Below are 69,826 nucleotides of genomic sequence, written 5' to 3' on the forward strand. Positions count from 1 at the left end.
CTCCCATGTGCACCTTTTGCTCATTTGGGTTCCCTTTCTCAACTCTTTGTTCTGGTTGTTTTTAGACTTGTATTAAGTGTATGGGTGTCTTTCCTGCATGCATGTCTGCACCCGAGTGCCTAGTCCCCAGGGAGGGCAGAAGACTTTGGATCCCTTGGAAGTGAATTACTGATGGTTGAGAGCTGCCAGCCACGTGGGTGCTGAGCCATCTTTCCACACTCTATTCTAGAGTACGCCATTCGAGATAGCTTTGCCCGTGGATGAGAAGAGAGGCATGAATGTTGTGGGGAAACCCTATTAGGATCCTGATAACTCCATGGTTTTGTTGTTGTTATTTTGCTTGTTTGAGAGAGGGTCTTGTTACGTATTCTTGGCTGACCTGGTGCTCACAATGTAGAGTGTGCTAGGCTGGAACTCATGGGCGATCTTCCTACTTCTGCCTCATGAGTACTGGGATCCCAGGCATTCACCACCACGTCGGGGTGGCCATGAGTCGCTGGTTTTTACCTCTATTTACTTGATCTGTGTCTTCTCTTTCCTCTAGAGTCCTCCCTCCATGGAGTTCGGGCTGCTCAGTGAGGCAGAGGCTCGGAGCCCTGCCCTGTCACTGTCAGATGCAGGCACCCCACACCCTCCCCTCCCGGAACACGGCTGCAAGGGCCAGGAGCACAGTGGTGAGCGCGCCCCCTTCTGGGGGTGGAGGAGAAAACAGTTTAGCCTTGCCGGGTGTGTGGGACCCAGAGTGGCAATCTGGGTGGCAGGCAGCCAGAGTTTGAGGAATTCCTTGAGGTCCCAGGGCCAGACCCTAGCTCCCCATGACCTGTCTCATTCTGCACCCCAGACTCGGAGAAGGCCTCGGCCTCCCTGCCGGGGGGCTCCCCCGAGGACGGCTCGCTGAAGAAGAAGCAGCGGCGACAGCGCACGCACTTCACCAGCCAGCAGCTGCAGGAGCTGGAGGCCACCTTCCAGAGGAACCGCTACCCCGACATGAGCACGCGCGAAGAGATCGCCGTGTGGACCAACCTCACCGAGGCCCGCGTGCGGGTATGCCTCCGCCCGACCCGCAGCCCTCACCTGCAAGCACCTCGCCCTCGCGGGGGCCCCCGAGTAGCTGGTGGCCCTGAGGTGCGGGCCCCACGTCGGGTCCAGTTCCTGCCCGGGGATCCCTCCCTTCCAGTTGCCTCGCCTGCCGGGCGCGGGACCGGGGCTCACCTCCTCCTCGTCTCTCTTGGACCCCGCGCTGCGCGCCCCCCGCTCCCCCTCCCGGGCCCGGCAGGGGCCGCCGGCCTCTGTTCTCGGGGGCCCCGGCTCTGCGCGCTCCTCCCTAGTTGTAGCCCGCACCCCCTCCGATCTTCCCGCCCGGACGCCCCCCCCCGCGCCGCCCCGCCGCGCGTCCTCATGGCCGGTCTCTCCGATGCCCGCCCGCAGGTGTGGTTCAAGAACCGCCGCGCCAAGTGGCGGAAGCGGGAGCGCAGCCAGCAGGCGGAGCTGTGTAAGGGCGGCTTCGCGGCCCCGCTCGGGGGCCTGGTGCCGCCCTACGAGGAGGTGTACCCCGGCTACTCGTACGGCAACTGGCCGCCCAAGGCGCTCGCCCCGCCGCTCGCCGCCAAGACCTTCCCGTTCGCCTTCAACTCGGTCAACGTGGGGCCTCTGGCTTCGCAGCCTGTGTTCTCACCGCCCAGCTCCATCGCCGCCTCCATGGTGCCCTCGGCCGCCGCGGCTCCCGGCGCCGTCCCGGGTCCCGGAGCCTTGCAGGGCCTGGGCGGGGCACCCCCGGGCCTGGCTCCAGCCGCCGTGTCCTCCGGGGCCGTGTCCTGCCCTTACGCCTCGGCCGCCGCGGCCGCCGCCGCCGCCGCCTCCTCCCCCTACGTGTACCGGGACCCGTGCAACTCGAGCCTCGCTAGCCTGCGGCTCAAAGCCAAACAGCACGCCTCCTTCAGCTACCCCGCCGTGCCCGGGCCGCCTCCGGCCGCCAACCTCAGCCCCTGCCAGTACGCCGTGGAGCGGCCAGTGTGAGCCGCGGGGCTGTGGATCGTCCCCGAGGGCGGGGCAGTAACTCGCAGCCTCCCCGGACCGGGGTCGCCTAAACCGGCCGGTCCTCGTCCCAGGCAGGGTCTGATAGGGGTGCTCGGGCACCCGGGGAGGGGCGGCAGGCTCCGAAGAGGGCCTTTGCCCTCACAGCCCCGAGGGGTGCTCCGGCCCCTAAACGGAGACCGCGCCCCTGGGACTGAGGCCAGGAACAGGGACCAGCTAGCTCCCCCGGGGCCAATTCACCCGTGGCCCATCCCGCCTTCTCCAGACTTCCCCCATCCCGTTTTCAAAGATCAATGAAATAAACGTGCGCGGACTGTCAACGGCCTGATGATTCAGACTTGCGGCTGAGCCCTCCTTCCCCTCATCCTTCCCGTTGTCCGAAAGGACAGCTGGGTGTACAGGAACGGAGTGAGCCTCCAGGCTTCTGACGCTCCAGTCTCACTCCTGTCCTCCAGGATGGGGAAGCGGGGACTCCTGGAGGAGAGGAACGGTGAAGCTTGGTGTGACCAGCTAGTTGACGGAGATCGTCCTATGCTGGTGCCGCGACGCCACCTCGTGGTCTCAGGGAGGACAGCTGGTAGGTCTGGTCTCCGACGCTTTCTTTCAGGGATCTATTTTGCAAAAATTTAGGAAGCCTATGATTTTAGCACCTGTTTCTCACTGTTCCTTTCAGAGGCTTGGACCTCTAACAGCAATAAAATTCTAGTCTGTAACAGACATTTATTGAGCGCCTACCAGGCCTAGGATTCTTATTGAGTGTTTGTGTGTGCCTCTCCATCCACACACCCTCAGGGTTTCCCACCTGCGGATGGCCCTCAGCAGCCTTCTCCCAACACAGAGTCCACTTACCCCCCTCTGGAACCACAAACCCTCAAAATGATGTTGACCGCTTTAATTTAAAAAATAGAGCAAGAAAAGAAAGAGTTCTAAATATAAATATAAATAACTCAGTTTGAAGGGCCTCAGTCCTATCCCTTCCTGGGGTTTGGTTGGCCTTGACATTAAAGGCGGAAAGTTCAAAGCACGCCCTATTCCAAGGGTGACATATCTCGGTTGCCATAGCTCCTGGCCACTTTGGGGTACATGTCCCCTGGGGGAAACCATACAGGGAAGGTACCCTAATCATTCTCCCACACCTAACCCTTGGTGCCATGGGGGAAAGCCTGAGGCTCCATCTTTCTTTCCAGCTCTCATTGGCTCTTGGGCTTAGCTTTGCCCTTGGGCCTGAGGTAGGCTTGGTGGAAGAAGTGAGCAAATAGGATGAAATAGGTCCCATATAACATAAAGGACCAGAAAAAGTGTTCCGTTGTTGTGTAGCATCCTTTTTCCTGCCTCCAGATGTAATTCAGGATGCCAAAGATGGTTCCCATAACCATCTGCAGGATCTGCAAGCTGGTGATGACCATGGGAAGTATGCTAGGATGTTTCACTTTGGCAGCTTTCAGAGTGTAGTAGGTATACATGATGGAATGTACACCCAAGTTCATGGTCATGAACCAGCCACCTGAAGGCATTCTGTTCTTGAATCCAAAGCTTGTGAATAGTAGCACTGTGCTGTGGTGATACCAGTGCACAAAGATGAGTGGACGCTTTCGCAGGATGATGAAGGCCGTATCTCCTAAGAGATGAGGAGTCAGCGGCGAGTCAGCCGCCATACCACTCAGTGCTAGGACCACCCACTACCCTGGGTGCCGGAACACTGCAGGGATTCTCAGTGTGGGGAAGGGGGAGATATACTGTTGGGACCTAGAGGTAGGGAAGAGACTTTCCATGTGATGGGTAAGGGGACAGCACTGAGGAGCAAGTCATTGGGCACCAGAGACAAAGCCTCTATACTCACCGAGTTCAACAATCTTGCTGAGAACAAAGAGAGAGGACCAGAATTTGATTATGGTATCATCAATGTAGGTGCCAAAGCACACAGTTTGCTTGAGGCCCTGTGTGAACAGCACTGTTCCCATATACCTCCAAATCCTCACTGTGCCCAGGATGCTGAAGTGAGACAGAGCACAAAGCACACAGTTTGCTTGAGGCCCTGTGTGAACAGCACTGTTCCCATGTACCTCCAAATCCTCACTGTGCCCAGGATGCTGAAGTGAGACAGAGCACAAAGGTATGAGGCCCATTCCCCAGATGTGCCCATCCCACCTCAATCTCTTCTAAGCTCTGTCACCTCCTTACCCTTCCAAGGGAGGGTGGTTCCAGCTTTTGAGATCCTGGGGCCAATTGATAGATCTAACAACTATTCTCAGGGAGATAAGGGTTGAGAAAAGGCCAGTCAACATGGGGGAGAGGTGAAACTAAGTCAAGAATGGGGTTCTCGAGATGGGGGGACTTAGAAGAAATGAGTGGCCAGATAGGGAAGGGCATAGGAAGCAGGGCCAGGGGAAATTGCTGATGGTCTTTGAAGAGGAATTTAGGAACTAAGATACTTTTTTTTTTTTTTTTTTTTTTTTTTTGGTTTTTATCGAGACAGGGTTTCTCTGTGTAGCTTTGGAGCCTGTCCTGGCACTTGCTCTGGAGACCAGGCTGGCCTCGAACTCACAGAGACCCACCTGCCTCTGCCTCCCGAGTGCTGGGATTAAAGGCATGCCCCACCAACACTTGACAGGAACTAAGATACTTAAAGCTAGAGAAATTTGTTGGATGTATGATTCCCTGAGCATGAGAGGGATGGAGTAGAGCCTAGCATCTGTATTCCTAGAACTCGGGAGACTGCAGCAAGAAGGTTGCAGTGAGTCTGGGGCCAGCCTGGGTTCCAGAGTGGCAATTAGAGCAGTCTAGGATACAGCTTTGAGAGGCTGTCTTTAAGAGCAAACATTTTTAAAAGTTATAGGCCAGGTGGTGGTGGCGCATGCCTTTATTCCCAGCACTTGGAAGGCAGAGGCGGGTAGATCTCTGTGAGTTCAAGGCCAGCCTGGTCTACAGAGCTAGATCCAGGATCGCCAAAGCTGTCACACAGTGAAGCCATGTCTCGAAAAACCTAAATTAATAAATAGGTATAGAACAGAGCAGAGACTGCCATTTTGAGTCCAAGAAAGGAGGAAAACAAAGTAATGTGGGAAAGAAGTCAATGCAGCTGAGGATTTTAGAAACCCTCAGGGCTAAAAACAGAGGTGTAAGGACTAAAGAACAGGCAGAGTATGGGGTGGAGGAGTGCCTTACCTGAACACGGCCAGACAGAAGGACCAGAGGATGAGAGGCCCCTGCAAGCTGAAGCCCTTCCGTGTTTTCATGTAGCTCTGGCCCACAATGATGAGCAACAGATAGACTAGAACGATGAGGAATGAACTTACCCTGCAGGGCAGAGAGCAGAGGGGAGCTATTCACAAGTGGGCACTGCTTAGCAGAGAGCCCGCTCATCTCCCCCAAGGGACTCCTCTAGACTAGAGTTCCACCAGTGTGACATTTAGGCTTCCTTGTTTGTATGGGGCACGGGGTTGGGGAATACCTAGCACAGGGTAGCGGCCATATGCAAGGTTTCTGTGATTATTACTTTCTCGGTGGAGATGGGGGCAGATGACAGTTGTCTGCCCGCAGCCAGTAACTACTCCATCCAGGCTGTGATGTAAGGGGGGTGTAGCAACATCTTCTGCCTGTTTGGCTCATAGTGAGTTGATTGAACAACAAAAACGGCCCACAGAATGTGCCTGGGGAGATTTAGGGGTAAGACAGAGAACCTTGGGAAATCTTGGAAAGGGTTCCCAACCTTGTAGTAATCTTCACAGCCGTAAAGATGGGACATTTGGAGAACCTGATAGTTGCCCAGGACAGACTGACCCTAGGCACCTGCTCAGGCAGGTCCTCTCTGAGATCACCTAACAGTGCTCCATTCAGGCCAAGCTCAGTCCTCATGTTTTGTCCTCATGCAGTTGTCATTTTTCCCTCTTGCCTCCTCCCACACCCCTCTCCCCATCTCCTCATTTCTGGATTCTTTCTTCCAGCTCTAATCTCTTTGAAATGTACCTTGAAGGACAGAGCTGGGCAGGGGGTGGGGGTGGGGGTTGGAGCCAGTACCCCTGCATTCACTCCCTGTTTCCACTCCTCTCAAAGCTGTTAGTTGGTCCTTCCCCCTGACCAGGTCTCACCAGTACTCATCCAAAAAGGGCCTTAAGTCCTGAGACATCTCGAAGTTGTAAGGTTGGATCAGCTCCGCTTCCAAACCACGTGAGAAATTCATGGATGTGGCCATTTCGCTTTTGCAGAGGACGAGGTTCAGAGCTTGGGATGGGGGCTGGGCGACAGCCAAGAGAGCCGAAGATGGAGTGGATTTCAGGACCGGACGAAGAAAACCAGGACAGAAAGGACTTGTGCGTAGGAAGAAGGGCCCCGGAGCCTGGCACGTGCGCTGCTGACCAGCCCGCTCGCGCTGTCGTGGCCCCGGCTGGCCGTATATATAGCCAATTACTAAACTGGGGACCCAGGCTGTGCAAGGCCAGCTCCCGCCCTCAGCAGTTATCCAATCTTAGCCGAGAGTCATCGCCGTCCCGCCCCTGGGTGTCATCCGCATCCTCCTCTCTGACAGATCCTCCTCAAGGGCACCTCCCCCATGAACCAAGCATGCACCAAGTCCAGTAGTAGTCCCTCGCTCCTCCCAGTGTCTTCCTCCTTTTTCTTTCTTTCTTTTTTTTTTTTTTCCGTCAGCTGCTCCAGGTTGACTCATAAACACCCCCTGCCCCAATCCTTGATTTCACTGAATACCCAGGCAGACCAGTCCTCCTCTGGCACAACCAGCCGTAGCCATTGCCTCATTTTGCTTTCATCTTCACCTACTTGGCAGTGAAGATAAAGTGGAGGTACCCTTGGCCACCGGTGCCCACTTCCAGAGACTGAGGTGTCAATTTGCTTGTGAAACCCAGGCTGGAATAAGGAAGAGCAAGCTGGGCCATGAAGAATGGCCATGTCACTTCTGTCTCCTAGCTTTGGATCTATGCTTGTGGGAGGAAGGAGATGAATTTAATGAATTTTACTGTTGAGTCGTTGATGTTAATATTTGAGGAGGCGGCACTCAAGCTGTTAGGGTTTCTTTATAGTTTCCTGAACTGTCTGCTCTGACGCCCAGTAAAAACTTTGGAGAGAAAAATGGGGTCACCCTCTGTCTTCAGGTCCCGGAGAAGTTCCCAAGGGTGATCCAGGGAGCATCTCTAAGGCCTGCCCTTTCTCCTCCCAGTCTGAACTTGTCTAATGGAATCTACTCCTACACTGATGTATCCGGTCCGTGAACAAAACGCTTCGAAACTTGTAAGCCCTTATTTGCTGTACCTTGTTTTGCTCCTGGCTTTATGAAAGGGTAGGAAAACTAGAAGGCTTGAGAACACTTTGTGAGGAAATCTTCCAAACAAGTGCAAAGAAAAAGAAATATGTGGTGGCACACACCTTTCATCTCAGCAGAGTCAGAGGCAGGTGGATTTCTGTGAATTGGAGGCCAGCCCGATATACAGAGCAAGTTCCAGGACAGTCCGGGCCATCACACAGAGAAACCTGTCTTAGAAAGAAAGAAAGAAAGAAAGAAAGAAAGAAAGAAAGAAAGAAAGAAAGAAAGAGGGAGAGAGGGAGAGAGAGAGGGAGGGAGGGAGGGAGGAAGGAAGGAATATTCAAGAGGCTGGAGAGATGAGTCTATTAAGAGCACTTTTGCAACCATGAGAACCAGAGTTTAGATCCTAATACCACATAACAAGTCAGTGTCCTGTCCTGCCCACCTGTAACCTCAGGCTGTAGGGACAGAGATAAGAGAATTAATTGCTGGACTTGCTGGCTGCCAGCCTAGCAGGATATCACAAACTCTAGATTCATCAGAGTGGGCCTCAAAGGAATAACTCCTAAACTTTTATACATCACGTTCACACACACACACACAGACACACACACACACACACACACACACACACACACGAATTAGAAAAACAGAAGTTTCATTTTTAAAAAATATTTAAGACAGGCAGTGGTGGCGCACCCCTTTAATCCCAGCACTCGGGAGGCAGAGGCAAGTGGATCTCTGTGAGTTCAAGGCCAGCCTGGTCTACACACAATAAATATATATATTTACTGATCTAGAGAGATGGCTCAGTGTGGTTAAGAGTACTTACTGTTTGCTCTTCCAAAGGACATGGGTTCAATTCCCAGCACCCACATTGCAGCTCACAACTGTCTGTAACTCCAGTTCCAAGGGATCTGGTACCCTCACACAAGCATACATGCAGGCAAAACACCACATAAAAATGAATACATCTTTAATTTAAAAAGTTTATTTGAAAAAAATTTTTAAAAAGTTTATTTGCATTTATATGTATATGTCTGTGTTAAATGTATGCACAGATGCCCTTCCAGGTCAGCTATGCTTCCTGACCATCGTGAACTGCCCAACATGGATTCTGGGAATTGAGCACAGGTCCTCTAAAGGATTCTGGGAATTGAGCACACGTCCTCTAAAGCACTCTTAGCCACTGAGCCATCCCTCCAGTGCCCAAAGCAGTTTTTAAAAACAAAATATCCAGCTGGGTGGTGGCTCACACCTTTAATCCCAGCACTCCAGAGGCAGAGGCAGACATATCTCTGTGAGTTCGAGGTCAGCCTGGTCTACAGAGTGAGTTCCAGAACAGCCAGGGCTGTTACACAGAGAAACTCTGTCTCAAAAAAGAAATAATAGTAATGATAAATAAACAAACTATTTAGGGCTCTCTTACAGGAGGAGGAAGTGGGGAGCTCCACCTGTCCCATCTCCATGAGTCAAGTGTGTATCGCTTTGTATCTCATCACCTCTCACCTGGTTAGGACAGCCACCCACTGTTGAGGTCACATTATGTGGTTACTACAGCCCTCTTTAATAAAGTACATTTCTTTCCTTATTGCACTGAAATCAGAAAACTGTTCCCAAACTTGGCTATGTACCAGGTTCATCAGCCCCAACCCTAGACATTTCCTTAGATGACCTCTGTCCAGTCATCCAGAGACAGCTCTGCCGAAATTCTGTTGAATGAATCCTGTTACTTTCCTGTCCAGAACTCCAGTGATTCCTAATTGCTTCATTCATAACCTGACTGTCAGAAGTCTTCAGGGAGGACATTTGATGGGTGAATGAACAAGTGAAACGGTGACTATTAAAAAATAACATGGGCTGGCAGGATAACTCAGCAGGTAAAGGGGACTTGCTGTCCAGCCTGGCAAATTTGGTTTGATCTCTGGGATCCACACTATGGAAGGAGAGAAACAACACCTATAAATTTTCTCTGAGGTCCACATGCATCCTGTGGCATGAATGATCCCACTCCATACACAAAATAAATTAGTTAAAAACGAACTTTAAGACAGTGTCTCCTTACATATCCCTGGATGGCTTGGGAAGTGCTATATAGATAAGAATGTCCTGGAACTCACAGAGATCCACCTGGCTCCCAAGTGCTGGGATTAAACGTCTACACTACCATCACTGGCTGTTTAAAAAAAAGTTTTGAAGAATAACAGTATTATTGGAGCTGGTTAAGAGCACTGGCTTCAGCCGGGGGTTGGTGGCTCATGCCTTTAATCCCAGCACTCGGGAGGAAGAGGCAGGCAGATCTCCATGAGTTCAAGGCCAGCCTGGTCTCCAGAGTAAGTGCCAGGATAGGCTCCAAAGCCACACAGAGAAACCCTGTCTAAAACAAACAAACAAACAAACAACAACAACAAAAAAGAGCACTTCTCTTCCAGAAGACCCAAGTTCAATTCTCAGCACCCACATAGCAGCTCACAACCATCTGTTACTCCAGTTTTAGGGTATCTGATGTCTTTGTCTGGCCTCCAGGGGAGGCCATCGTTACTTGCATAAAAATAGTCAAAATCAGTCTCCTGACACCAGGCACAGAGTGTGACTGATGGAAGTTTCAGTCTGTGAACCTGGGTGACACTTTTTGTTTCTCCAGGATTAATGTTCCAAATTTACCTTTTGGACAGTCACTGTTTTTTGATGGCCCCCCTGAAAACTTTAGCCCTGAGGAAGAAGTGACAGTGTAGTGTGAGCAAGATGACAAACTCAGGGTACGGCTTAAGAAGTTTATAATCTGTCACTGGTGTTTGCTGGTGCCAAGTCACTGCCTGCCTAGCTTACAAACTCCTGTCACACCTCTGCCTCTCATTTGCAGCTGTCTATCGGCATCTCCACCAGTATACTCCAGTAGCACTCTCAGATAAACCCATCAGAAAGAAGTTATGTCAGCACTGGGGAGGCAGAGGTGGACATATCTCTGAGAGTTTGAAAGCCAGCCTAGTCCATATAGCAAGTTACAGGACAGCCACGACTGTTATCGTGGCTGAAAAAAAAAAAAAGAATTTATTGCTGTCTCCTTTAATTTTTAAAAAATAGGCTGATCTCTCCGGCTGCCAATTATCTAATCTCTCAGGTTAGAAATTTTTTCATTCTTTCATGTGACATGAAATACTAGCATTTCTTCTAGAAGTGGCATGGTCATGAGAATTCCTCTCTTCAAATTCCTTTTGTTGTTGTTTTGTTTTTGTTTTTGTTTTCGAGGCAGGGTTTCTCTGTGTAGCTTTGGAGCCTGTCCTGGAACTCACTTTGTAGACCAGGCTGGCCTCGAACTCACAGAGATCTGCCTGCCTCTGCCTCCCAATGCTGGGATTAAAGGCGTGCGCCACCACTGCCTGGCCATCCTTTCTTCAAATTCTGTCTCCAGGTAACCTTGGAGAAAAGGATCATGTAACACCTCTTGGCCACACTTTCAGTCTGTAAAATGGAGATAATATTCTCTTCAGAAGGATGTTTAGGAAGACGGTGTGAAACCCTGTGTTAAAGAGTGTTGCACAGTTGGTGTAGCAGCTTATGCTTTTTAAAAATAATTTATCTTGGGCTCGAGAGATGGCTCAGAGGTTAAGAGCACCGACTGCTCTTCCAGAGGTCCTGAGTTCAATTCCCAGCAACCACATGGTGGCTCACAACCATCTGTTATGAGATCTGGTGCCCTCTTCTGGTCTGCAGATATACATGGAAGCAGAATGTTGTATACATAATAAATAAATAAAATCTTAAAAAAATAATTTATCTTAACATTATTTTATGTGCACTGGTGTGAAGGTGTCAGATCCGGGGAAACTGAAGTTACAGACGGTTGTGGGTGCTGGGAATTGAACCCAGGTCCTCTGGAAGAGCAGCCAATGCTCTTAACCACTCTTAACCCATCTCTCCAGCCCCAGTAGGTGGTGGTTTATGTTTATAATCCAAGCACTTGGAAAGGAGAGGTGGGAGGATTACTTCAAGCCTGACATCAGTCTGAGCTACATAGTGAGTTTCAGATAAGCCTGGACTATCTAAAAAACCAAGCAAATAAAAAGCATATTAAAAAATATTAGGCATCGAGCAGACAACAATCATTACTGCTAAAAGGTGCTATACAAATTTAAACTTATTTTCAATAAAACTCAACTAAACTACATTAAAAGGAAAGTCATGGGGGCTGGAGAAATGGCTCAGTGTTTAAGAGCAGTGGCTGCTCTTCCAGAGGACCTGGGTTCAATTCCCAGCATCCACATGGCAGCTCACAACTGTCTGTAACTCCAATTCCAGGGCTTCTGACACCCTCACATAGATATACATGCAGGCAAACACCAATAAACATAAGATTAAATGAAAAGGAAAGTCATGATTGGTGACTGTGTTTAGAATCGTGGGATAGATTTAGCACCACTGAACTGTATTCTTAAAAATGATGAAGATGATAGATGTTATGTTTATATACATTTTGCCACAATTTAAAAACTTTAGGGGAGACTCATGAAATGGACATAGAGTTTTAACTAGAGCAAAGAAACAATGACTGTGCATAATACATAAAGAGCATATTCACGCTGGGCAGTGGTGGCGCACGCCTTTAATCCCAGCACTCAGGAGGCAGAGCAGGCACATCTCTGTGAGTTCGAGGCAAGCCTGGACAGACTCCAAAGCTACACAGAGAAATTCTGCCTCGAAAAACAAAACAAAACATTCATAGCTCTATCAACAACTCCTGGTATATGGCTATGAACACAAACAGGCTTATTTCACATGCCCCAGCCCTTCCAAGTCCCCTTCTTTTGCCAGAAGGCTCTTTCTAGGTTATGGTAAGTGCCTATTTCCCCAGGTGCCAGCATTGCCTTCCTCCTCCTCCTCCGCCTCCTCCCCCTCCTCCTCTTCGGATGTGTTGTTACACAAGTTCTTACCATATGGCTCATGCTGTCCTTGAACATGATCCTCCTGCCTCAACCTCCTGAATGTTGGGATCACAGACATGCACCATCAGTCCTGGCTATCCAGAAAGGTCTTTCTAAAGCACCGCAGGCATGCCTGTAAGCCTGGGCACTTGAGAGGCTGAGGAAGGGGGAACAGCCTGGCTTCATAGCAAGAATGGGTTTCAGGAACAGGAAAGCACATGTCAATAGCTCATGTCTTTGTCATTCCTCTTTGTGTGTGTGTGTGTGTGTGTGTGTGTGTGTGTGTGTGTGTGTGTGTGACATGTGTAGTGTTCACGTGGGTGAACACATGGAGGTGCTCATGTGGGTGCTTGCATGTGTATCTACAGGAGTGTGTGCAAAACGTTTGCATGTGTGTGCACATGTGTGTGGAGACCAGAGATTTACAGGGGAGTCAGTCTCCATTATCTCCATTTTACTGTTTGAGTCATTGTCCTTTATTAAACATGAAGCTTTGGTTTGGCTAGACTGGCTGACCAGTGAGCTCTGGGCTGTGTATCTCCTCACACCTCTTCTCCCAGTGCTGGGATTGTAGACATGTGCCTAGCTTTTCACATGGGTGATGGGGATCTGAACTGAGCCGTCGCCCAACCCCCAAGTCAGTCCTCTTTAGGGATGACAATAGAGTCCTCAGGACAAGTATCAAATTCCTTAGCTTAACTTGGATCAGTGACTTCCAGCCAACGTCTCAGCAACCCTCAGTCACTGCCTTCCATATTTTAGCCATAGTACAAGCCTTACAAATCCACACACCTCCCTTTTGTCTCCACACACGGTCCCCTTTCTGAATACATTATTTTCTCTCCTGAACACATTTTTATCTGTTTGGCCCTAAAGTCACCTGGTTTTTGAGAGACTAGCCAAAGCCAAATATGGTTGGCACATGCCTTTAATCCTAGATCTTGAAGCTGGAAGATCAAAAGTTCAAAACCATCCTCAGCTTCAGAACTAGTCTGAGACCAGCCTGGGCCATATGAAAGACCCTGTCTTACAAATAAAACAACACAACAACAACAACAACAAACTGGCTTTCAGATAGGATCAACCTCATCCTTGTTTTTACCCAGAGGTCTTTGTCCAAACTGCCTAGCAATACTGTGTCTCTGCCTATGGCATATGGTTAGCCATGAATTGTCTGCACTATTCTAGCTCTCCCAAACGGTTATCTTCATTAGGTCACTTGTTCTGAAGAACACCTAGTCCCATGGTGGATGCACAAAATGTCCATGACCTTGAATTGAGCATGCAACTAAGTAAACATAAACAATAAACATATATTTTTAAGACTCAACTTCCTTAGTAATTAAGGAAGTGAAAATTAAAGACTATGTATAATATTGTTCTGATTAGCAGCTATTAAACCAAGCAAAAATATCTGATGCTGGCTAGAGCATTAGGAAACAGGGCTATTCACATCTGACTAATAGTCAGGTCAATTTTCTTTTTTTCTTTTCTTTTCTTTTCTTTTCTTTTCTTTTTTTTTTTTGACAACAAACTGAAATATTTATTTGACAAAACAAAGCAAACAACACCAAGACAATTGGGCCATTCATCTAAGGGAAGTGTGTTTTGTTGGACAATGGATACAACTGTCCCACGCGCTGTATGTTCTCGCCGGCAAGAAATACACGCAGGACACTCAGATCCTTCTGCAGACAAGCTTTAATGCATCTTGAGAGGGGAGAGCATAAGCTTACCAGAGCGGAGACCCTGAATCAAGAATCCCATTCCTTAATAAAGGCTGGCAAGCAGCCACCTGGGACGTGTTACCCTATGAATTATTTTAGAAATGCTTTCCAATATTGTCCCAATCTATGGAGAGTTTTCTAGCTGTAATATAGTGTTGTCTGATATACTTTCACTGAAAATATATAGTGCCTATCCATAATCTAAGGTATAAAATTAAGAATTTCCCATACGAACACATTTTTCAATGCTGTAATTATATCCCAGAAAGCATACATCGCAGAGGGAAAATTAGTGAGTGAAGATTTGCTTACTAAATGTTAACATTTTCAGCATTATTTTGGGACTTCAAAGATGAGCTAATACCAATACTCCTCAAAATGTTCCACACAATAGAAACAGAAGGAACATTGCTGAACTCTTTTTACAAGGCTACAATTACCCTGATAACCAAACCACACAAAGAAAACTAAAATAGAGAATTACAAACCTATCTCTCTCATGAACATTGATGCAAAATACTCAATAAAGTACTGGCAAAGCAAATCCGAGAACACATCAGAAAAATCATCCACCATGACCAAGTAGGCTTCATCCCAGAGACGCAGGGATGGTTCAACATATGAAATTCCAGCAATGAAATCTACCATATAAACAAACATATACTCTTGCATCAGCATCCAAGTGCTAGGATTCAAATCATGCTGTGCCAGTACCACAAAGACTAGATTGTTGTAACTCTCTACCATCACATCCATGTACAATGTCCTCTGAGCATAGTCTAGACATTCCCATTCCTCTGTTGAGAAGTCGACAACAGACCCTTGATCCTTTGCTACTGTCTCCCCTCTCTTCTCCATCCAGAGCTCTTTGTTGTGCTTGACACACAGGTGAGCAGTGTCAGACTTATACATGGAAAAGAGATTCTTCAGAAAGCATTTGGAACTTTTCAAGAATGAAAATGCAATCACCTGGCGGCAGGAGATGACCTGAGCCGCCGCCTCCTCCTCCTCCTCCACCTCCATGGACAGTGTGGCGAGAAAGCTGACAGTGTCCTTCTGAGCAGCCTCAGCGAGCACAGCCCTGGTCCCTTCCCTCCTGTGTCCCAGCCCCGAAGCTCCTCGCCAGGTCAATTTTCTTAATCCTTCTAAAAACAGGAATAGGCAATACACAGCTAGAGCCAACTAATTTTTGTTGGTTGTGGTGGTGTTTTTGTTGTTGTTGTTTGGGTTTTTTTTTTTCTTTCTTTGTTGTGGTAATGGGGATTTTTTTTATTTTTTTTAAAGATTTTATTTATTATGTATACAACATTCTGCTTCCATGTATATCTGCAGACCAGAAGAGGGCACCAGATCTCATAATGGATGATTGTGAGCCACCATGTGGTTGCTGGGAATTGAACTCAGGACCTCTGGAAGAGCAGTCAGTGCTCTTAACCTCTGAGCCGTCTCTCCAGCCCTTTTTTTTTTTTTTTTTTTTTTTGCGACAGGGCTTCTCTGTGGCTTTGGAGGCTGTCCTGGAACTAGCTCTTATAGACCATGCTGGTCTTGAACTCACAGGAGACCCACCTGCCTCTGCCTCCCAATTGCTGGGATTAAAGGCGTGCGCCACCACTGCCTGGCTGAGTCTCTCTTGGGGCTGGAGAGATGGCTCAGTGGTTAAGAGCACTGTCTGCTCTTCCAGAGGACCCAGATTCAATTCCCAGTACCCACATGGTAGCTCACAACCATCTCTGGCTCCAGTTTCAGGGGATCTGATGCCCTCATACAGACATACATGCAGGCAAAATACCAATGTACATGAAATAAAAATAATGAACCATTAAAAAAAAAAAAAAGACAAGCTATCTCTGTGTAGGCCTGGAACTCATTCTGTAGATCAGGCTAGCCTCAAATTCAGGAATCTAACTGCATCTATCTCCTCAGTGTCAAGCTGGAGTGGTGATCAATGTTTTTAATCTCAGCACTTGGGAGGCAGAGGCAGGTGGATCTCTGTGGGCTCAAGGCCAGCCTGGTCTGCAAAGTGTGTTCTAGGACAACCAGGGCTGTTACACAGAAAAACCTGTCTCAGGGAGAGAAAAAAAAAAAACAGGGCTGGAGAGATGGCTCAGTGGTTAAAGCATTCTGAAAGTCCTGAGTTCAATTCCCAGCACCCACAAGATGGCTCACAACCATCTATAATGAGATCTGGTACCCTCTCCTGGCCTGCAGACATACATGCAGACAGAACACTGTATACATAATAAATAAATAAATAACAACAAAAAACAAAACAAATAAAAAAAAAGAAAGAAAAGAGTATGTCAACGGACTTAAAAAAACAGAGGGCTGGGCTGGAGAGGTTGCTCAGTTAAAGCATTCTGAAGGTCCTGAGTTCAAATCCCAGCATCCACAAGGTGGCTCACAGCAGTCTGCTACCATCTTCTGGTGTGCAAATGTATGTACAAAGTACCCATACACATAAAATTCATAAATAAATTTTTTAATGGAGAGCTTGCCTGGTGGTGGTGGCACAGGCCTTTAATCCCAGCATTTGGGAGTAGAAGCAGGCGGTTCTCTGAGTTCAAGGACAGCCTGGTCAACAGAGTGAGTTCCAGGACAGCCAGAGCTACACAGTCATGACATTTGATTGAGGAACTCTCAAAAAGCAAAACAAAACAAGAACAAACAGGCTAAAGGAACTCATGACCACTAAGCCAGCTCCACAGAAGAGACAGGAAAGAGTCTTCTAAACTGGAGGGAAAGATAGGCACACCCACAGGGCTGCAGGAAAGGGTTAGCCACACAGGAACAGTAGTTAAGCAAATGGGGAGTAAGAAATCTACCATACACTAAAACCCCAACAAAATTGCAGAAAAATACATAATTTTGTTGTTGTTTTTTCTTAAAATTTTTTTATTTGTTCTTTTTTATTTTATGTGCATCAGTGTTTTGCCTCGTGTATCCCTGGGGAGGGTGTCGGGTCCTCTGGAACTGGAGTTACAGATGGCTGTGAGCTGCCGTGTGGGTGCTAGGAATTGAACAAGAGTCCTCTGGACGAGCAGTCAGTGCTCTTAACCACTGAGCCATCTCTCCAGCCCCATAACACATAGTTTGCAATAATAATTATGGATAGAGGGGGATCAGTTCCTCAATCAAATGACATAATCAAACAGATTCAACTTAAAAATAGGTGTGGGATCAGCAAGATGATTTATCAGGTGATGTCACAAAAACATGGTGACCTGAGTTGTTCTGGATCTCACAGTGGAAGGAGAGAACCAACTCCCAAAAGTGTCCTCTGACTTCTATGCACACGCACACGCCACACCCACACATCTCTCAAACACACACACACACACACACACACACACACACACACACACACACACACACACAAATAAATAGTAAATAACAGGATCCATCTATTCTTTGCCTCCAAGAAACACACCCCAGCCAGGCAGTGGTGACACACACCTTTAATCCCCAGCACTTGGGAGGTAGAGGCTGGAGGAGCTCAGTGAGTTGGAGGCCAGCCTGGTCTACAAAGCGAGCTCCTGGACGATCAGGACTGTTACACAGAGAAACCCTGTCTGGAAAATCCAAAGGGAAGAAGCACACCTCATCAACAAAGACAGTTGCTACCTAGGGGTAAAAGAGAGACATAAATCAAAGTAGGAAGCAAGCAGGCATAGCTGTCCTGATACCTGACAAAACAGACTGTAAACGCAAAACTGTCAGGAGAGATTTTTATTAACATTTTTAGATGATGTATTTATTCTTATTTTATGTTCATTGGTGTTTTGCCTGCATGTATGTCTGTGGGAGGATGTCAGATCCCCTGGAACTGGAGTTACAGACAGTTGTGAGCCACCATGTGGTGCTAGGAATTGAACTAGGATCCTCTGGGAGAGCAGACAGTGCTCTTCACCACTGAGCCATCTCTCTAGCCTCCCAGAAGAGATTTTAATAATAGTCCCCTCCTTTGACAAAGGGAAAAATCATCAATAGGATGTTGCAATTTATATATCCAAAACAGGTGTCCATGATTTCATAAAACAAACACTCCGCTGTGTGAAGTCACACACTGAATACAGTACATCATGCCAGAATCTGGAAGACAGGGGCAGGTGACTCTCTGTGAGCTCTAGGCCAATCTGCTTTACATAGAAAGTTCCAGGACAGCAGGACTACATAATGAGACCCCCAGCTCAACAAAACAAAAACCCCAAACCTGGGGAGAGATGCCTCAGAGGTTAAGAGCACTGGCTGCTCTTCCAGAGGTCCTGAGTTCAATTCCCAGCACCCACATCGTTTCTCACAACCATCTGTAATGAGATCTGGTGTCCTCTTCTGGCTCGTAGTCATGCCAGAACACTGTATACATAATAAATAAATCTTAAAAAAAACACAGCACAATAACAGTAGATGACTTCAACATCTCACTCTCGCCTATATACGAGTCACCCCCCCCAAAAAAAAAATAAGCAAAAACACCAGACTGAGATCAATGCTATCACAGTTAAATGGATCTAAGAAACCTCTATAGAATATTCAATCAGCTGGACGGTCACATCTGCAGTGCATTGGTACAAAGAGCTAGAGAACCCCTGCTCGAAACAAGGAGGAAGGAGAAAGAAACCTGTTGTGCCTCTTGCAAAGGACAGAGGTTCAATTCCCACCCTGAAACCATCTGTAACTCCAGTTCCAAAGACTGGGATGCCCTCTTCTGGCCACTGTGGATACTAGGCATGCAAATGGTGCACAGACATATGTGTAGACATTCATATACATAAAAATAAAATTTTAGCCGGGTGTCAGTGGTGCACGCCTTTAATCCCAGCACTCAGGAGGCAGAGGCAGGCAGATCTCTGTGAGTTCAAGGCCAGCCTGGTCTTCAGAGTGAGTGCCAGGATAGGCTCCAAAGCTACACAGAAAAACCCTGTCTCGAAAAACCAAAATAATAATAATAATAATAATAATATAAAATTTTAATTAGAAAAATAGAAAATTGGTCTTAAAATTCACACGCAAGGGAAAAAGACCCTGATAGCCAAAATAATCTTGAGATAAAAGAATAATGATGTCAGTACCACCCTTGCTTGGCTTCAAATTACACCACAGAGTCAAGGTAACAAAAGCAATATGGTACTGGTGCAAAAAAAACAGATACACAGATCAGTGACGCTGAATGGAAGACTCAGATATAGCTAGGTGTGGTGGCGCACACCTTTAATCCCAGCCCTTGGGAGGCACAGGCAGGAGGATCTCTGTGAGCTGGAGGCCAGCCTGGTCTACAGAGTGAGTTCCAGGACAACCAGGCCTACATAGAGAAACCCTGCCTTTTTAAAAACAAAAAAAGGTGGGGGAGGGGGAGACCCAGATATATATGCATATAGCAACAGCCACCTAATTTCTGACAAAGATGACAAAGAATATACATTGGAGAAAAGACAGTATCTTTAACAGATGGTGCTGGAGACGTTGGATATCCATAGGTAAACAGATGAAGCTAGAACCTATCTCTCATTTAGAGCAAGAATCTATTCCAAAATGGGTCAAAGACCTTCCTGTCAGATCAAACTCAGACCTCATTAGAGGGTAAAGTAGGATTAGGGCTGGCCTCAAACCCACCATAAGCTAGCTAAGGCCAAGGACGACTTTGAGCTTGGATATTCAATATTAACCAAAAGTCAAAAAAGTGATGACTGAATTTCTTTGTAAAAATGGTTTTATAGATGGTTACTGATGGGGACAGGGCACATAGGACAGTGCGTGAGTGGAGTCCAGAGGACAACTAGCTTAGTGGTAGAATACTTAGATGGCACGAATGAGGTCCTGAGGTTGATCTCCCGAACTATATGTGTGCACATTGTGTAGACACACACACACAAAATCTGGTGGCAATGAGCTGACATAGAGGCCAAAGCACACAGATCTCTATGAATTCAAGGCCAGCCTGCCTTATGTATCTAGTTCCAGGTCAGCCAAGGCAGTATAGTGAGACCCTGTCTGAAAAATAAACAAAAAATCTAGTAGCCATGATAATAACAGCTAAGATTTGCTGTTTGGCAGTTTGCCAGACATTGGCTAAGAACATAATAACAAGTTGAAGAATACAAAATAAACTACCAGGCCTAGATCACACAGCTGGCCAAAAGCTGTAAATATCACCTTTCCCAGGGTGCCTGGAACCTTGTAACACTGAAGAAATTAACTTGAAGCAAATGAGTCCCTGGAAAAGCATGGACCATGCTACTGGTCATGCAAAGAACCTCAGGGAAAACCTCTGTGCAGGTTACACCCTTGAAAGAGACTTTGGGGTTCAATCAATAGGGAATAAGCCAAGTAGGCTGTCAGGAGTTCAGTGTGACCCAGGAAACCCTGAACATGTGCTAACACTTCTACTTCTGACAGTTGGCCTCAAAGAGGTGTAACTTCAAAGAGAAGCTGGGAGACGGACCTTGAGGGAAAAATGCAAATGGGAAACGGCTCCCGTGGCATGGGTGAATCAAGGTCCATGTTGGGAAACGCTGTGCTTTTGCTCTGTGAATAGCTTGTGGAAGGGGATAGGTGCAGGACAGCTACTCACAATGAGGGCCCTGTTGCTTCATAAACCCAAGGTGTGACTGCCTCCATGACTTGCTCTTTTCATTTATCTCCCGGTCGGATCGTGTGGCTGGGAGGCTGAGCCACTGTGAGTTAGGGTGAGCTCGACACTTCACCTGACTTGTCTGGAACTGTTGTCTGAGACTATTTCTACCACTTTCCTGGGACACTGGTTTTCAGATTTGTCTGTAGAAAACAACCAACTCCCTTAAACTCCCTCCTGCATATCTGAGAGCTGAACAAGTCTACCAGTCTATACCCGCTTTCCTTTGTTTCATGGCTTGAATCTGTAGCTAGACTTGACTACAATTAGTTGCTATGAATCTAAATTGTTACTTCTCTAAATTGTATCTGAATTTTGTGGAGTCCCCCCCCCCCCAGGCCATGCATCTTGTCTCCCAGTTTGTAAGAACTTCTCTGAGTGAAAGTCATGTCTACCACACCACCAATCTATCAAACCCTCAGGAATTTACCTCCAAAGAAATTCCATTTCCTTCTCCACTAATCCTACCATTGTCTAAGGCAGAACTTAGGCCATTCAAGCAAAGTTATAGCCTAGGACAGTGAAAAACAAACGTATTTCTCAAGGAGTTTGCTTGCCAAGAACTGGAAGAAGGCAGCTATTACCAAAAGACAGAGACAAAAGGAGTTTGGCAGAGAGGGTTGCCTCACCAGAGCTAAGATTTTGGCAAGACACACAGCAGCCCATCTGAAAATAGTAACGCACACCTATAATCCCAGGGCATGGAGCTGAAGCCAAAATGGTCAGGAGTTGAAGGTCATCAGTTTGAGATCAAGGTCAATGAACTCATTGATTTGAGGCATTGTCTCAAAAAAAAATTAAGTAACAGCTTGTCTCCCCCCACTGCCTGTCTTCTGGGAAGCCAGAGTCACAGGTACCACCACCTCACTACCCCCCTCCCAACGTGGAGAGTTTTCCTTCAGCAGCTGGGTTGAGTGTAAGCCACTCTTTGTTCAGTGGGATGTAAAACACCACTTCCTGTATGTCCGTTGTTTCCAACCTAGATGGCTGCCCTGCCCATGTTCTTAGCCCTGATCTCCATGTTTGAGCTTCTGGGTCTTGCACTTAGAACAGAGGTTCTCAAATGTGGGTCATGACCCTACGGCAAACCTCTATCTCCAACAATACTCACATTTTGAATCAGAACAGTAACAAAAGTATAGGTATGAAGTAGTAAATGGAAATAACTTTATGCTTGAGGTCACCACAACATGAAGAAAGTTGAGAACCACTAGCTCAAAGGAGCTCCTGGTTGTGGACCTGGGAGTCCACAGGAGTTTTATAGGGGATGGTGGAGTAGATAGAGACCCCCTGCTTAGAAATGTAGGGGAGGTCCTCCCCTTTAAGTGAGTAGCTGGTGCAACTCCTTGAAGACCCCAGCATCTTCAACTTCCTTTGTCTATCTCTGCCTTCCCAAGCTTGTCAGCTTACCAAAGTGAGGTGTGCAATGCAGTCCCCCAAGAATTAAAATAACCATATGTCATGGGCGGGGACATAGGCAGGAGACATGGCTCAGTGGTTAAGAGTACTTGTTGCTCTTGCTGAGAACCTGGGTTCAGTTTCCAGCACCCACCCGGTGGCTCACAACCACCTGAAACTCCAGTGTCAGGGGATCCAATGACCTCTAAGGCCACTAGGGACACACGTGTTACACATATATATGGGCAAAACACAACCTGAAGGCTGGAAGCCAGGGTATCCTACCTCACTTTTCTGTGTCATTGCCACACTGGCTAAATTAGACCAGAAGCTACAGAAACCAGTTACTCAGCAGACGTCAGCAGAAGCACAGTGTAGGATGGAGCATGGATTGCACCTCAAAGGCAGACAGAAGCTATTCTTCTTGTTTTATGAGGTAGAGGATTACCATGTAGCCCAGGATGACCTAAAACTCGAGAGCCTCCTGCCTCAGCCTTTGGAGTACTGGAATGACAGGGCTATGTCACCACTGTGCCCATCCTGCAAATCATCCCTTACCTTGGATTACCGACTACCCTCTGTCAACACCCCCGTCCACACACACACTCACACACACACACACACACACACACACCTCACACTGTAATCCATGCTGTAGAGCTCCCTATATAGCTCAAGGTTCCAACTTGAGGCAATCCAAGGCTTCAGTCTCCCTTGGGATTTCAGATGTGTAATACCACACCCAGCTTTCTCCCACCCCTGGCTCTCCTTTTTCTTTTTTTTAAAGAGTCCTAACTCTTGCAGTCCAGATTGGCCTTTGAACCTGTGACTCCACTTCCGGTGTTGGGATTATAGACACGGGTGGCTGCACCTGGTTAATGTGTTGCTTGGGATCCAAACCAGTGCTTTATACATTGCAGGAAAGCACTACCAACTGATCTATATCCCCAGCCTTATTTTAATCACTTAAAAAGCATTTTTTACAATTATTTATTGGGGGAGCGTGTGTGTGTGTGTGTGTGTGTGTGTGTGTGTGTGTGTGTGTGTGTAGGTCAGAGGACAACTTGCAGGAATCAGTTCTCTCCTTCTACTGTTGCTGGGTCCCAGGGATTGAACTCGGGTTGTCAGGCTTGGCAGCTAACACCTTAACCTGCCGGTTGTGGTGGTGCATGCTAGTAGGATTTGCTGAAGGGGGCAGAGGCAGGAGGATCATGAGTTTGAAGCCAGCCTTTGCTTATTTTTTATTGTGTTTTATTTATACTGTTGACTGACAAGAATTCTTTATTTTCTTTGGTGAGGGAAATTATGGTTTAAGACAGGATCTCTCCCTGTAGCCCAGACCAGCCTCAAACTCACAGCAATCCACAGATTGCTAAAGAGGAGGCAGGAGTATCTAGAAATCCAGGCCAGCTTTGACCATATATTTTAGCTTAGTCATGCAAGTGCTCCACAGACATGCATACCTACAAAACACTCAAACACATAAATAAATAAACTTTTTTTTTTTAAAGAAAAGTATGGCTGGGTGTGGTGGCACATGCCTTTAATCCCAACACTCAGGAGGCAAGGCAGATGGATCTCTATGAGTTGAAAGGCAACCTGGCCTACAGAGTGAGTTCTAGGACAGCCAGGGCTGTTACACAGAGAAACCCTGTCTCCAAAAACAATGAGAGAGGGGGGGGGGAGAAAATATGATGATTCTACTTTCAATAAAAATCTAAAATAAGAAAAATTTTAGGGCCAGAAATTAGATTCCAAGATGAATGCAATAGTGCATGCCTGAATTCTCAGGACCTAAGAACTCTGTGAGTTCCGAGCCAGCCTGGTCTACAGAGTGAGTGCAGCTCCAAAGCCATACTGAGAAACCCTGTCTCAAAAAAAGAAAAAGAAAGAAAGAAAAGAAACAAAAACAAAAGAAGAAGGAGAAGAAGAAGAAGAAGAAGCTGGGGCAAAGCTATATAATGAGTTCCAGACTACATACTAATACTCTTTCCCAAAAAACAACCAAATCAAACCAAATCCCCAACAAAGACAGCCTCTCTTTCCCTGAAATAAGAAGAAAAGAGAGGCAGAGGGAAAATAGATGAGAGGTTATCGGGAGCTGGAGGGAAGGGACCAGGTGCTTGTTGCTTAATGAGTGCAGAGGTTCTGTGGCAGAGACTGAAAAGCTTTGGAAAGAGTCAGCGGAGTTGCAAAACCCTAGGAATGTGGGCTGTGATGGAACATTTTCATGTAGCTCTATACAGGGTCGGGACTTGAGCTCCATTTCCGGCACTGCCAAACAAAAAGACCCATTGTGAATATAATTAGTACCCCTGAATTGAGTTCTTAAAAATGATTCAGATGAGCTAGGTGGTGGTGGCTCAGCACTCAGGAGGCAGAGGCAGGTAGGTCTCTTGATCTATGCAGTGAGTTCTATAACAGCCAGGGCTACATAGAGAAACCCTGTCTGGTAAAACAAAAGAAACAGAAAAGATTTAAGAGACTCGGTGGTGAAGATGCCCACATGGCAGCTCTCACCCTCTTTTGGCTCCTCAGGCAGCAGGCATGCATTTGATGCATGCACACGGGGTCAAACACATGAACACATCAAATAAAAATTACATTCTATTTTCTTCTCAAAAATGATTAAAATGGAGCCAGTGGGATGACTCAGCAGGTAAAGGTGTTGGCTGCCAACCTGAGTTCAATCCCTGGGACCCAGCCCCACAGTAGAAGGAGAGAACTGATTCCTGCAAGTTGTCCTCTGGCCTACACACACACACACACACACACACACACACACACACACACACACACAGACACACACGCTCCCCCAACAAATAATTGTAAAAAATGCTTTTTAAGTGATTAAAATAAGGCTGGGGATATAGATCAGTTGGTAGTGCTTTCCTGCAATATATAAAGCACTGGGGTTTGGATCCCAAGCAACACATTATCCAGGTGCAGCCACCCGTGTCTATAATCCCAGCACCGGAAGTGGAGTCACAGGTTCAAAGGTCAGTCTGGAATGGAAGAGTTAGGACTCTTTAAAAAAAGAAAATGGAGTGGGGGTGAGGAGGAGAAAATGGGGGAACAGGAAGGTTGAGTCGGGGAAGAATAGAGGAGAGCAGGATGAGAGCTGCCATAACAGAGGGAGCCACTACAGGTTCAAAGAGAGATCTGGCAGTAGGGAGATTTCTAGAGATCTACAAGGATGACACCAACGGGCAATCTAAGCAATAATGGAGAGGCTACCTTAAATGCCCTTCCCCTATAATGAGATTGATGACTACCTTATATGACATCCTAGAGCCTTTATCCAGTAGCTGACAGAAGCAGAGGCAGACACCCACAGCTAAGCACTGAACTGAACTCTGGAACCCAGTTGCAGAGAGGGAGGAGCGATGAACAAAGGCGTCAAGACCAAGCTGGAGAAACCCATAGACACAGCTGACCTGAACAAGGGGGAGCACAAGGACCCCAGACTGATGTCTGTGAGGCCAGCATGGGACTGATCCAGATCCCTGAACGTGGAGGCCTCGACACTCTATGGGGCCTCAGGTAGTAGATCAGTATTTATCCCTGGAGTAAGAAAGGATTTTGGGAGCCCATCCCACATGGAGGGATGCTCTCTCAGCCTGGACACATGGGGGAGAGTCTAGGCCCTGCCCAGGATGATATGACAGACTTTGAGGATCCCCCATGAAGGGCCTTCCCTCCCTGGGGAGCAGAGGGGGAATAGGGTTAAGGGTTGGTGGGGTGTGGGGGAGGAGGGGAGGGAGAGGGAGCAGGGATTGACATGTGAAGCAGGCTTGTTTCTAATTTGAACTAATAAAAAATAATTTCTTGGAAAAAAACAAAAAACACAAACAAAAAGATCTGGCTGGGGTGTTGTCTACTCATAATTCCACTGAAAGGGCAGAGGTGGGAGATTAGGGGTTCAAGGTTAACCTTATACCACAGCCTGGACTACATGAGTTCCAGTCTCAAAAACAAAACAAGGGAGCTAGAGAGATGGCTCAGAGGTTAAGAGAGAGCACTGGTTGCTCTTCCAGAGGTCCTGTGTTCAGTTCCCAGCAACCACATGGTGGCTCACAACCATCTACAATGAGATCTGGTGCCCTCTTCTGGCCTGTAAACAGACATGTAGGCAGAACACAGTACACATAATAAATAAATAATTAAAAAAAAACAACAGCTGGGCAGTGGTAGCCCACGCCTTTAAGCCCAGCACTCAGGAGGCAGAGGCAGGCGGATCTCTGTGAGTTTGAGGCCAGCGTGGTCTCCAGAGTGAGTGCCAGGATAGCCTCCAAAGCTACACAGAGAAACCCTGTCTTGAAAAACAAAAACAAAACAAACAAACAAAAAAAACAAGCAAACAAACAAACAAAAGAGCTAGTGGAGATAAGCCTAAAGGCCACACTTTCATAATTATAAGAAGTCTCTGTGTCATTATTTGGGGCTGGTGGCAGAAAAGAAAGTCCGTCTACAAACCATGACTCGAAAAACCAAAAAAGAAAAAATAAATAATGCACCTGGGGGCTGGAGAGGTTGCTTGGCAGTTAAGTGCACTGGCTGCTCTTCCAGAGGACCCTGTTTCAGTTCCCAGCACCCACATAGCAATTCACAACTGTAATTCCAGTTCAGGGGATCTGACATTGTCTTCTGGCCTCTAGGGGCACAAGGAATGCTTGCAGACAAGACACCCACCATACACTGAAGATAAATTTATAAAAGCCAACAGTGGAAAGCCTGGCGATCTTCAACGCCCTGGGTTTACCCCCAGCAATGGAGGAGATACGTGACCCTAAGACACCTGGCCCTGGCCTCCTCCAGCTGCTCTCCCTTTGCACCATGCTGAGTGTGGTGTCTGGCTGCCCTGCTTTCCAACAGCAGCATGCTCCACCACCACCACCCAGGCTTCGCACCTGCAGCTCCTCCCGCCCGCCCGCAACACTTCCGAAACTTCAAGTCTCCTGCTCTAGCTCATAGTTCATGTCAATCAAGTCCCTTCCTGCCCAAGACTTTCACAGGCTCCCAATTACCTACTAAGCTAAGCAGCACCAATGCTGGTGACCTCTCCAAAGGCAATCGGAATATTTGTTCACCCCTCTGAAGGAAAGTCTAGAGGCTTTAATTTAGGAGTGGCAGCTCCTGCCTGTAATCCCATCACTCGAGGGACGGGTCTGAGGCAGGTACATGGCTTTGACTCTGAGGCCATCCTGGGCTACAAGACACTGTCTCACAAAACAAACAGTTACACATGGGAACAACTCATTGTATCACCCACGTATACCTTTTGCAACTAATTTGTCCTGAATAAGTTAGAACAAAGCAATATTTCTCAAGTTAGATGTATGCAAATGTGTATGGTATTTTTAGATAACAATGCAGCAATAGCATTAGCCGTGTGTGAGTGGTCCATGTTCCTACTGCCGGAAAGGACAGCTCCTGTAATATACTGGGTGCTGGGCACATAGAATCCCCTAATTGGCAGTCTAGTCACAGAGATCAATTATTGCTAGATTAAAGGCTTTGCTAGATACCAAAACAAAGCTTAAATGTAATCCAAGAGGATCTATGTAATTCCAAATAACCTAACTGTACACCAAAAAGAGAAAGGAAAAGAAAGGAAAAAAAAATCTAGCATTATTTAGATTAGTGGTTCTCAACCTTCCTCATGCTGCAGCCCTTTAATACCGTTCCTCATGTATGACCCCCAGGCATAAAATTATTTTGTTGATACTTCATAACTATAATTTTGTTGCTGATATGAATCAGAAGGTAACTATGTGATATACAGGATATCTCATGTGCAGCTCCCAAAGAGGTTGTGACCCACGTGTTGAGAACAGCTGATTTAAAGAATGTAGGTACCAACAAGGTGAAAATCTTCCATCCTCATCCACCCAAATAAGGTCAGTAATACTACTGACCTGCCACCCAGATAAGGAAAGGACTATTCGTAGCAGGGAATGGAGACTCAAACCTGTAACTCCAGAATTACAGGACGATTGTGAGTTCAAGGAAAGCCTGGGGTACGCAGCAACCCTGTTTGTTTCTCTGTCTGTCTGTCTGTCTGTCTGTCTGTCTCTCTCTCTCTCTCTCTCTCTCTCTCTCTCTCTCTCTCTCTCTCTCTCTCTCTCACACACACACACACACACACACACACACACACACACACGAGTTCTAGAGCAGAAAAGCAATAACTGAAACAAAAAAAAAAACACTAGAGGAATAAAAAAAACCAGGTTGGGTGGGCAGAGGAAGCACTGAACTTGGTAACAGGACAATGATTGGTGCTGGAGAGATGGCTCAGGGATTACCAAGCACTCACTTCTCTTCTGAAGGTCCTGAGATCAGTTCCCAGCACCCCCATGGCAGCTCACAAATGTCTGGTGCCATCTTCAGACAAAGTACCCATACACATAAAATACATAAGTAAATCTTTAAAAAAATATAACAATGGCCTGGCGTTGGTGGCACACACCTTTAATCCCACTGAGGAGACAGAGGCAGGCAGATCTCTGTGAGTTCAAGACCAGCCTGGTCTCCAGAGCGAGTGCCAGGACAGGCTCCAAAGCTACACAGAGAAACCCTGTCTCGAGAAACCAAAACAAAATGAAATAAAATAACTTAAATTGGTGTGTATCTTTTAATCTACGTTCTTTTACATGGCTCTGTTACCTTCACTTTGCAGTGCCCAAGCTGCTTGCTTCACTTCCCTGGTGTCTCCTCCCTGCTTTTTCTCCGTGTTTTCTGTGACTGGAAACCCGGCATAGCTGTTGAGTGTTCAGCATTTTATCAAACTAATCGGAGTTACACATCTGCACAGTGTACACAAAGACTATTTCACTCATTTCCCCCTTTATGTCTAAATAAAAAGGAAAGGTTCTGACTCTAACGATGCAAAACCATACACAAGAAGAACAATTATCAAGGGCTGGAGAGATGGCTCAGAGGTTAAGAGCACTGACTGCTCTTCCAGGGGTCCTGAGTTCAATTCCCAGCAACCACATGGTGGCTCACAACCATCCATTATGAGATCTGGTGCCCTCTTCTGGTGTGCAGATATACATGGAAGCAGAATGTTGTATACATAAATAAATAAATAAAATCTTAAAAAAATAATAAAGAACAATTATCAAGTAAGAAATACACTTACAATGTTCAGTACATTGGTATTTAGCAATATTAGAGAAAATATTCCATTATCTAGATTCTCTTGATGAGTCTAGTTTTGTACCTAATTTACTTTCTATCTTGACTAGGGAAAACTTAGTCATGATAGAAACCATCTAATTAAAAAAGAGAGAGAGAAACTATGTAGTCTTCAGCTCCACCAGAGAACCCAGAAGCATATTATGTTACCTGAGTAAACAGGAAGTGCAGAGTAAACAATTTCCAAAACCAAGAAATGACAGAGACATCTGGCTGCCTGGACAGTCACCCCAAGATTCCTCTGCAACACTGGGGCATCCATCTTCAGCCTATAGATCTAGTATATATGACAGATTTTTCTCTGAAGCAGGAATTTTTGATGGACTATCCTATCCTGTCTTGACAAAGTTCAGCAGTCACTTTCTTTGTGTCTTGTTTGTCCCGTGTGGACAGCACACTGTCAGCAGTCAAGGCAAGGGCAGTTTCTTCGCCCAGTGACTAGCTTTTGTCACAGAGAAAGCAAACTCCATAAGGAGTTTCTTCAGTGCCCATCATCTTCTCTGAAGTAAATTGGTGCTGCCAGGAGCAGACAAGTCTCATTGTCATGAAAAGTCCTGTTAACAAAGCATTTTAAATGTCATATTCTGTAGGTCTTTGAAGTGTTTGAAGACCATCTATCTAAAATACATCTGTTTAATTTTGAACACACCTAACATGACTACAAGTTTGATTATTTTTGATTATTATACATGACTAACTGCTAACCTGCATTAGTTAGTTAGTTAGTTTTTTTGAGATAGGGTTTCTTTGTAGCTTTCGAGCCTGTAATCGAACTTGCTCTGTAGACCAGGTTGGACTCATATTCACAGAGATCTGCCTTTCTCTGCCTCCTGAGTGCTGGAATAAAAGGCGTGCATCACTGCCACTCAGCTCTTTTTGGGGGGGTGGCCGGGGGCAGTTTTGAGACAGGGTTTCTCTGTGACTTTGGAGGCTGTCCTGGAGCTAGCTCTTGTAGACCAGGCTGGTCTCGAACTTACAGAGATCCATCTGCCTCCTGAGTGCTGGGATTTATACATTATATTTTTAAGTGAGCTGCATAAGCACAACACCCCAAACAAGAGTAGGAGCATACATTCAGTATAACAAAAATAACTTTAAATTTGTATCAATATATGAAAATCCATACCAGTATAAAATATTGGAGACTAGTGATTATTTAAAAGTTGACTCAACATTCCATCCTTTTAGCTCAGCATTTCTATATTATATTCCACCTTTTTCTCTTCAGAAAGATATCCCTGAATCTAATCTCCTTATTTCAGTTTTTCTTCTGAACATTATCAATAACAACTTGTAGCCAACCTCCCTAAATGATGACAGATATCCATAACCCACTGAATGACAGAAAGAAAAGAAAAGAAAAAACTATTCACTCTACCTCTTGGGAATGTGGGCATTGTGTTCTCTAGACTGCATCCTATTGTCTGGGAATGCTAGACTCTTTGGAGGACCTTGAGAAAATTAGGATAATTATCAAGTCCTGGCTAAAATAGTTTGTGAGCCTCTGTTTCTGTTATTTGGGAACTGGTGGGTGGGAAAGAAAAGTCTATCTACAAAGGGTGCCCAAACATTCAGCAAGAATTTCCACATAAAACCTGAGAAAGTACTGGGCGTTGGTGACACACGCCTTCAATCCCAGCACTCCGGAGGCAGAGGCAGGAGGATCTCTGTGAGTTTGAGGCCAGTCTGGGCTACAAGAGCTAGTTTCAGGGAAACCTTCAAAGCCACAGAGAAACCGTGTCTCGAAAAACCAAAAAAAAAAAAAAAAAAAGTTGTAAAATAGAACCAAACATGCCTTCCTAGTCTCATGCCTCACTTGGGCTGCAGTACAGAGAGGCATCTCCCAGATGCTATGGGCTTGAGCCACCAGTGTGAGCCAATTCAATGCCACTGCACGACAGGTTTGGGGTTTGTTCATGCAGACAGAAAAGGTTACAGATACTCAGTATAGGTTCAGATTTTAAAAACTGTAAATAAGTTACAGTGTGTTTAAAAATATACATAGGCTTGGATGAGAGAAAGGGAATATAAAAATTATTTAAAAATAATAAAGTCCTTAAAAATGAGTAAAGTAATATAAAAGAAAAAAGCCACAAAAAGAAAAAATACACAGAGAGACTGGATCCTGTATGTTATTGTGTTGTCTTTTAATATTTTTGGCTGCTAGGACACACTGTATTATGAGGGATGCTAGATTAACCAACTTATATATTTTGAAAATGTCTTTGCTTCAAAATTTAAGTCAAAAGTTTTATTGCTTTGGGGGAAAAGTTATATTTTTATTTCCACAGACAATGAGAGGCTGTGGATTCATTCTGGGTTAAAGAAATCAGGTTTGATTGAGGAAGAACCCCTAAAATCCTGACTACATACATAAAGAAATAAACCTAAAAGAACTACAAGACACATGATGTATATTTTACCTGCTCAAACACATAACAAAAAAATCATCTTTGGCTGATTTGTGTACAATGCACAGTCTATACTTATATTAATACAAATATGTATGTTACCTTTAAAACTTTATGTAGTCTCAGAACAAGGGCAACAGACACCAATGAAAACTGGTAGCCCAGGTGATCCAGCATCCAGACAATTTAAAGGCTGCTTTCTAAGATGGCCCAGCCTCACAAACTGTTCCAGCCAAGGCCCAACAATTATCCTGAATTTTAACAAGGTTCCCCCAAAGATAACATCACACACAAACAACAGAATGTAGTCTGGAGAATGATGCCCACATTCCCAAAAATGGATTATAGATATTTATTATCATTTGAGAGGCATTGGTTACAAGTTGTTATTGGCAATGGTCAGGAAAGGGGCTAAAGAAAGGAGATTAGATTCAAGGGTCTTTTTCTGAAAAGAAAAAAGGAGGGGTAACAGAAATGATGGAATAAAAGGGTAGACTATTGAATCTACTTTTAAACCATAAAAGCAACTGCTAGTTGTAGTGACATTTTATTTATACTGTAGTAAATATGCTTGCCTAAAGATCAGAGGGCAGAGCTAGCCACTGGTTAGCCATAGAGGTCTGCAGGTCTGTACAGACAGACAGGAAGTGAGATGGCTGTGTGGAGAGAGGAGGTTATAAGGTGAAAGGGGACAGGAGTTCAGTCTCTTTTCAGCTGGGAAGTTGAGTAGATTAGGTGGCTGTGGTTTTGCTCCTTTGTCTCTCTGATCTTTCAGCATTTCCCCCTATATCTGACTCTGGGATTTTATTATTAAGACCTATTAAAACTCATGTTGGGCACCAATATGTAACACAAAATCTTTGCCTCCTGAGTGCTGGAATAAAAGGCGTGCATCACTGCCACTCAGCTCTTTTTGGGGGGGTGGCCGGGGGCAGTTTTGAGACAGGGTTTCTCTGTGGCTTTGGAGGCTGTCCTGGAGCTAGCTCTTGTAGACCAGGCTGGTCTCGAACTCACAGAGATCCACCTGCCTCTGCCTCCCAAGTGCTGGGATTAAAGGCGTGCGCCACCACTACCTGGCTGTAACACAAATTCTAATTGGTCTTAATAATAAAAACCCAGAATCAGATATTAGGGGCTAAAAACTGAAAGATAAGAGAAGCAGCCAGTCACTAAAGCTCTTACCTCTATGAAATCCTCGCACTGAAAAGAGACCGAGTTCCTGTCCCCTCCCGCCTATATTCCTCTCTCTGCCTAGCCATCTCACTTCCTGTCTGTCTTACAGACCTCCAGACCTCTATGGTTAGCTGGTGGCTAGCTCCACCCTCTTATCTTCAGGCAAGCTTTAGTTGTTAGAGTATAATCAAGATATCACCACAGCTAGTCTGAAATATTTTACATTGGTATGCATTTTTGTATATTGATACAAATTTTGTATGCATATTTTTACTCTTTTTGAGGGTATTATGGTTATATAGCTCATTTAAAAATGTAATGTGTATCCCAGCACTGGGGAGGCAGAGGCAGGAGGATCTCTGTGAGTTCGAGACCAGCCTGGTCTACAAGAGTTAGTTCCAGGACAGCCTCCAAAGCCACAGAGAAACCCTGTCTCGGAAAAAAAAAAAATGTAATGTGTAAGCCAGGCTAAGGTGGCTCTCGCCTTTGATCCCATCACTCGGGAGGCAGAGGTAGGTAGATCTCTATGAGTTTGAGGCCAGCCTTGTCTACAGAGTGATTTCCAGGATAGTCAGGACTACACACAGAGAAACCGTATCTCCAAAAGAACCAAAAAAAAAATGTAATGTATAATTAAGAAATACAGATTAAAAGTAATCTATCATAGTAAAACTTATATTCATATTAGTTATATTTTCAAGATACACAGTTTTCAAGATAGAAGATCATACACAGATATATTTAGATAGACAGATGTTCTTCAAACATTTCAAAGACCTACAGAATATGGCATTTAATATGCTTACTGTCTGCTCCTGGCAGCACCAATCTATTTCAGAGATGATGATGGGCATCACAGAAACTTCATATGGAGTTTGCTTTCTTTATGGCAAAAGCTAGCCATTTGGGCAAAGAAACTACCCTTGTCTCAATTACCAAGAATATACTGTCTAAACTGGACCAGCACAATACAAAAAGAAAGCAGCTGCCATGCTTTGTCAAGACAAGGTAAGACAGTCCTTCAGAATTCCCTGCTTCAGAAAAGTCTTTCAGATATACTAGGCCTGTAGGCCAAAGATAGATGCCCCAACATTACAGAAGATCTTAGGGTGACTGTCCAATCAGCCAGATGTCATTGTCATTAGGTAGCATTCCACCCTTCTGGGGTTTTTTACGGAGTTGAAGACTAGATGGTCATAGTTAAAGTTTTCCTTAGTTATGATAAAAGATAAATTAGGTATAAAATGTTCGAGTCACAAAGATGAAATAGACAATAGAATATTTTCTCTAAATTTGCCAGATACAAATGGACTGGATATTATAACTGTAATTCTTACTTAATAATTGTTTTTGTTGTATATAATCTTACTATGTTAAAGTTAAAACATTCCTTTTTAATTAGACAAAAAGGGTGAAATGCTGTGGAATAATCCTTTTGTACACTGTGAAGATTTGTCACTTGGATTGGTTTAATAAAAAGCTGATTGGCTGGTAGACAGTCAGGAAGTTTAGGTGGGACAATAAGGATGCCGGGATGAAGAAGGGCAGAGTCAGAGGAGTCACCAGCCAGACACAGAATGAGCCAGACACACAAACTAGGATAGAGGTAAAAGCCCTGTGGCAGAGTGTAGATTAATAGAAATGGGTTAATTTAAATAGTAAGAGCTAATTAGTAATAAGCCTGATCTATCAGCCAAGCATATAATTAATATTAAGCCTCTGTGTTAGTTATTTGGAAACTGGCAGGAGGGAAAGAAAAGCCCACCTATATAGTCCTCTATGCCTGGGAATCCTGCCTAGCTAGTGCCATTCAAGCTTTTATTAAACCAAAGTGATACATCTTCACAATGTACAAAAAGATGATTCCACAGCACCAAGCCTTTACATCTAGAGCATAACAATCTGCTGTGTAATAGTATTGACACATTCAACCTTGGAAATGAATGGATTTCAAGAGTCTACCTTCATTAAAGGAGCAGGTGCATTTATTAAACGGCGTAAGGAATCATTTGGTCCCTTTAGCCCCTTCCACCACTGGAGAGCACAGTAAAATTGTTTATGACCTTAAATATGATGGTGTCTTGACCTTAAGATTCAGAACTGTGACAAATGAATTTCTCTACTATAAACTACACAATGAAAACTCTTTTGTTTATAGCAGCAGCCTGAATGGACTGAGAGAGAAATAAGTACCAAGAAGAGGGTATTGCTGGATATGGAAGTACATGCCTTTAACCCTAGCACTCAGAAGGCAGAGGCAGACAGATTTTGATTCAGAGGCCAGGGGGTTACATAATGAGACCCTCTTTTTAAAAAAGGTGTGTGGGAGTTTTCCTATAACAGCTGCCTAAAATACAGAAGCTTTGGAATCGGACAATGGTTAAAAGCTGTCGGAATTCAGAAGAACATTCTAGAAAAGGTGTGTATTGCTATGAATGAACTATAGAGTGGTAAGGTGAGCTGGGTGGTGATGAGGCACACCTTTAATCCCAGCACTCAGGTGTAGATGGAGATTTTTGTCATGACCACTGGCTCCCCAATAAATGATACAGAGACTATTATTTATAAATGCTCAGTCAATAGCTTAGGCATGTTGCTAACTAGCTCTTAGAACTTAAATTAACCCATATTTCTAATCTACCTTCTACTGGGTAGCTTGGTGCCTTTCTTTAACCTGGCATGTTCATTCATTTTCCTTCTCTCCGAATCTACTGGCAATTCCAACGTTCGTTCCTGTGCTCTTTTTTTTCCCTGTCTGCAAGTCCTGCCTAACCTCTTCCTGCCTAGCTATTGGCCATTAGCTATTTATTAAAACAGTGAGAGCAACACATCTTCACAGTGTACAAAAAGACTATTCCATAACACTCAGGAGGCAGAGGCAGGTGAGTTTCAGGCCAGTCTGGTCTACAGAGAAAGTTGTTAGGACAGCCAGGACTCCACAGAGAAACCCTTTCTCAAAACAAAAAAGAGCGGTAAGGTCTCACAAAAGAACAGCTGTATAATAACTTCAACAATTTTCTTCCTTTATAAAAATAGAATTTCTTTAATTTATTCTTTGATAATTCCATACATGTAAATAGGCCATTGTGGTCAAATAGACCCCAACTCCTCTCTCACTCTCCACAGATACCCCAACATTCCACCACCCTGTTTCATCATCCTTCCCTTTTCTTTTCTTTCTTCCTTTCTTTTTTTCCCCCCAAGACAGGGTTTATTTATGTCACATCCCTAGCTGTCCTGGAATTCACTTTGTATCCCAGCCTGGCCTTGAACTCACAGACGTTGGCTTCCTCTGCCTCCCTAGTCTAGGACTAAAGGTGTGTGCCACCACCTCCACCTAGCTGCATCCTTCCCTTTTCATTATTGGTAACAGCCACTGAGCCCAGTGAGTGCCGCCTGTTCGAGTGTTGACTGATCTGGTTGACTTGATGCTGTACAGGTAAACATAGCCACAGTGGGCTCGAGGGCTCAGTGGCCACATCGAATCTCAAAGACAGCACTCCCCCAGGTCCCTCTTCTCTGTCCCTCTTCCATGATCTTCTTTGTACTTGGTGAGCACAAGTTGGCAGAAATGTGCCATCCAGAGCTGAGTGGGCAACAGACGTTGACCAGTTAGGAGTCTCCGCACCAACTCGACACCACTGCAGACAGGCGCTCCCCTGGCCAAGGGGAGGGTCAGTGTTCTCTGAGCTAAATTAAGTGGCACCATCAGTTTATTGGTTGAAATATGGACAACAAAGTGCGTTCTGGAGAGTCTTACAATGGGAAGATGTGTTAGAGTGGATGAGGACCGTACTTATTGTAGGGTGGTGCTGTATTTGTATATTTGTATTTTCTCCACTTTTCACACTTACTTATGGGGGGGAACGTGTACACCGGGGCAGGCCCATGCACCGTCGTGTTCAAGTGGAGGTCAGAAACCAGCCAGTAGGAGTTCGTTGTCTCCTTCCACCATGTGAGTTCTAGTGATCAAACTCATTCCTTCAATTGGTAACAAGTGCCTTCTCTGTCTGATCCACCATGCCAGCCCAGTGTCCTGGTATTTTGGGGAGGCAGAACTTGTAATTCGTTAGCATAATATGGAGGGGAAAAAAAAATCTCCCAAAGTGTTAAGGATGACAGGCAGCTTCTCTTGACTGTTCATGAAAAAAGTACAAAAATAAAGAATTGAAAAGAGAATTTATAATCAAAACAAAAGCAAAATGTAGATTTGAAAAATTCTCACCCTTGACAACTTCTAAAATGAGATACATGCCAGTGGTCACAATTATTAGTGAGGCTGAGGCAGGAGGGTCACTGGAGCCCACGAGTTAAAAGACCTGCTGGGGCAACATAGTAAAATCTCATAAACAACAAAACAAAGAACAATGGTCTGGTTCGGCCACACTCACACCTGCAGTTCAAGACCTAGAGTGGCTAAGATAAGAGAATTGTGAGTTTGAAGCCAGCCTGGGCTATGTAGTGAGTTCCAGGCTAGCACATGGGTTACATAGCAAGACCCTGTGAAATATTCCTTTGCACCATGGGAATACATGTCACTTCGATTGGGTTACTAAAGAAGCTGACTGTCCTATAAGTAAGCAGGATAAGACTGGGCAGGAGAACCAGACTAAGAGGATTCTGGGAAGAAGAAAGGGAGAGTCAAGAAGTCAAGAGAATCCCAAGCGAGACACAGATGGAGCAGATGAACACGCCATGCTGAAAGAAGGGACCGCCCCACGGTAGAGCAATGCCGAACACAATGGAATCGGAACGAGATTGACAACAGGTAATTTATTAAAGGGACAGTAATCATGCAAGGGCTGGTGACCAGGTTTACACCGGAGCCGGAGTGACCCACAGATGTCCCCTCAGCCAGGCTGGAGAGAGAGAGAAAAGAGCCGAGTGCTTGCCTCTCTGCTGCTTAAACCCTTTCTATGTCACTCTGACCATGCCAGCTTGGCACCTCTAAACAGGATTACTCCCTACACCAGAGGGTAGATAAGAAATATATGTTAATTTAAGTTGTAAGAGCTAATTAGTAACAAGCATAAGCTATTGGCCAAGCTTTCATAACTGTGTGCTTATTTGGGGAGTAGCTGGCAGGACAGAAAAATCTGCCTATAAGACCCCATCTCAAAACAAATGAGTAGGTGCTGGAGAGATGAGTCTGTGATCAATAGTGTTCTCTGAGGATCATCACTCAATTCCCTGCACCTATGTAGGGTACCTCAGCGTCAGTAACTCTACCTCAGGTGATCCACTGCCCTCTTCTGGCTTCTGCACGCACCTGCAGGCACATGAAACACATAACTTGCAATCAAGCACACACACATTTAAAAAAAAAAAAAAAGGCTTTTAACTATTACATGCTTATGAAGAGAGAGGAGAGGGCTGCCTTTAATCACCACACTTGGGAGGCAGAGACAGGCAAATCTCAGTGAGTTCCAGGATAGGCTCCAAGGCTACACAGAGAAACCCTGCCTCAAAAACCCAGAGAGAGAGAGAGAGAGAGAGAGAGAGAGAGAGAGAGAGAGAGAGAGAGAGAGATTTGGTGAACATGGCACAGCACTTGTGTGGAGGTCGGAGTACACCTTGACACCGCTCAGAGGCTGTTTCCTGTGTGTCCCTAGGATCAAACTCAGGTTGTCAGACTTACTAGCAAGTGTCTTTTCCCACTGACCCCAAAATTAGTAATTCTTTTTTTTTGGGGGGGGCGGGGTTCAAGACGGGGTTTCTCTGTGGCTTTGGAGGCTGTCCTGGAACTCGCTCTGGAGACCAGGCTGGTCTCTTACTCACAGAGATCTGAAATTAGTAATTCTTAAACACATCTCTATCTGTTTTTACTCGTTTTATTTTATGTGTAGTATTTTTCCGTATGTACACCATTCATGTGCTACTGTCCTTGGTGATGACATTTGGGGGCAAAGTTTTATCGCTGTAAAGTAAATTAAAGGTTTCTGGTGGGCTATACAGTCAATCCACTCTAAGGATGCTACAGAAAAACGTTTTAACCTGCATTGATTTATTCTGTATCCCTCAAAATCTTCAGTTATGTTATAGTCAAGCTGAGCTAAACCTAATGTAGGATTGATATGTTCTCCACAGCTGGAGATTGCTCATACCCTACTTTAGTAATTGTGTGTTGGTTTCACAATGTAATAGCTGTAGATTACCTTTTTTATTTTTATAATCTCAAATTCTGGGATATCAACTGTTTCCTGGCCTGTCATTGCCATTATCCTGTTTTTTTTTTTTTTGTTGTTGTTGTTGTTTTCTTTTTTTCCCCCTGTGCAGCCCTGGCTGTCCTGGAACTCTCGGTAGACCAGGCTGGACTCAAACTCTGCCTCCTGAGTGCTAGGATTAAAGGCATGCACCACCACTGCCCAGCCAACAATATCCTTTAATCTTTTACTCTCATAAAATCCCAAAATTCTACATAGCAAACCAATTACTGCTAAGAAAACTACACTATAACTCTAAGTTTTATGTTTATTTTTATTTTATGTACGTTGGTGTTTTGCCTGCATGTGTGTTTGTGTGAGGGTATAGGATCCCCTGAAACTGGAACTACAGACAGTTGTTAGCTGTCATGTGGGTGGTGGGAATTGAACCCAGGATCTCTGGAGGAAGAGCCAGTGCTCTTAACCGCTGAGCCACCTTTCCAGTCCACTCGGGTAGCTTTTGGCAGAAAGATTTATCGTAACATCACTCTGTAAACCAGGCTGGCTTCAAACCCAGAGATCTGCCTGCCTCTACCTCCTGAGTGCAGGGATTAAAGGCGTGCGCCACCACTGCCTGGCTTCTTGTTAGTTTTTAAACTTTTTTTTTCAATGTTTTAAGTACACCCCAAGGTACTAGGAGTTAGAAAATGGAGAGACAGAATGTGATGGCTTAGTGAATAAATGAATTTGCTGTCAGATGATGCAAGGCTTCAGACATGAATGTGATCCCTGGAACCCAAGTAAAGGTGACAAAAGAAAACGGATTCCACAAAAGTGTCCTTTGACCGCCACATATTTCACCATGGACTTCGCTTCCTCCATTCTTCCTGTGTTAGGACAGGTTCTATGGAGGAGCTGAACTGATAGAATATATATGTACATCAAGAGATGTCTCAGCAGTTCAGAGGGCTTGCTGTTTTTACAGAGGACCAGACTTGGGTTTTGGGAAGCCCGAAGCTGCTCCAGTCCAAGGTATGTAACAGCCTCTTTTGGCCTCCAGAACTACCTGCACACATGTGCCATAGACACAGACACATAAATCTCTAAAGAGGGACTGACTAGAACAGCTTACCCGATAGGGTCTGGGTAGTCCAATGGCTGTACATGATGCTGGAGAGGCCGAGAGCCCTGTCACTCCTCAATTCATAAACTAAATACCTCAGCAGGCCCTATCTGGTGTTTCAGGCTTACACGGTTCAGTCCATGTTGGAAGGCCCAAGCATCTGGAGTCTCACGTCACAAAGGATGGCGGCCACAATAGCAGTAGCAGCAGACTCAGCAGTGAAACCAAGGCAAGCAGGCAGCTCTTTCTCCGTGGAAAGCATTCCAACTGGGCTTTTAGATGCTATCCACTCTGAGGGAGGATCTCCCCCCCCCCACTCTGCAGAAGGCTATATTTTTCCCAGTAAATCCTTTCTAGAAAAGTCCTCACAGACCTGTCCACAGAGCACACTCTCTCTCTCTCTCTCTCTCTCTCTCTCTCTCTCTCTCTCTCTCTCTCATATTTATTATACAGTGTTGTCTTCATGTATGCCTGCAGGAGTCCCCTAGATGGCAGCCATCTTGATTTCCTGGTAGAGTATATCTACAAAAGTTAAAGTGATGGCAGCTGGGTAGTGGTAGCACATGCCTTTGATCCCAGCACTCGGGAGGCAGAGGCAGACAGATCTCTGTGAGTTCGAGACCAGCCTGGTCTACAAGAGCTAGTTCCAGGACAGCCACAGAAACTCTGCCTCAAAAACAACGAAAAAGTATAAGGTAGGTCTAGAGGGAATATTGGTTGCCTTTAATGGATGGGTAAGAGTTGTCTTACCAACCTCTCTGGCCTACATGGTCATCTGTTACCTGAAAGCCATACAAGCAACATGGCTTGTGGCTTGTAGAAGCCAGGACTCTCGTGGAATCCCGCAACCTACACAAGTGAAGGGATACAGAGGGAAAAGCCTTATAAAGAGTATAAAGATAGGTATAGCCGGGCGTTGGTGGTGCACGCCTTTAATCCCAGCACTCAGAAGGCAGAGGCAGGTGGATCTCTGTGAATTTGAGACCAGCCTGGTCTACAAGAGCTAGTTCCAGGACAGCCACAGAAAGTCTTGGTCATTGTTGCCACTAAGACCCCTGCTGGTGACACTGTCTTCTCCTCCAGGAATACCAGCCACTGGGGCCAGTCTGACTGACTTCATTCATGGGATCTTCTAGTAGAAATGATCCCAGCTGGCTGCCAGTATCTCACAGAACCGTCTTCCATCAAGGTGCTGGCGGTCACTGTGGATGCATAGATTCTCTCCTCCACACCGTGGACATTGCCATCCTGGCAACAAGGAGCTCGCCCAGGGGTCTGGTGTGGTGGAAGCTGGTCCCAAAAGTTCTATGTATACACAGCACCATGTCGTGTGAGTGGATATCCGCAGATCATATTTAGTCCCTATACAGCAGTGGTTCTCAGCCTGTGGGTCGCGTCCCCAACAAGGGCCACATATCAGATGCTTACATTATGATTCATCATAGTTATGAAGTAGCAACAAAATAACTTTATGGCTGGGATCAGCACAACATGAGGCGCTGTATTTAAGGCTCACAGCGTTAGGAAGGGTGAGAACGGCTGATTAGAGCACCTGAGGAGGAGAAGCAGCAACAGCGACAAAGCTACCCCCAGGAGGGATCTCACAGTGAATGAACTGTGCGGGCTCCGAAGTTCACTGCTGCTTAGTGTGAGGTGGCAGGGGATTCAGAGGCATGTGGGCAGCCTCTGTGCCTACAGGATCCAGTCCCTTCTGAAAACTAACAACCAGCCAGCTGCAGCTTCTGACGCCGAGAGCGCTGAATGGGTAGGAAGTCACTGATGGAGCTTACGTTCTTCGGCAAGCATGTCACCAAAGGTAAGATGAAGGGGTGGGGACTGGAGCACCAGCTGCTCTTCCAGAGCTCCTGAGTTCAACACCCAGCAACCACACGGTGGCTCGCAACCATCGGTAGTGGAATCTGATGCCCCCTTCTGGCATAAAGGTGTATATGCAGATGGAACACTCACACATAAAATAAATCTTTTAAAAATTGGATGGAAAATACTTTTTAAAAATGTGTATTTGAAATCATTGGCCCATTCAGGAGAGAGTATATTGCTCATATCCTGAGAGCTGCCTTTCTCACTTCCTAAAGACAACTCTTACCCATCTATTAAAGGCAACCAATATTCCCTCTAGACCTGCCTTATACTTTTTCGTTGTTTTTGAGACAGAGTTTCTGTGGCTGCCGTGAAACTCTGTAGACCAGTCTGGGCCTAAACTCAGAGATCCACCTGCCTCTGCCTTCTGAGTGCTGGGATTAAAGGCGTGCACCACCAAGGCCCGGCTATACCTATCTTTATACTCTTTATAAGGCGTTTCCCTCTGTATCCCTTCACTTGTGTAGGTTGCGGGATTCCACGAGAGTCCTGGCTTCTACAAGCCACAAGCCATGTTGCTTGTATGGCTTTCAGGTAACAGATGACCACGTAGGCCAGAGAGGTTGCCTTTCGATACCCTCCATAACCGGTGAGCCCAGGGGGGAAAAAAAAAAAAAAAGGAAACCACAGCAGGAACAGGCTTTCTATGCAGAGAGCAAGAGCACCACCTACTGGCCTCTTCAATAACTGCAGAAGCTAAAGCATATTCTTCAGAAAGCTGGAATTGTGAACTAAGTTTCCTGGCAGCTGTGTTTGGGTCAAGAGTATGTGATTCAGCTAGTGGAGTGCTGACCTACTACTCTTGAGGCCTCGGCTTTGATCTCCAACACCACGCAAAACGTGGTGGGTCGCACACTAATCCCAGCAATCAGAAGACAGTTCTTGGTCTTTCTCTGCTACACAGTTAGGTGCTTGAGGCCTGGGTTACATGAGATCCTGCACTTCGGGAGTTTTTTTTGACAGGGTTTCTCTGTGTAGCCTTCACTGTCTTGGAGCTTGCTATGTGTATCAGGCTGGAACTCTGGAGATCTGCTTGCCTCTGCCTCCCTAGTGCTGGCATTTAAAGGCATGTGCCACCACCACTAGGCTACATCCAGTCTTTATTTAAAAAACAAAAACAACAACAAAAAGTGTGATTAACAATACTGTCACTGAGGACCTGAGTGCAATCACCAGAACTCATGAGTGGAGAAAACTGACTCCTATAGTTGTCTGCCACATGTGCACTGTGGTGACCCTCACCCCCACCCCCACACCAATACTTTTTAAAATTAAGTTTGTGCTGGGCGGTGGTGGCGCCCGCCTTTAATCCCAGCACTGGGGGGGGGGGGGGGCAGAGGCAGGGGGATTTTAGTGAGTTCAAGGCCAGCTTGGTCTACAAATCGAGTTCCAGGAGAGCCAGGACTATGACACAGCGAAACACTTTCTTGAAAACCAAAATAAATAGAAATTAAACTTACTCATTTTATGACTGTTTGACTGCATGCATGTATGTATGCCAGGTTCAAGCCTGGTGCCCAAGGTCAGAAGAGGACTTGGATCCTCTGGAACTGGAGTTATGATTATGAACCACCAACCATGTAATGTAGGTGCTGGGAATTGAACCTCAGTCCTTTGGTTTTATAGGGACTGGAGAGATGGCTCAGTGGTCCAGAGCACTGGCTGTTCTTCCAGAGGACCTGGGTCCAATCCCCAGCACCCACATGGTAGCTCACAAAACTACTAGTTGCTACTCTTGTCCCAGTGGATCTGAAATACATACAGGCAAAACACTAATGCATATAAACTAAAAGTAAATAAACGATTACATTTTAAAAATTTGAAGTTGTGTTCTTTTTTTATGGCTTTTCAAGGCAAGTTTCTCTGTAGCTTTGGAGCCTGTCCTGGAACTCGCTCTGTAGATTCGCCTGTCTTGGCCTCCTAAGTGCTAGGATTAAAGGCATGCCCCTATCACTGCCCAGCCTTTTTTTTTCCCCCAAGGCAAGGCTTCACTGTAACTCTGGTCTTGTTCACTCTGTAGACCAAGTTGGCCTCTAACTCAGAGATCTGCCTGCTTCTGTCCTGAGTGTTGGAATTAGAGGGATGGGATACTACTGCCAGGCCTTATTTTCCTGAACCAGTCTCACTCTGGTAACACTGTCTGGCCTGGAACTTTCTAAGTAGACCAGGCTAGCCTTAGACTCAAGAGCTGTCTACCCCAGCTGGAATTGAAGATCTACACTACTACGCCCAGATCAAAGTATGTTTGGTTTTTCGAGACAGGGTTTCTTTGTAACTTTGGAGCCTGTCCTCTCCAGACCAAGCTGACCTCAAACTGAGTTTGTTTTTGTTTTTACGACAGGCTTTTCTGTATAGCCCTGGCTGTCGTGGTTTGTAGATCAGGCTGTCTTCTGCCTCCCAAGTGCTGGCATTTTAATGTAAAAATCACTTAGCCGCTGGATGATGCAAGTAGCATGGGCTTGACTTGGTTTATAGATCATCTTGTGAATTCCCAAATGAACTGTGTATTAGCTTAACTAACGCCTGAAGAGCTAAGCATGGTAGACACTACCTTTAAAATAAATGAGAAGTGTGACTAAGAACCGGGAAAATACTGCCCAAGGACCCTCCACAGTGAACTCACAAACAAGTCCCAACCCTGGCCCCTACTTGTTCTGCTGTGTGCAGAGCTATGGTTACAAAAATAAAACTCTGAACACATTATAAACCATCCAGTTTATTGTTCTCAGTAAGACGTAGAGCTCTGACCATGCAGACATCCGCACATTTTCTTCCTTGAGGAGCTGCCACAGAACGCCAGCTTTTAACAAGTCATCAGGTATGTCATCCGTGGAACCTGGTGTCTGTTCTCAGCCTGGTGCTCTTCACTCTCCTCACTCTGGCTGAGCTCTGTCAATGGTCACATCCCATGTCTTTATATTCTACTCCCTTGGCCCAGGAATCTCTGCTCATTTATTTATTTACCTATTTATTGAAGTGCTAGGGATCAGACGAGGGTCATGAGTGCTAGGCAGGCACACTATTCCCTAGATATGCCTCCATCAGTAACTCCATAATAAGGTACTAACAATTAGTCCAGAGGACCAACTTAAACAAGACATAATCACCCCCATGTACCATTCAAGACAAAAACGAGCCTGTGTTCAGATCCTCAGATGTTCTCAAGCCTGTCTCTACAATGTTCTTGCCATTCCTCACCACAGGGTTTCTGTCATGTACCTACTGTAACCTACTTCACATTGAGGGCTGAGGATTTTAATTAATCATTTCCTTGTCAGGTGATTTTCAACCATGCAGGAATTATTCACACCAATTTTGTGTCACCACTGTTACCAAGACAGAAGTAACTAAGCATTAAGTCATTCAGTTCTTGATGATGTTATAAACAAATACAGTCATGAATTTAATATACATAGGAATTTAGTATACACAGCACTAAGGGTCAAGTTGTTGAAAATGCCTTTCAATGTCAGAAAAGCCTGCTTGGAAATTAAAACTAAGGTGTACGGTAAACATGTAATAGTAATAATTACTAGAAACAAAATACTCAAGGCAGTTACATTCTCACCACAGAGAACTCTGCCTGTCATTTTACCACCAGCACAGGGTTTCTGTCTGTGCAGCCCCGGCTGTCCTGGAACCCAGAGATCCGACTGCTTCTGCCCAAATGCTGGGATTAAAGGCCTGTGCCACCACCGCCCAGCTGCTGCCTGTCAATTTTATAGGTTGTTATATTCCAAGAACAGCAATTTTATCCCCAAAAGTTGGTAGACCATGCTGGCTGCTGAGAACTTGGGATGAACACAGAGCATGCTTACAAGACAAATCCCACAACTGTTAACCCACCATGGTTGAGTAAAGGGGGTAAAATGTGGATGTGAGCACTCACGAGAAGACTCCTCCAACGGGAAAAACTCTGACCACATGACATTCTGCTACGTCTTGGGCAATAGCTAGGTCTTTAATCTGTGGAATTCATCTCTGAAAATCACAACAATCTATACGAAATCATTTAATATAAAATATACAAACTTCTCAGTATGAAGACCCACAGAACAGGAAGGCAATGACAACAAACGAACCTGTACAAAAGGAAGAACATAAAAGGACTGGAGACTGTAATGACAGACAGTCTCAGGACCTGCTCAAATCTACCCTTGCAAGACCCTCTCCTAACAACACTGAGTTTCTGGGTCCATTGGAGGTGACTGGCCAGCCTTCCATCATCACCCTTCCTTCGCTAAGATGACCACAGGTCACTCGCTGTCAAACTTGACAGAATTGACCTGGACAGAGATGGAGCCTCCCCGGTAGCTGCCTCGCTTCTTCTTCGTTTTTTCATGGCGGAAGGACTTGCCTTTGGTGAACTTCAGAACCTGATTGGCTCTCTCACCCCAGTCTCCAGCTGCACCTCGCTGGTAAAAAATAAAGTTAATACACAGAAGACAATACCAAGCTGAGTGGTGGTGGCACACGCCTTTAATCCCAACACCCGGGAGACCCAGGAGGCAGAGGATCTCTGTGAGTTCGAGACCAGCCTGGTCTATAAGAGCTAGTTCCAGTACACCCCCCAAAGCCACAGAGAAACACAGTCTCGAAAAACCAACAAAAAAAGAAGACAATAACAAAGCCTCACCTTGGCATCAAAGGAATTGTCTGCTACGCGTGCATCCACCTCAATCTCCTCCTCCCTAACCCTTCGGAATGGGGAAGATGCCCTTTTTTCTGCCTAGAGAAGGAAGCAGAAGATAAGATGAGATGGAGATTTAGCAGCTCTCCTTACAGGTTGTGGTGTCAGGCCAGACTGTCAAGGTGGCCCCAGGGCGTTCTCTATGGTTTACAGGCTGGGTTCTGAGAACACTAGGGAACAACATACTTTCTTCCTTTTTGGAAATGTGTTGGGAGTCTGGAGCTTAACTTTCTTAGCTTGAGGCGTCCCTGCTTCCTCTGCTGTCTCATTCCGCTTCTGTTTCTTTCCTGAATGTACAAAACAAAAAGGCAGACAGACTCAGAAGCCAAGCCTGGCTGAAATCTGCAACTGGCTCTCAGGAGGTAAATGTCTCCCCTGTCTACCTCCCTCCCTGAGTACATCCCAGGAATGGAGGACAGACAAATCCAGGGGGAGGCGCTACAGATACAGACCTGGCTTGGAAACTGCCATTTTCGTCTCTTCTTCCTCCTCGTCCTCCTCACTTTCCTTGCCTGCCTTTCCATTCTGAGAAGCTGGAGTGCCATTGGCCTTGCTGGCCTGTGGTTTAGCAGTGCCCTTGCCCTTGGGCTTCTCATCCTCGTCACTGGAACTTTCGGAGGAGCTGCTGCTCTGGGCGGCGGCTGCTTTCTTCACAGAGGCCGGTTTGGAAGGGGTTCTCCCTCCCACTGCCTTCGTCTTGGCTGGAGGCTTAGGTGTCTTCTCCTCTTCATCACTGCTGGAACTGTCTGAGTCGGAGCTGCTGTCCCCAGCCTGAGGAGCCTGTTTGGCAGGCAGAGATGGTGCTGCTTTAGCAGTCACCTTGGGCTTGGGGGTTGTCACAGTTTTCTTTGCTGTCTCCTCCTCACTGGAGCTGCTCTCCTCCTCGCTGGAGCTGCTGTCAGCCTTTCTGGTCTGAGGTTTCTGGCCACTGCCTACTGGTTGCTTAGGAGTTACAGCTGTCTTAGCAGCAGATGGCTTGGGAGTGACAGCTGCCTTGCTTACAGGATTCTTGGGGGTACTGACTGGCTTGGCAGGAGCTTCATCCTCAGAACTATCAGAATCTAGATTAAGAGACAGAATGTATCAAACTCAGGGGAACCCTGTAACAGCAACCCAAAACAGTGAGTATCCCAGTAGCCCACCCAAGGACCTGGGCGGCATTACCTGAGCTGTCTGAAGAGCTCTCTTTCTTCTTGGCTGGAGCTGGTTTGGCAGGAGCTGGTTTGGCGGGTGTCTTGGAGAGAACTGCTTTAGCTGGAGCTTTCTTCTCTTCTTCCTCAGAACTTGAATCTGGGGGGAGGAGGGGGGGAGTATGACATTAGGATGGGTCCAGAATTGCACATCAACCAGGAGAGCAGTAGAAATACGGCAACCATGTACACCACCTCTTAGCAGGTATAAAGAAAGCACGTCTCTCTCATTTGTCGAGTCTCCCTATGTTCCCAGGACTCACCAGACTCGTCACTGCTGTCCCCACTGCTCCCTGCAGGCTGTTTCTGCACAGCAGCTTTCTTTGGAGACTGGGTTCCCAAGGACTTCTTTGGCAAAGAAACAGAAGGCGGTGGGACTGAACTGTAGGGACCTATTTTAAAGGTAGAATAGTTTTGAAATACGTATCTGCCAGGCATAGTGGCTCATGCCTGCAATCCTGACATTCGTAAGGCTAAGGGAAGATCACTGAGAATTTGAGACTAGTCAGCGCTACAGAGGGAAAACATTCCAAATAAACAACAAAATAAAATAGGTCTGGGGTGTTGCACACTTTTAATCCCAGCACTCAGGAGACAGAGATTTCTTTAATTTATTGTATGTGCATGCTTATCCGAATTACAGACAGTTGAGTGCCATGTGGGTGCTGGGAATTGAACCCAGGTCCTTTGGAAGAGTAGTCAGTGCTCTTAATCACTGAGCCATCTCTCCAGCTCAAGGCAGACAGATTTTTATGAGTCCCAGGGCAGCTTAGTCTACATAGTGAGTTCCAGGACAGGACAATATGGTCTACATAGTAAGACCCTGTCTCAGAGCAAACAAATAACTAAATAGGTAGCAGAAAAAATAAAATATGTGCACGGGACTAAGGAATTATCTTCTTTTAGAGACAGAGTGTCTCTGTAGCTTTGGAGCCTGTCCAGTTTTGAAACTCACTCTGTAGACCAGGCTGGCCTCAAACTCAGAGACCTAACCTGTCTCTACCTACCGAGTGCTGGGACTACAGGCATGCACCAACACCCAGTGAGGATGTACTTTCTAAGTACAGAGCCTGCCTAGCATACATAAAGCCCTGGGTTTAATCTCTAGCATCATAAAATTAAGTACTTCAATTTTTGTATTCCCTCTATCCCTTTTCTGCAGAATGTGGGTTGGGATTAATAAGTCATTTCTTTTTTTTGGTTTTTATTTTTTTCCAAGACAGGGTTTCTCTGTATTGCTTTGAAGCCTGCCCTGAAACTCGCTCTGTAGACTAGGCTGGTCTCCAACTCACAGAGATCCACCTGCCTCAGCCTCCTGAGTGCTGGGATAAAAGGCATGCATCACACCGCCTGTTCTTAATAAGTCATTTCTAACTGTGTTACTTCTGAGGCATTGTGGCTTCCCTCTTGTTTTTTTTTTTTTTTTTGATCTCTTTCTGGAAGAAGCTAGTTGCTGTGCCATGAGAACTTAGTTTTACAGATGGATTATACCTGGTTTTTTCTTGGTGGGTTTTTTCTGTTCTTCCTCTTCACTAGAAGACTCCTCACTGCTAGAACTCTTTTGGGTAGGGGTGGCAGCTACTTTCACTGGTGCCTTGGCCACAACTTGCTTTTTAGGTATAGTCTGCATCTGAGAGAAAAATTTACATTAGAGGAAAATACTTTCCAAAATAATTCTATCAGTCTGGCAGTAGAGGTGGTTTAGGACTATGAACCTGCACTCAGGAGGCAGAGACAAGTGGATCCTTGTGAATTTGAGGCTAGCCAGGTCTACATACTAGTTCCAGAACAGCCAAGGCTGACAAAGAAACCCCGACTCAGAAAAAAACAAAACCACCAATCTATCAGAGGAGAGATATACATCCTCTAGTCCGTTCACTTCATCCTGGATAGAGTTGCAACCCTAACCTTCTTGGGGGGTGCAGTTGGCTTCTCCTCCTCCTCCTCAGAGTCATCACTGCTGCTGCTGCTGCTGCTGCTGCTGCTGGCTGCTTTGCCATTGGCTACTTTAGGTTGTGCTCTAGCTGGTGTACCTGAGAAACAAAGTGATAGTAAGACAAATTGGCAGCTGGCGGTGGTGGTGCACGCCTTTAACCCCGGCACTCGGGAGGCAGAGGCAGGAGGATCTGCGAGTTCGAGACCACAAGAACTAGTTCCAGGACAGCGTCCAAAGCCACAGAGAAACCCTGTCTTGAAAAACAAAACAAAACAAAAAAAGGGACTGGAGAGATGGGCCAGGGGTTTAGAGCACTGACTGCTCTTCCAGAAGACCCAGGTTCAACTCCCATCGCCCACATGGCAGCTCACAGCTATCTGCAACTCCAGTTCCAGGGGATCATACATCCTCACACTGACATATATGCAGGAAAAACACCAATGCACAAAAAAAAAAAAAAAAAAAAGAGAGAGAGAGAGAGAGACAAATTGGTGAGCCAGGCAGTGGTGGAGCACGACTTTAATCCCAGCAATTGGGAGGCAGAGGCAGGTGGATCTCTGTGAGTTCAAGGCCAGCCTGGTCTACAGAGTTCTAGTTCTACAAAGCTACACAGAGAAAACCTGTCTCGAAAAACAAAACAAAAATAAACAAGCAAAAAAAGATAAATAGGCAGACTTCAAAAATGTTCTGTTAGCACAGGACCCAGAGTCTCCATCAATTTTAAGGCCAGTGAAATGGCTCATTGGATAAAGATGCCTCTCACCAATCTTAATGACCTGAACTTGAAGCCTAGCAGTTACATGGTAAAAGGAAAGAACCAACTCTTGCAAGTTCTCCTTCCTCTTAAGCTCCACATGAATGCTGTGATATGTACACAGAGGCACCCACACATACAACAAACCACTTACACATCACTTTCTCAAGTTTCTCTTCAACCTCTGCTCACAGGACTTGTAAATCACAAGCCAGCTCCATCATAAGGAAGAAACAATTATTTGTTGTGTGGAGTAAAAGCAGCAAAGAACGCACAGGACGCACAGGCTGTGATTGTTACTCAGAGAGGTAATGAAGTACTTATTACATACAAATCCTGGGGTTCTGCTGTGTTTGAGGGCCTAATTCCAGGCTGAGATTAGATGTGTACCAACCAATATGCTGAGCTAAGGAGTGCATAATAATCTCAGGACATCAAAGCCTGAGGCAGGAGGAGCTATGTTCTAAGGCCACTTGGACTATAGTGAGTCCTAACCTTACCCAACAAACAAATATCCTACGCACGCACGCACGCACGCACGCACGCACGCACGCACGCACGCGCACGCACGCACGCACGCACGCACGCACGCACGCACGCACGCACGCACGCACGCAGACGCAGAAGCAGAGGCAGGAGGATTGAGTTCAAGGCCAGCCTGGGTCTTTAGACTTTCTTTTAATCAAAAATAAAAATTAAGGGGCTGGAAAAATGGCTTAGTAGCTAAGAACATTTACTGCTCTTCTAGCACCCACATCAAGCAGCTCTCAACAGCCTACACTGTAACTCTACTTCTAGATTTGATACCTCTTTGGCCTCTGGGAGTCACCTGCATGCATATAGGACATGAACATGCTTAAGTACACACATATACACACACACACCTTTTTTTTCTTAGATTTTCAAGACAGGGTTTCTTTGTGTAATCCCCGTGGCTGTCCTGGAACTCACTCTGTAGACGAGGCTGGCCTCAAACTCCGAGATCCAGCTGCCTTTGTCTCCGGAGAGCTAGAATCAAAGGCATGCGCCAACAACACAGCTCACAGCTCCCCCCTTTTTTTTGAGACAGGGTTTCATTACACAGCTCTGGCTGTCCTGGAACTTAAAGATCTGCCTCTGTCTCCCAAGTACAGAAATTAAAGGTGTGTCCTACTACACCAGGCTAAAAGTTTTTTTAAAGTAATACATCTTTGCCCCTAGGCATTATGACTATATGCAATTCTAGCCATCAAGAGAGGCTGAGACAGGCAGATCTTGAATTTAATTGCTGCTCAGCCCTGTGACTGAAGACCAATCCATTCAAGGGTTGTGTGGGTTGCTAAATAGAAAGAAAATTTTTAAAAAAAGTTTTTCTTGCCTGGTGGTAGTGGCGCATACCTTTAATCCCAGAGCCTGGGACCTGTAGGCAAGCAGATCTCTCTGAATTCAAAGGCCAGCCTAGGATACAAAGTAAGTTCAGGACAGCCAGGACTCTTTCAGAGAAATACTGTCTCAAGACAAAAAAAAAAACCCACCTAAAGATTTCTTGCTAAAATCACTGCCTTTTTTTTCTCCCTTTTGGGGGAGGTGGTAGGTGGGTGGGTTTTTGTAGACCAGGCTGGTCTCAAACTCACAGAAATCCACCTGCCTCTGCCTCCTGAGTGCTGGGATTAAAGGCATGCACCACCACTGCCATGGCCCAGTTTCTGGTTTCTTTCTCACTCTTTGGACGGCCCGGAACTTGGTGAGTGAAGTAAATTGGCCTTGAAGCTACAGCAATTCTAATGTGCCTGCAGAGATTACAGGTATACACCACAGCTAAGGGCCTCACACATTGGAGTCAAATACTCTACCACAGCCTTGCATGTATTTCCCCCTAAAACTCTGGTCCAGGGTCTCCAAACTTTCCAGGCATGTCTTATAGTTTCAATGCCCCTGCTTCACTTTTCTGGGTAGGTGAGATTATACACCTTGACAGCTATATCTGGCTAAAGAGAAGTGATGAACACCTGTAATTTAGCAACCATACATTTTACACTGGTCACAGCCAAGCCCCCCGGGACAGAAGTACCTGGTTTAGCTGCGGCTTTAGGCTGAGCTTTGGCTGCTGCAGCTGTCTTTAGCTTCGTGGTCTGTGGTGCTTCATCCTCAGAGCTTGAGTCAGACTCAGATTCAGAACTCTCGGCTTTCTTAGGAGGAGCTCTGACTGCCTTGGCTTGGGGCTTAACTGCCTTTTGCTAAAATAAAACAAAGATGGTGGAAAATTGCTTTAATTTCAGCATGCAGGCGGCAAAGACAGATGGATCTCTGAGTTCAAGTACAGCCAGGGCTACATAGAGACCCCATCTCAAACAAACAAAAACTCACAAATCATAAATGAGGGCAATCAGCAAGGCTCCTGGGCACACAAAGGGCACCCAAGATGCCTACTGAAAGGGCAAGAAAAAAGTCAGACATAATATACGAAGGGCTAAGCAGTGAAAAAAGTTCAACCACTGGCCTGTTCCTGACAATCTTGTCAAGAGCTCCCAACAAAACATCTGTATTTTCAGGGTCCTCCACATACCCATGAAGAGCACACGCCCCTGAGAAGAGAGTTTGATTTCTGTCTACATTTGGACCCTGTTATTCTGGACCTCAGCTTTATCATCTCCTTCAAAGAGCCCCAGAATTTATCCCATACTCAATAGTTTCCATCACCCCAAACATAAGCTAGATGCCCAATTTAGGTTTCATTTCCAGATTCCTTTGCAGCCCTCTTTACAACCCAAGCTGCAAACCTGGACAGGCTTTTTCTTTTTGTTGTCCTCTTCCTCCTCCTCATCACTGGATTCTTCACTACTGCTGCTCTCTGAGGCTTTGGCTACTGCCTTCCCAGTATGCTGAGGCAAACTGGTTCGCTTAGCAGGTACAGCTGAATAGAAAGATAGATAGGGACCCACAAGAATCACCATGCTGTCCAGGCAGGAGTCAGATGCCCTTCCTGGAACACCACACAACCACAGACCCCACACTGCCTTACCAGCCTTCTTTGCCGGAAGTCCTGGGGCTTTTTCCTCTTCCTCACTGCTATCCTCACTGCTGTCACTGGAGGAAGTCTCCTTCTTTGCCTTCTTGGTCACTGGTCCATTTGACTGTAACTTCCGCTTCGGGGCTTTGGTGGACCTGGTGATGTAGGTTAGGCTGACTTCTGAGGGATGGGGACCTTCTCAAAACAAGGAACATAGCCCCGCCCACCTAGGGGGAGAAACAGCCCAAGTGTAACAAGGAAAGCTTACTTGAGCCAGAAGCTATAGATGTCCAACAGGGAAGAGGCATTGGCATCCTGCTGCGTCTGCAAGAAAGAGGCTGAGTTGAAGAAATGTTATGACCTCTAGGTCAGATTCTATGTTACTCTTTCATCAAATATAATCTGTCAGCGACTAGTGATCCCAGAACCTAGAAGACAGAGTTAGGTGGATCTGTGAGTTCAAGGCCCACCTAGCCTAAACACGAGTTATACAACAGTCAGGGCTATGTAGAAGCCGTCTCAAAAGAGAAAAAAGAAAAAAGTTATCTCTTACTTACCTACTCAATTTGAAATGGATGTTAGATCTTTGTAAGTTTTCCTACTTGTGTAAGTCAGTAGAAAAATATTCTACTTATATATTGCCTAACTTCGAGCATAAAAAAGGGCAACCTCTGATACTATTTAGCTATTCCTAAGCCTTTCCAACCATATTTTTCAAAGCCTTAGAAAGACTTCAGCAATGAAAATACAATAAAGAATATTAATTGAGGGGCTAGAGAGATGGCTAAGTGGTTAAGAAAACATATTACTCTTCCAGATGACCTGAGTTCATTTCCCTGCACCCACTAGGAGACTCACCTGTTAACTCCAGATACAGTTTCTGACACCTCTGGTCTCTGCAGGCACCTGCACTCATGTCCACCATTGCAGACTTAATAAATTGACTTTTTAAAAGGCACTAGGTGTGGTGGCACATGCCTTTAATCCCAGCACTCAGGAGGCACAGGAGTCTGATCTCCCTAAATTCAAGGACAGCCTGGTCTACAAAGCGAGTTCCAGGACAGCCAGAGTTGCTACACAAAGAAGCCCCATCATGAGAGGGAGAGAAAGAGAAAAAGAGGGGGGGGGGGAGAAAGAGAAACTAAGAGGGTGTGGAGAAGACAAACAAAACACCAAGACCAAGTGTGCAGCCTTTAATACCAACACTGGGGAGTCCGAGGCAGGAGCATACCTGTGAGACCAGTCTAGTCTGCATGTAAGTTCCAGGCTAGCCAGGGTTACAAATGAGACATTATCTCAAAATTAAAAACAAGACAAAGGTAACCTAAGTTTTTAGTCATGGTTTCATCCTTGGAAAAAGACCACAGGTCTAGTCTTTGAAGGTGTTTCCAGGAACAATAGAACTCTCCTTGAGATGTAGACTCTAGACATTTCAAATTCCTCCATTTTATCTTGCTCTTAAGGTGGGTTCAAATTGACGAGACAGCTGTCACTCATCCCATGTTTCCTATCTATTTACAATGGGATTATTACTTTGTGTATCTTCTCTTTGTCAATCTCATGCACCCAAATTCTGTAAATTAGGCAGGGCACAGTGGCGCACACTTTTAATCCCAGCACCCGGGAGGCAGAAGCAGATGGTATGAGTTTGAGAACAGCCTGGTCTACAGAGTTCCAGAATAGCCAGGTTACACAGAGAAAACCTTGTCTTGAAAACAAAACAAAACAAATTATGTAAATTAAATGACATCCTGCTATGCTCAGGGATGTTAATACACGCCTGTATCTCAGCATTAGGAAGATGAGCAAGAGGAACAGAAGTTCAAAGCCATCCGCTACTACACAAGGGCTACATAAAGACCCTGTCTCAAACAAAAGACGGCTGCCGGGGTCATATATGTAGAAAAGTCGCAGAACCTGGCCATAGCCTATGTTTCTTTTATTTCACTACCCAGAGCTCCAGTGAAAACTGGCAGGCCAGGATGCTCACTCCTCCTACAGTATACTGAAAGCAGCCTCCCCCTATATTCATTCATTTTTTTCTTTTGTAAAAATTAAATAAAACCCTAGCCCTCATTGCTAACAATTTATCTTCAGAGGCTCAGGCTAAATTGCGAGCAAGGGTAAGGCCAACAAAAAAGTACACCATATGAACCAGGCACCGCCAATCCACAGCTACCTGTGGGACCCAGCGCTTGCCTCTCATCGTATGTTGTCAGCCACATGACCCGGGCGGGCCACGCGGGACCCATGCCTGCCGCCGCTGCAAAACTCATCAAGTAAAAGCAGTAAGAGTCCCAGTCAGACGTGGTGGGAGGCGGCGGTGCGGCCTCAAGCTCTCATCGGTGGCCAGAAAGGCCTGGCGGACCTTGGGCTGACAGACCCCAGACCTGTCCTCCTGACTCCTAAGCGTGTCGTCAAGGCCTCGGCTCTGGGCGAGCCGTCCCACCCCGGGCCGCGGACCAAACCCAGCACTCACGGCGCCTGTCGCTTTTGCAAACTTGTTGGCCACCTCCGAGAGTTGGTTATCACGCAGAAAGCCGAGCACGAGGGGATAAAGGTCGCTTGGAACCACGCGGCGCAAGCCGGTATCCGCCATGCTCCCGGTAAAACGCGTCACTACCGTCGCGCACGCTGCACGACTTCAGGACTCCGAAGCACGCTCAGGGCAGGGGGCGGGCCCAGTGTCGTCATCACGTCGCGCGGCGCGCAGCGAAAGCGTGGGGCTCCGCCTCGGAGGCAGGATGTAGGCGACGTCCATCAGCTCCTTCCGGTCTCACGTGCTTCGCCATCCTGCTAAGGGCGGAGCCCGCGGGCCGCCCCTTACGAGGGCGGAGCCTCCGCGTCAGAGATCATGCGCCGGTCTTTGGCGGGAAAACTTGCGACTTCCCGCGCGTTATCTTTGCTGTAATTTTTTTTTTAAAACAGTAGTTTTCCCATCCCCGGCTGATAGACCGACCCCACAATAATGAATGCATTGCAGTTCTCCAGTCTCCTTCACCTTTCTAGGTGTCACCGACTGCTCACATTCCCACTGACCATGGCCTCTCTTCACCTTCACTCCCTGTGACACCACAGCCCCAGGCTCAAATCATAAGAGGATCCTTAAAAGTTGCTTATTGTGGTGACAATGGTGTTAATACATCAAACTGCCTTTCAATCATACTTAGGTTACAAGACAATTATACCTTCCCTAAGAGAAAGGGATCTTGTATGAAACTCGAATCAAACGGCAATACACTCTATTAGTGCTAAAAATAACTCTCCCTAAGTCAGAGTCACACTGAATTGTCACAACTCTATGCAGCGTTTTTAGGTTACATTAGTCATCCCTCAGGAAGCAATAAAGATCCATTTCCTGTGGACACCCTTCTTTTACTTCCCTCAAAACAGGCATGCCTTTCTTTCTCCTTCAGAGAACTGTTATCTCCCTCTATCCTGTATATGCATTAAAAAAAAAGAAACCCGAAGGGCAAGGTCACACCCACCTTTAATCCTCGACACTATAGAGGCAGAGGCAGGTAGATTACTATGAGTTCAAGGCCAGCCTGGTCTACAGAGGGAGTTCCAAACAAAATGTTTCCAACACAAGCACTGTGACCAAGCTAAACTGGTGCTTCAGTGAAACTTAACTAACACAAGCTCCAATTTAGAAAACCTTTGTTTTCAAGAGTTTCTCATATGTGACAAATGCCTTTAAACCCAGGGCTGGGGAGACAAAGGCAGGATCTCTGCATTTGAGGCCAGCTTGGTTTAACAGAGAAACCCTGTCTTAGACCACTTCTCCCTAGATTTTAAATACTAAATCTCCATTCCAGCAGTCAGTCTGTTCTCTAAGCAAAGGACAAGTTCTCTCACCTGTAGTAGCTACACAAGAAGAGTAGGCTGGGGAACTGGGCTTTTAGTCCAGCCTGAGCAACTCCACAAAACTTAGAAGGAACTAGATAGATGGTTCAGTGTGTAAGTGAACCGTGCAAGCATGAACCTGAGTTCAGATCCGTGGCACTGGTGTATCAGCAGCCCCAGGGCTGGTATACAAATGACCCTAGAACCAACTGGCTACACTACATTCAGGAAATAGATCTTGTCTCAAAACTAAGGTGAGGGAGCTGGAGAGAGCGCTCAATTGTTAGGATTTACTGCTTTTCCAGAGGCTGAATTTGGATCAGGCAGCTCACAACCACCTGGAAGTCCAGTTCTAGGGGATCCCAAACCCTATTCTGGCCTCTGTAGTACCAATGGGTACATGTACATATTCAAAACACAGGATGAGAGCCTCAAAACAAAATCTTTTGGGGGGGATGTGGTTCAAGAGACAAGGTTTCTCTGGCTGTCCTGAAACTCACTCTAGACCCCCCTCCAAACAAAATCTTTTTTTTTTTTTTTTTTTTGGTTTTCCGAGACAGGGCTTCTCTGTGGCTTTGGAGGCTGTCCTGGAACTAGCTCTTGTAAACCAGGCCGGTTTCGAACTCACAGAGATCCTTCTGCCTCTGTGTCCCGAGTGCTGGGATTAAAGGCATGTGCCACCACTGCCCTGCCCAATTTTCATTATTAAGAATTCTCCATGTTGTCATTTAAGAGCCAGCTGTTGGGGCAGAGAAAGACTGTCTACAAAGCCAGGATAGCCTAACTGGTGAGCTTCAGGGCAATGAAATGGTTAGCATTCCTGAAGGTGGTATAAGAAGTTGCCTTATTGCCTCCATACACACATATACCCACACAAAATAGCGCTGAGGATAAAGTTCACTTGGTAGAACGCTTGCCTAACATAAAGTTCTGGGTTCAAACCCCAGCCCTATATAAAATAGATGTACTAAGACATGCCTGTAATCCCAGGACTTAGGTCATCTTCAGCTACACAGTGGCCCAGAGGACAGGATACAGAGATTGCCAAAACATAAAGTATTTCAAATGTCTTTGACGTTTGAGAAGTGTTCCTCCCCTTTTGACTTATTTTATGTGACAGATCTGAGAAGCGGAAATTAAATCCAATGTGATTTTATACCCAGCCAAAAGAGGGGTCCTAGGAACTCACTGAAGGTAAGCATGACCCCAAGTGTGTTCAGAAATATACTGAGTACACTTGACCTTAGAACACAGAAGGAAGACCACCACATGGGAGTTCTCTAGCGTTGATGTTTATTAGACATTCCCTCAGACCCACCTTACACAGAAATGAAAGTTAATTTGTTTAATGCCTGTTATTAAAAAACAACAAATACCACTTAAAAATCCCGGTTTAACACATTTTTATTTAACTTTTTCCAATTTCTTTATAAAACAGTCATTTCCACACTAGCAGCTCTCCCCCTAGAGTGGGGAAGGGGGGAAAGGAGGTTGGGCACCTCCAGAGAAAACGGGTGGGGGAGGAGTGCCCAGGGTTACCTCCTCAGGTTCTTCTGGGCCTGTTTCAACAATGTATCAAAGTCAAGAGAATCAAATTTGCTCTTCACAGGAGCAGGATCAAAGTCTTCCCGATTGGAGTCTACAGAGCAGAGAGGAACAAACATTACGGTCCCACACCACACTTCTCAAGCACAGGGTTTTCAAATGGAGCCTCGGCCCATCCAAGCAGCTGACGGAGCAAAACTGCCCTCTTGTGAGGGTGTGGGAAAGCCACCCTCTCACCCCACCCTCTAGGTTCTTTGTATGTCAGGTGGCAAGGCATCCAGCTTACCCTTCTGGGGAGGGGATGTCAAGGCCTCAAAGCCTCAAGCCCTCCTTCTAAACTCACCAAGATCAGAGTAACTCCTCTTGCAGAACTGCCTGCGGCCCCCAAAGCAGAGATCAAAGGGCTGCTCATCTGCCTGCCGAAGCTTATGGCCACTCTCGATGGCTGCAAAAGCCTCCTCAGCATATCGGTAAGTGACGAAACCATAGTTGTCACTAGTAGGGAAGGTGAGCCATTGGTACACAGGTTATGGAGAAGACTCAGCACCCCAGGGTACACAGGTGCTTCTTCTCATTTCCCCAATGGCCAACCCTCTGATCATAAAAAAAATGAAGGTGACCCCACACGGCCCAGCACAACAGAACACAAGGACAGAGAAGTGTCAAGGTATATGACTGTAACAGAAAGAACATCCTAACCTTAAGACCCAAGCTTACCCTTGCACACGAAAATGAATGGTGCATTCCTCAATCTCTCCAAAAACAGAGAACCTCTGTTTCAGCTCTGACCGAGTCATGCGGCCAGGTATTTTTCCAATGAAGACCACTCTTCTCTCTTCCTATGTCAGACAAAGGACAGACACTCTGTGAGCCAGAGCTGCAGCTGTCAATGACAGCTCTTGGCACAGGGTAAGGCCCCTCCTCCACAACGCGAATCTCTACTCACTATTGCACGCTCCTTCTGCAGCACCCTCTGCCTTTGGTAATGGTCACTGGAACGGTAAGAGCTGTACCTGACAAGAGAGGTCCCATCAGCCCCCAGACACAATTCAAGACTCAGAACTAGATGCCCTGCCCTCCAATCCAAGCTCATGCTCACCGCCGTCTTCGGTCACTTCTCCTCCGAGGGGACAGAGAGGGTGAACGGCTTCTGGAACTGGAGGAGGAGGAGGAGGAAGAGGAGGAAGACGACGACGAAGACGACGAAGAGGATGAACACCTTCTGGAACGTCCAGAGGAACTGCAGCTGGACCTGGAAGAAAGGACAGAAATGATGGGAACGGCGCAGATAAGTTCCACTACCTGAGCCAGGCTCAGACCTGCCTCCCTGGTAGGGAGCACAGGACCCAGGGTAAAGGAGAGCAGAAGCGCTTCAAGTTTTCTTCGAAGACATCAGATGGAAAACCCTTCATAAAACTTGATATACATTAAGTGTTTTCACAGTTCTACATGACATTATTATTTCCCTTTTCCTTGAGCGGGGGTCTCACTAGGTTGCCCAAGCTGGCAATGAACTTGTGATTCCCTACCTCTGCCTTTCCAGCACTGTGCCCAGCATGCATACTTCTTGGTTGTTGGGACTGAGGATTATATACCTAGGGCCTTCCACATACTTGACACAACTGTATTACTACTGAGTTTCATTTACATGTTTTCCACTGAAAATGGGAAAATACTTAACAAATCAGAAATAGAAAGGAAAATACAGGGAGACTCAGGAGACAGAGGGCTAGCTAACCTTGGTTTTGGCAGTTACTCTATTTGTTGGGCTGGAGCAAAGTACCAGAGTCTGAGCTATAACTGTTCCCCTAACATCTCTCAGAGCAATACTGTAACCAAGGTGAGAGCAGAGGTTACCATGCCAGAACCACTGTTCACAGCCATTTTTAGATAGGTATCACTGCTAAAACAGTGTCTCATATAACCTAAGACTGGCCCCAACACTCTGTAGCCAAGGACAATTTTACTTGTGATCCTTCTGCCTCTGGAGGCAGTGCTATGATTACAGGCATGTAACGCATGTATAGTTTACATGGTGCTGGTAATCAAATCCAGGACTTCATGCATGCTAGGCAGGCACTCTACAACTGCAGCACCGCCCCACAAGAATTCTATTCCTTTTTTTAACATTAATTTATTGTGTGTGTTTGTGTGTTGTGCCATAGCGTGTATGCAGAGATCAGAGGACAACTTTCCACAATTGCTTCTCTTACTCCACCATGTGATCCCAGGATTAAACTCAGGTCCAAGCATGCATCTGTACCTACTGAGCCATCTCACCAGCACTTAAGGGTAACCCACTATCCTGCATTAACACCAAGAAAATATCATGTATGAGCACCAATAATAATGGTATTAAGTAATCTTAGTCAAGATCAAACCTTAGTAAGTCTACCCAAGGCACACCTCAGGGACGCAGAAAACTTCAGGAATATCCCAGACACAGGATAATCCCAGTTTGCCTCCAACAGTCCACAAAAAGGAAGACAAGAGCCAAAGACAGAAACCTTCAGCCTTAATGACTGAAAGTACATTAACCCATACATAGCCTTTTCAAAGTAAACTACAAGAGAGTTCATGAGCTTCCCAAATGGAAAGAATCTAACAGGCCAACAACGCTCACCTGCGCCACCTCTTGTGGGGGGGGGAGAGGGACCTGGACCGGGATCGGGATGAGGAAGACACCGATGAAGATGAGGACGCTTCGCTGGTCCGGTTGGACCCAGAGCTGACAGACCGGCTGCTGCGGCCACGGCGGCCCTGCCAGCCCCGACCTGGGGGGCTGACTGATCTGCAGGCTTTTCGGTAACAGCGCATTGACCGCTGTTTGCCTGGGGACTCAGAGGGAGTCCTAGTGTTCATGTCATTCCGGCAGGGTGAGGCCTCAGGAGACAGCAAGGTGGATGGGGCAAGACAAGGCACCGAGGGCTCTGCCTGCTCACTGTTAGTCCTGTGGTCAAGTGGCCCCTGGGAAGTTGTGCATGGAAGCAGGGGAGCAGCTGGGCCCAATGACAAGACAGGTTTGATGGTGATGTCCTGATGGCGCTTGACATTCCATCGGGAGCCCACCTCTGGAATGACTAGGGCAGGCATCTTTTTGGGGGGTGTCCTGCTTCGGACACAATAGTCATGGTCCCCAGAGCCCACATGGACGGGACTAGGGCCATGGACCCCATCTTGGAGGCAGGCTGCAGCTGGATGTTTGGCCTCTGTAACTCCTTCAGGCTTCAGGGTTCCCTCCTGGGCGGTAGATTTAGGAGATTTGGCTTTGGCCAACAGTGAGACAGCAGCCAGGGGTTTCCATAACTGATGGGGAGGGGTAGCTGGAGGGGTGAGCCCTGTGGGGGGGAGGGAGGGAGGATGGAGATAGCAGGGTGAGATCCAGTTCTATACTCCAGATTCTGTGTATCTAGGCTGGAGACCCCGCTTCTCAGAGTACGCTAAGCATGGACAACACCCCAACTTCTCTTACTGCTGTAACTACAAAAGATCAGCCACTCAACTACTCAAACCTACCTAGTAACCAGGTTCTATCTCATTTACCTAATCATTTTCATGTCTAAATCCAGCCCTCTACCTAGCATTAACTAATGTCTAGGTTGTAACTTGCCTACATTTATGCCATAAACTTACCTACTTCCTTTCCAGCTCCATACCTGTTATCTAGATTTTTGCAACACCAACCATCCAAAACCAAGTCTGAGAATGCTTTTTCAATTGTTTCTTCAATACATATACAGGATGAAGTCCAAGCAGCTTAATAGGGCATTCAAGTGCCATAATTGGACCTCTTGTGTAATCACTTGAGCCCTAACTCTCTCTTTTGTTCCGCCACTACCCTCTTCAGCTTCTACTCTAGGTCAAACCAAGCCACTCAGTGCTGCAAACATAAAAGCTAGTTGCTTCTGTAGTTCAGTCAGGCTGCCTCATTTCCCTAAAAGCTACCATCTGACTGACAGCAGTGACGTTCTCAAGACTCAGCCAGTAACATTCTACATACCCCTCCCGCACTGCCCCTCACAGCCTACTGCTTACGTCACCTTGATAGCCTAACCGACATGCTCATTTGTTTACACATCTGCCCCCTTGACCAGGAACACAACAACGGAGATCAGATGTCTGTACCCCAATGTCTACACAGACTGATGTACAGCAGGCACTGCACACGTGCTGCACAGACTAAGAGCCAGAGTTCAACCTGAACCCACCTGCCACGTTGGCCAGTTCTGGGGCTTGTAACCGGTCTAGGGGTCTCTTCTCCTGGGGAGTGTCAATGCTGCTGGCGGGGGGGAAAAGGGAAAGCCTGGTTCATTGCCTCAATATCTTGTATATCTGCTTTCCTCACAAAGCAATGAAAAAGGTGTATGTAGAGAAAAACAGGATGTCCAAACTGCCCCACAGTGGTCTTCTAGCACAGCAGGGCCATAGTGACTAAGCTGTAGATTGGGCCTATTCAATTCTGCCAAATTTCAGGAGGCAGGCTGGCTAGGACCTTCAGTGAAATGGCCCTAAGTCCCCCCACCTCCTTCCATCAGGAACTTTGCCTACCAAGTTCAACTCTAAGTGAAATCAGTGGGTGAAGACCATGCTTAGCAGATCAGGAATGTGAAAAATGAGGCCTGGTAATGCTTACTTACTAGAATGCTGGTAAGTAAAGAGATTCAGGTGCCCGTGTCCTTCAAGGGGTTAGGGGAAGCCCCAGATATTTCCCCTACTTCAAGTGACCTCATCACCAGCCCTGAATAAGCTTCCAGTCTGACAATAGAAGGGAATAAACCCAGAGGACCTAATTTGCCAAATTCTACGCGGCACCTGCAAGGCCCTGGAATTCCTAACAGCACACACATACCCTCCCCAACTGCATCACCCCTGGCAGTGTCTTGGCAGTAACAGAGCAGGGGACAGAAATGGGGGAGACACTAGAGTCGATGGGCCATCCCCCCACAAAGGTGTGCAGCTGGAAGTCCTGGAGTGCTGGCTGGCTGCTGACCAACAGCTGTAGGGTAACTCGCTCACATCGCCATACTTACCCTGAGTTTCCTACAGCCAAGCTGTCAGCAGGAGCCGGGAGAGGACACTCCTTTTTGGCTGTAAAGAAATCATATTAGTTAAAAGCCCAACCAGATGTTCCAAATGGAGGTGGCAAAGATACCCAGGAGGACACCAGCTTTGCCTACACACCCCTGCTGAGCTCAGATCCAGTTCCTCCAGTGCCATCTAGATAATGACATTTTTTTCTGCTCAGAAATACCCACTCCCCACTGATACTGAGTCAGTCCAAATTGACAGGCCTAGCAGGCAAGGTTAAACATTATCTACCTAATGTCTTAGCCATAAACTGAAACAGGATCTCTCTACATAGCCCAGCCGTCCTGGAACTCACCATATATATATAAACCAGGCTGGCCTTGAGCTCTGAGATCTGCTTCCCAGTGCTGGGAAGAAAGGCACACATCATACTTGATATCAGACTTGTCTAACAAATGAATCCAAGACCACGCACAGGCTAAGCATGGGTTCTCCCATGAAACTACATCTCGAACACGTAGCCTACATGTCTCACTCTTCTGCTTTATAGTCTACAGGTATCTGTTACCAACTCAAGTCATCTGTGCAGATTCTTTGCCAATTATATCAATAAGATCCTCTAGAGGAGAATATAGTAACCTCTACAGCACCCAGCACCATGCCTTGAGAAAGTCAAGTTCCTCACTGCCTTCCAAAAGCATCTAGGAGGAGCCACCCTATACCGACCTCTTCTTTCTGCCTTATATACCACCACATATTCCATGAGAGCCCACCTCTGACGCTCAACAGAAGAGTTGCTGACCCCTAGGAACAATCCCCACCCATTCCCAATCTTTCTCCTATCTTCTCTTTAATTACTTATGCTATACCATCAAGTCCCTGGCTTAGACTACCTCCCAGGGGAAATGGTGCCTCCCTAAACCAATTAAGAGGTTCTTCTCGTGGTTGATTGCCCTCTACCCTCTACCCCTGTTCAAGCTACTAAAAGGCTATAAACTCAAAGGAAGTGTAAACAAAAAATAAAGTTGGAACAAAAAACCCCTAGGTTCCCTTACCTTCTGATTTCTCAAACTGCTCCAAGAGACTGGACAGGTCTGATGCTTCGATTCCTGTGAAGGAATACAAAAGGATTAAAATCTAGTCCTCATCAACTGAGCTCCCCAGTCTCCCCTTAGGCGCCTCCCTGTCCACCAAAGTAAGTGAACCCCAGGAGCAGCACACAGCAAGGACTCAAACAACTGGAGCACCATATCTCAGAGGACACCCCCAAGGAAACCCAACAAGGGCAGCCTCGTACAAGTTAGTCTTCCTGGCCTGTGGGCAACCCTTCCAGCCACCCACACACCCTTCTTGTGCTGACTGCACTGCAAAAGCCTATCACTCACCAATCTCGCTGATGAAAGCCTGTACCACGTCCTCAGGACCCTGAGAGCGTGGAGTGGGCAGGAAGGACAGCTTCCTTAGACGAGCAGGATGGACAGCAGGCAACTTTGGGACAGTGTTCTGCCTTAGCAAGGGAATAGCCTTGTCAGCTGCACAAAGGGGCTTCTCCCTTGTTCTGGTCTCCTCAGGCTTCAGCCTCTCTGATGCAGACTCCCCAACAGCTACACACTCAGCAGACAGACACGGTGGAGCCTTGATCTTAGGACTTTGTATCAGGGTAGACACTTTCTGTTTTGGTTGGGGAGACACAGGCACTGGCTGGACCTCCAGCTTTGTGGGCTCTCTTGGCACTGCCTGGACCTCCAGCTTTGTGGGCTCTAACGGCACTGGCTGGACCTCCAGCTTTGTGGGCTCTCTTGGCACTGGCTGGACCTCCAGCTTTGTGGGCTCTATCGGTGGAGGTGGAGGTGGAGGTGGAGCTATGGGGCTGGATGGCCCAGAACTTAGGGAAGAAGTCACTGGCACTGGAAGCGTATCTTCAGGAGGAACAGCTGGATTACTACTGGGTTCCACACTGGATGGGAGAACAGCTCCTCCAGTAGAGGCTGAAGACAAAGGAGGTGGAGAAACAGTAGACCAGAACGGAGGCTGTCGCAGCCCTGGGCCCCACCCCATGGGCCCATAGGCACAGCTGGAGCTGTAAGGTGAAACTGGTGCAGGAGGGGGTACCCAAGGCACATTGCAAGTTGGGGGTACAGCATAGGTACCAGGAGTACCAGACACCATGGGCACCGTTGGTTGTGGGGGCAGACAAGGATATCCAGAAGGGGGCACAGAGGGATAACAAGGCCAGGGTGGCACAGGGGCATAGTGAGTATAGGGGTCAGGTGGTAGTTGTCTCATTGACACTCTAAGTCCAGGTGGTTGCAAGGGAGGTGGGGGCAGACTGGGGACTCCGTGGCCACTTGAAGGAAGAGGAAGCAGAGGAGGTATGCCTGGAGGAAAAGGCAAAGGAGTGGGCACTGTGGAAGGGATGGGCCCAGGAGGAGACACAGACTGCAAGGTTGGAGGGGGCGGTCTAACTGGAAGGGGCATCTCATGAGATGGCACCTGTTCACAGTGAGTTGAAACCACAGGTTTGCTTGCAGATGGCTCAGGACTAGGGGAAGCAGAGGTGCTACCCACAGACCCCAAACCAGTCTCTGGTATAGCTACAGAGCTCCGCTGTGGAGCTGTCTTCTTGGCTGGGGCTGGTGGAACAAGACAAGGGATATCTGCCAGTCTTGTGGGGGTCTCTGGGAGACTAGGCCACTTGCCAACTGGGGGCTGAGAATTCCTGCCTTCTGCCTCTGTTTGCCGTTGCTGCCTTCGCTGCCGGTACTCAGATAGGCTGAGAGGCCGAGGTCTGGCTTCTTGGGTTGTAGCATTGGTGCTCCCTTCCACCTTCAGAGGACCTACACCACTCTTGACTTCAGGGGTGATGTTCTTGGGATGGTCTGAGGACTCTAGAGAAAGACGATTTCCCTGAGCTGCTGCTACTGCAGCCCGTCTAGGGTCGGTTGGTCTGCACTTAACTAGCACAGGGTCTACTGGAGCCAGGTCATTTGGAATAGGGTCAACGGTCACTGTGTTAGCTGGAGACAAGTTATCTGAAGTGGGAACAGTCACCGCAGGTTCAATTCCTGTCCTGTCAGCCAGGATGGGGCCAGTCAGCACTGGGCCTGCTGGGAGAGGACCAGCCAGCTCTGTACTAGCTGAAGCCTGGCCAACAGGTGTACAGTCAGCTTCAGCATGACCAAATGCAGCAGCATCAGCTTCAACAGAGTCAAGCGGCATGGGGTCAGCTTGAGCAGAGTCATTCAGTAAGAGAATGGGGTCGGCTTGGCTGGTCTCAGCTAGCTCAGGGCAGAGGTCTAGAGCATCTTCTTCAGCAGGATTACCCTGTCCTGCATTTCTCTCTAAGTTCTCACACTCGGAGTTCTCCAAGGCAGCTGCCCATGCCCGAGCCCACGCCCGTGGCTTCCCCCTGCTCTGAGGAACCTCAGCCTGTCTCTGAATTTCTTCCTCAGGCTGTTTCTGTAAGTTCCCTGCCTGGGAGTTCACCTCTGTAGCCACAGAAGACTGTCCACGAGAAGATGATCTCAGCCTCCTGGAATAGCCTTCCAAACAGACTGCTGGCTGTTCCTTGTTCTTCTTCTTCCTGCCCTTTCTGGGAACTCTCTGAGATTCCTGAATTGCATTGGCAGGTGGGTTCTGAGGCTCCCCGGGTGCCAATGACTCCATGATTTCCCTGGGCTCCAATAAGCAGGCAGAGTTCAATGATAATTCTTGATCAGGGCAAGGGGCAGCATTAGGCACCACAGCTTCCGTCCCGGCCTCCATGGTGGGCATGAATAGCTGCAGGGCACGACTGGTCTCTACAGACTCATCCAGGAGCACAGACTGGGACCCAGACGGAATCTGCCGCACCACAACCGGGATCTCCAGGTCATCACCAGCAGTGGCTGCCTGGCCCACTATTTCCAACACCACACAACCCTCGGGCAGGGTCAAATCATCAGCCTGTTCCTGAAGCTCATCCTCAAGTGACGCCAAGTGAGTGAGGCTGGGCAAGCAGTATGGATGCATGGCACGGACCAGCTCACTCAAGGAGGAGATGCTCTCGTCACCAGGTGCGGACGCTGTCACCTTTGCTGCTGTTGGCTTGTCTTCTTCCTCCGGGCATGCCAGGTGCATGGGGAAGTCCAAGCTGTTCACAGAGTTGTCCAGTTCTCCAGCAACTATCTGACCGCTGCAGTTGGCGAGCTCCTCCTCCTCTTCTCCATCACTGCGCTGCTGGGGGGGAGGGGACTGACCCCACCGAGGCCTTGATCTTGAGGGTCTCCAGCTAGGCAGCTTAGGGGAAGAAGTTTCCAAGAAAGGTGGAGGGAAGTCCCAAGGAGAATCTGCAAGGGACATCTCAACCTGCAGGAGACAAGAGCAGATTCAGAGGGTGTTCCTCAAGACATGCTTTCCAGACTAACCCAATGTCTTCCCCAAGCTGTGAGTTCATAAGGGTTCCCAGGTCAGGGTTACCCTACTCACCCTACTACTGCCTGTGCTAGGCCCCAAAGGGTCAATTGGGGTGATGAGGTCACGTTCTGGGGGTGTCCGAGAGAGAGTGAGTAGCTTGTGGAGCTAAGAAGAAGAGACCCTCCATCAGTTTGTGTGGTCATATCAACAGGCTCACAGATGGTGGCTGTGGCCTCGGTACCAGCCACATCCCACCCACCCCCATACTCACAGAGGAGCTCTCCCGAGGAGACACAAGCAGCTCTGAATCAGGGATGCTGTCAAATGGGGACAGGTTCTCAGAATCTGCGTTGTCCAAGATCTCTGTCAGAGCGGTGAGCAGTGACATTTCATTCTGGTCCTCCAGAGACAACCTGCTCTGCTCCAGAAAGACAAGAAGACCCCCCAGATCTCTAATAACCTACTAAGCCATAAAAAGAACTAAACACCAAGAGAATTAGTCTCCCAGCAAGAAGGATCTGAGTGCCAGGCAACATGGGTTCCTATCTTTTTCTACCTACCCACCCTCTAGTGCTAACAGAACTGAATGTGTTAGTTACACATTCAAGTAAGATGTAAGATGCTCAGGAAATCTTTCTGGGTTAGACCAGTATAAGGCTCAAAAGCAGAGACCAGAACCTCCTGCACATGTAGGTCAAAGAACCTGAAGAGATAAGCTTCAGAGCACAGCCCAAACTGAAGGCATCCCCCTTCATGGGCCAGTCAGACACTCTGCAGTCTAACTCTACCTATACACAAAAAACACCTTTCAAGGACTCAGGCTGGGCATCCAATAGGCCAAGGATCTGGGAGAACAGAGCCGTTTCTAAAACAACTCCAAAGAACTAAGAACAGAACACCCTATTCAAAGACCCTGTCTGAAGAACTCCAAGCCTTATCCCAGCTCACCTCTCCAAGACTCCCAAAATCCTCAATGAGGGAGATGAGGGAGGCATCCATGTAGCTCTGCATGGTCCCCAGTAGTGTCTCATCCTGCAGAATCAGCTCCTCCAGGTCATCCTCCTGGTGGACCTGAGGCAAAAGGCGGCAAGAGGATGACTCAGAAAGACCCAAGTCCTTGGAGGGCAGCTAATTAATAACTCCGCTAAAGGCGGGCATTGGTGGCACACGCCTTTAATCCCAGCACTCGGAAGGCAGAGGCAGGCAGATCTCTGTGAGTTCGAGGCCAGCCTGGTCTCCAGAGCAAGTGCCAGGATAGGCTCCAAAGCTACACAGAGAAACCCTGTCTCGAAAAACCAAAAAAAAATAAAAAATATAAAAAAAAATAAAAAAAAACCAAAATATAAATAAATAAAAGAGGAAAATAATAGATTCCAATTCCTTTGGTACAAATAATACTTAGGATAGTATGCATGTGTTCATTTATATTCTTCTGTGCATCAGAGGAATTTATATGTGCCTATATCCCAGTTACCCATTATGCCTTACAATGTCTTACAAACAAGATCCGTACTCCCTGTTCTTTGGTGCTGGTGACTAAACCCATTCTAAGACTC

At 46.6% G+C, this 69,826-nt stretch overlaps 4 protein-coding genes across 15 annotated transcripts in view; 1 reads left to right on the top strand and 3 right to left on the bottom strand.

Annotated features, from left to right (window-relative positions):
• Nucleotides 1-556: 556 nt before the first annotated feature.
• Nucleotides 557-2,354, top strand: LOC100752159 (pituitary homeobox 3). Its single transcript, XM_035441790.1, has 3 exons — nt 557-674; nt 842-1,044; nt 1,429-2,354. The coding sequence occupies exons 1-3, from the start codon at nt 557-559 to the stop codon at nt 2,014-2,016; spliced, it is 909 nt and encodes a 302-aa protein (XP_035297681.1). The 3' UTR covers nt 2,017-2,354.
• An 870-nt stretch (nt 2,355-3,224) lies between these two features.
• Elovl3 (ELOVL fatty acid elongase 3) lies at nt 3,225-6,226 on the bottom strand. The gene is made up of 4 exons (XM_027407477.2): nt 6,123-6,226; nt 5,200-5,331; nt 3,875-4,026; nt 3,225-3,652 (listed from the first exon to the last, which is right to left on the bottom strand). The coding sequence occupies exons 1-4, from the start codon at nt 6,224-6,226 to the stop codon at nt 3,225-3,227; spliced, it is 816 nt and encodes a 271-aa protein (XP_027263278.1).
• A 38,367-nt stretch (nt 6,227-44,593) lies between these two features.
• On the bottom strand, nt 44,594-56,127 carry Nolc1 (nucleolar and coiled-body phosphoprotein 1). Of its 2 annotated transcripts, none has more exons than XM_027407143.2 (13): nt 55,936-56,126; nt 53,725-53,780; nt 53,469-53,611; nt 53,227-53,360; nt 52,518-52,683; nt 49,686-49,810; nt 49,269-49,407; nt 48,041-48,169; nt 47,752-47,877; nt 47,040-47,648; nt 46,774-46,874; nt 46,534-46,626; nt 44,594-46,312 (listed from the first exon to the last, which is right to left on the bottom strand). In XM_027407143.2, the coding sequence occupies exons 1-13, from the start codon at nt 56,053-56,055 to the stop codon at nt 46,154-46,156; spliced, it is 2,100 nt and encodes a 699-aa protein (XP_027262944.1). In that variant the 5' UTR covers nt 56,056-56,126; the 3' UTR covers nt 44,594-46,153. The 2 variants fall into 2 exon arrangements, 1 of the variants encoding a protein (XP_027262944.1); XR_004768970.1 differs by having other exon boundaries at nt 46,238-46,312; nt 46,815-46,874; nt 55,936-56,127.
• Nucleotides 56,128-58,688: 2,561 nt separating this feature from the next.
• The window catches only part of Pprc1 (PPARG related coactivator 1), a 14,974-nt gene continuing 3,836 nt past the window's right edge, over nt 58,689-69,826 (bottom strand). For 2 of the 11 annotated variants that reach the window (XM_035441791.1, XM_035441794.1), the window contains exons 2-14: nt 69,219-69,341; nt 68,542-68,691; nt 68,343-68,435; nt 65,261-68,222; nt 64,931-64,984; nt 63,878-63,935; nt 63,056-63,126; nt 61,471-62,185; nt 59,947-60,099; nt 59,794-59,860; nt 59,565-59,686; nt 59,191-59,342; nt 58,689-58,941 (exon numbers count right to left, since the gene is read on the bottom strand). In XM_035441791.1, coding sequence (XP_035297682.1) covers nt 58,838-58,941; nt 59,191-59,342; nt 59,565-59,686; nt 59,794-59,860; nt 59,947-60,099; nt 61,471-62,185; nt 63,056-63,126; nt 63,878-63,935; nt 64,931-64,984; nt 65,261-68,222; nt 68,343-68,435; nt 68,542-68,691; nt 69,219-69,341 — 4,824 coding nt within the window. In that variant the 3' untranslated portion in view covers nt 58,689-58,837. Of the gene's footprint in view, nt 58,942-59,190; nt 59,343-59,564; nt 59,712-59,793; nt 59,861-59,946; nt 60,100-61,470; nt 62,186-63,055; nt 63,127-63,877; nt 63,936-64,930; nt 64,985-65,260; nt 68,223-68,342; nt 68,436-68,541; nt 68,692-69,218; nt 69,342-69,826 lie in introns of those variants that run through there. The other 9 variants (XM_027407144.2, XM_027407147.2, XM_035441793.1 and 6 more) reach the window with 8 other exon arrangements.

The sequence above is a fragment of the Cricetulus griseus genome, chromosome 3, assembly GCF_003668045.3.
Source record: "Cricetulus griseus strain 17A/GY chromosome 3, alternate assembly CriGri-PICRH-1.0, whole genome shotgun sequence".
Classification (NCBI taxonomy): Eukaryota; Metazoa; Chordata; class Mammalia; order Rodentia; family Cricetidae; genus Cricetulus; species Cricetulus griseus.

Coding starts and splice junctions, on each gene's coding strand:
- LOC100752159 (XM_035441790.1), top strand. CDS start 557: ATGGAGTTCGGGCTGCTCAGTGAGGCAGAGGCTCGGAGCCCTGCCCTG. Junction 675..841: donor CAAGGGCCAGGAGCACAGTG/GTGAGCGCGCCC, acceptor TCTGCACCCCAG/ACTCGGAGAAGGCCTCGGCC. Junction 1,045..1,428: donor TCACCGAGGCCCGCGTGCGG/GTATGCCTCCGC, acceptor GCCCGCCCGCAG/GTGTGGTTCAAGAACCGCCG.
- Elovl3 (XM_027407477.2), bottom strand. CDS start 6,226: ATGGCCACATCCATGAATTTCTCACGTGGTTTGGAAGCGGAGCTGATC. Junction 4,027..5,199: donor TTCTGTCTGGCCGTGTTCAG/GTAAGGCACTCC, acceptor GTCTCACTTCAG/CATCCTGGGCACAGTGAGGA. Junction 3,653..3,874: donor CAGCAAGATTGTTGAACTCG/GTGAGTATAGAG, acceptor CTCATCTCTTAG/GAGATACGGCCTTCATCATC.
- Nolc1 (XM_027407143.2), bottom strand. CDS start 56,055: ATGGCGGATACCGGCTTGCGCCGCGTGGTTCCAAGCGACCTTTATCCC. Junction 48,170..49,268: donor ACCCACCAAGAAAAAACCAG/GTATAATCCATC, acceptor CCTTTAAAATAG/GTCCCTACAGTTCAGTCCCA. Junction 46,313..46,533: donor ACAATTCCTTTGATGCCAAG/GTGAGGCTTTGT, acceptor ATTTTTTACCAG/CGAGGTGCAGCTGGAGACTG.